We start from the raw sequence: 72,089 nt of genomic DNA, 5'->3' as shown, positions 1-72,089 counted from the left end.
CTTACTTTTTCAGGTACTGATTGATCTGGAAACAATATATCATCACTTCCCGTTGGAAGCAACGTGTCGGAAACAAGTGAAGATGCTGAATTTGAAACAGCAGTTTCCGGATGCAAAACTTTTGGAGAGTGTGGAGACAAAATGGCGGCTTCCCCAAGCCTCACGGGCTCAGAGAGATTCTCCGACACACTCTCGGTGCTACTTACTGCTTTGGGATCGTTGGTTGCAGCATTAGCGAGGGGTTCTCTTTCTTCTGTAACGTGTGGCACTGGGTGAGGAAGTTTATTGACGTGGGACGCGTGGATCCAGTTCTTTCTTCCAAAGACCCGCACCGCTGTTTGGGTGACCAACAGGACTTGGAAAGGCCCACGCCAGCGAGGTGCAAGGCAGGAAGAGCACTCGAATGCCTTGACGAGCACCCAACTCCCAGGCCGTATACTGTGGCCCGGGCCCTCGTATCGCACAGGTAAAGCTTCTTGTACCTGGTGATAAATCAAATACAGGTTTTTAGTCAACTGGCTGCCATAGTCTGAAAGTAATATATTTTCAACATTTCTCAATGAATTGCATTTAGGAAGGTTCCAAATATTGGCAGGTCTCCCCATTACCACCTCAAATGGAGAGAGCCCAGTCTTAGTTTGAGGGGTTGTAAGCATAGATAATAACATGATCGGTAAGGCGTCCGGCCATTTCAGTTTGGTGCCGGCACACGTCTTAGCGAGCTTGTTCTTGATAATACCGTTGTGTCTTTCTACTAGTCCCGCGCTCTGAGCATGTCTGGCCGAATGGAACCGTTTGTCAACTTGTAAAGCCGCACATATCTGCAGAATTACAGCAGCGACAAAATAAGGACCATTGTCCAACCAGATAACTCTTGATAGCCCGAACCGCGGGAAGTATTCCCTTAACATGTTTTTTGCAGTAGTCATGGCTGTAGCATCCTTAACAGGGAAAGCCTCAACCCATTTACTAAAAGCACAGATGACCACCAGTACATATTTCTTATTGTCACATCGATCCATTTCAATAAAGTCAAAGTGGATAACTTCAAAGGGGACGGAGGGTGGCCCAAAACTTCCCCTTGGAGTTACTGTCCCCTTTCCCACATTGTGTTGTAGGCAAATCATGCAATCCTGGACGTAGCGCTGGGCAATTTTCGAAATGTCATTTACCCAAACTTTCTCTAACATTTTTGTCATCTTCTGGGCACATACATGCGTAGGACCATGGGCCATGATGACCATCATCATTACATACGCGTCAGGGAGTAGCCATTTCCCTTCCGCTATATAAATCCAACACCCGTCATCATCAAGTTTCCCCAAGCCATCAGCCCACCTTTTGGATTCTTCTAACGTGGCATCAGCTTGGATATCCCATACAGACCCAACACCCTCATCCATTGCATAAGCATTTACAGTCTCCCTCGAAACATACATCTCCGTAAGGGGATCGGCAGCAGTTTGTCTAGCTATCTGATCAGCGAAGCATTCCCTTTCCCTATGTCATCTGTAATTTTTTGATGTGCCACACATTTCATAACTGCTAACTGAGTAGGGAGCGCAAGCGCTGAGAGTATGAGAGTAGTTGTACTATTAGGGAGCCATTTTGGATTTTGGTGCCATGTGAAGTTAGGAACCCTCTCTTTGACCAAAGTCTCCCAAAGTTGTGAACCACCCCAAAGGCATACTGACTATCAGTATATATATTTACTGCAAGCCCTTCGGAAAGTTCACAAGCTCGGGTCAATACTATAATCGCTGCGGCCTGCACAGAATTATGCGTGATTCCCTTAGTTTCCACAACCGTGCTTAATGTAGTGATTGCATAAGCAGCTGTGGATGTACCATCCGGAAGTTTAAAGCAAGAGCCATCACAGAACAGTTCTCCTTGTGGATTATCCAAAGGAGTGTCTTTCAAATCTGTTCTACCCTTTGTCTTTTGTTCGGTAGTATACAGACAGTCATGTGACTCTTCGTCGCCGCAAGTATTATCTGCGGGAAAGATAGGAGTTCAGCCGGATTAAGAACACAACACCTCTTAATTTGAATGTGAGGAGCAAACAAGATCAATTCATATCTTGTCAACCGTGCAGAAGTGAGGTGTTGCATTTGGGTTTGGTTCAATAGAACATCTACAGAGTGAGGCAAGATCAGGGTTAGATCATGGCCTAGGACCATTCCCTCACTTTGTTTTACAGACGCAGCGACAGCTCGCAAACATCTTGGCAAAGCGCATGCTACAGGATCAAGGGCGGTAGAAAAGTAACTGCACAGCCTATTCTTCCCTCCATGTTCCTGCGTTAATACAGCCAAAGCACATCCATCACATTCATGCACAAACAACACAAAGGCCTTTTCATAGTTTGGTGTGCCCAAAACTGGTGCAGAGCATAATGAAGTCTTAAGCAAGTCAAAGGATTGCTGGTGTTCCGCGTTCCATGGCAATGGCGAAGAAATGCCCTTCTTTGTCAAAGCCAACATCGGTTTGATCACTATTGAAAAATTTGGGTTCCACAACCTACAGTAAGAAGCTGTACCTATCAAGGCTCTAACTTCTTTCTGTGTATTTGGGACAGACATGCCAGAAATGTGTTTTATTCTTTCAGGTGTCAATCTTCTTCCCTCCTTTGACAGGAGATAGCCTAAATAGGCGACCTCCTGGCAACAATATTGACATTTTTTAAGCAGAGCTTTGTGACCATCCTTAGCTAGATGGATAAGCAATAACACAGTGCCCTCCTTACAGGCGCTCGCAGAGTCAGCAGCTAAGAGCAAGTCATCAACATACTGAAGCAATGTACAAGTAGAGGGCAATTCAGGGTTATCAAGTTGTTCTTTCAAAGTCCTACTATAAATGCTAGGACTCTCTGTGTACCCTTGTGGTGCACGAGTAAATGGGAATGAGCGTCCTCCTAGGGTGAACACGAACAAGTATCTACTATCCTTGTGTATAGGAATACTAAAGAAAGCATTCTTTAGATCCACCACACTAAAGTAAGTAGCTGTAGCTGGAATCATGGTTAGGATTGTCGTTTCATCAGGCACAATTGGAAATTGTGGAGCCACGACTTTATTAATGGCACGTAAATCAATTATGAAACGAAATGGAATTGCCTTTTTGCCTTTCTTGTACACAGGTAAAATCAGACTATTACACAAACTTCCTGAAATTTCTTCAATCACCCCGCGATGCACAAAATCGGAAACAATGCATTTCAAAGCTCGCTCGCCCTCAACTGAAATATTATACTGGGGAATGCCTGGCAGCTCAATTACGTGTTTCAAAACTATCTTAACAGGTTCAATCTGTAAAACACTGACATCATTGTCGTCAACAGCCCACAAGCTCTCTGGTACATTAATGAATTCTGGTGGCAAAGGTCTAGTCAAGAATTGCGAGACAGAAAATTGCTGTGGTGAAATCGTCAAGCGCACTCCATCAGAAGAACAATAGATCACTGCATTTAATTCTTTTAACAGATTCAACCCCAGCAAGTTCTCTCCACAATTCGAAGTCAACAAAAATGGACAGTGGTCCGTAAAGGGACCCAAAGAACTAGGTACCGGTGAAGAAACCGGACAAACAACTGGTGTGCCAGAAAACCCTACAGAAACATTGGTATGCCTTGACAGTGGAATGTTTGGAACCCATGAATGATCAATGGAACACTTCTGTGCTCCAGTGTCTATCAAAAACGGATATTTCCTATTTCCCACTATCATTTCAACGTAGGGACCTTTCTGATTGACGGGAATAGGTGTAGGTTCCAAACCCTGCTTCTGGCAATCCTAATGAAACAGAATGTCATCAAAAGGAAGCTCTTCAGATAAATATGCAGCGGAAGGATGATCAAATATGTTCCTGGTCTCCACACTCGAAATCTGATTGTCCTGTGAAAAAGGCTGCTGAGGATCCTGTGTAAACTGACCTCTACCAGGGCCCCCTACACCCGGGTGAACTCTGGATTGTCTACCCATTTTCCCGAATGTGTTATTCGACCTTTGTCGAAGGACGGGGCATTGTGCACGCCAATGACCCTCTTGACGACAATAGGCGCACTGGTTAATGTTCACAGGACCCAAGGGCACATTCCCTTGCGGGACATACTGACCTCTATTCTGAGAACTACCCCCTCTGGGGCCTCTAACAATTTGCTGCAATAGCACTTTATTTTTCAAATCACCTTTTCGTTTTTCAACTCTATCTTTTTCATTATTGACACAGTTCTCGTAGTACTGAGCCATGTGCAGTACTTCTGATTGCGAGTTCGCCTGCCAAGCACTCTCAGAAGACATAATTTGTGACTGGATGTCAGGCAGCAATCCACGCACAAATTTGTCCACAAATAACCTTTTCCCAGACTCTGTGCCTAGGTCTTGTCCACTGAAATCCGAGAATACCTGTTCGAACCGATTAAAGAACTCGGTAGCACCCTCAGACATTCCTTGGACACAGGCCGTAAATTTGTCCCAAATAATTATTTTCTCTGGATTTATGGTTTTCAATTTTCCAATGATTCTATCAGGCAAAGTTAATATCACCTGAGGCGGTCTTTCACCAGCTGGCCTTTCTCGATGGAGTCTAGTTATATTCACCCATGTATCTCCCAACCCTGGCACGTCGTCTATAGTTCTAACTTGTTTCCACAAATCTACGGGTAGGAGTACAGGAAATAACAAATCAATATCACCTAAGGTGAACACTGAGGATTGCAAGAGGGACTCTATTTCTTTATAGAATCCTGTTGGATTTTTCCTAATATCAGGAATAGATTGTCTGATTGTATTCCTTTCCTGTCTTGAAAACGGGACGTGAACGAACTGCGATACACAATGTGCCGGAATGTCCACAGTGACTATATTTCGTGCAACATCGGCCGCAATCTCAACCTTTGAGACAAATGTCGGAGGAACCTCTCTCATAGGCAACTGAGAAGTAGGTGACTTTGAACGCTTACTAAGCAACAGAGCTAAATCGAGCGCTAAAGCAGTCGAAGAAGTGTCAAGTGAAAAAGCTCTCTTGTAAATACTATATAACTCTGTGGGACAACTAATCTTTCCTTTTACACAATCATCCTGTAGGTACTCTCTCATTACCTGTATCACTTTCCTCTGCATTTCTAGCGTATAGTGACTATATGTGTCATATACTTCAACTGGAATTATCGACATATCCGAAATCCATCTAAGCGCGTCCTTTGTACAAATTCGTACTTCCTCAGATATCGATTTACGACAAGGAAGGAACCGTTTCTCTACATACATACTTCCCCCCTCGTCATCCTCATTCTGCAACTCTTTTAACTCCTTTCTATACCCAAATAACCTGTCAGCATGCTCATTTACTTCTCCACAGTGTCTCTAGAAAACGCTAAAGAATTTAGATCCCTTAACCCTTGCGGGAGATCTGTATTATTTAATTTTCCCCACATTATACATAAATGAATCCCTTAACCTTCAATAAAAACATTTTTCTCAGGAAAATGATCCATATTACAAAGTGTGGCACAAACATTAGCTTGATCATCCCTCTCCATACAATGCTTAGCCAATGCAATCAAATCACGTTACTTCTCTGGTGGTAGAGTATTGCGGGTGACAACCTTCGACTCTGCACCTCGATCGACTACAAGCAGCTCAGGACCACTTGGAAGAGAGGGAGCAGGCAAATTCAATGGAGGTACTGTCACTGGTGCAATAAGAAGAGGTGGGGGAGCTGGAGGAGCAGGAACAACGGGAACAACAGCATGTAGAGCAGGAATAACAGGAGGAAGAGGCAAAGCAGCAGGAAGAGGAACATACGGAGGTGGTGCAGAGGCAGCAGGCCTTTGTTCATTTAACAATTTATCTATAAATTCATCGGAAGCATGGAGGTCTTTGGAAGGATATATTTTTTGAATTCCAAGTGAGAAAGCCCTATCCATATTCCTAGTTGATTCAGAATGTTTATCTTGGTCATACAATAATGCTTTTTCAGCGTTCGTCTTATGACAGCGCACATGTTTTTCTCTACTTTTAAGTTGTTGCAACGCTTCTTTTTTGCAATTCTGCAAAACATCAAATGCTGCAGGTCTAGCCTTTTTCTTTAATAGAATTGACTCTAAATACTCAATACGAGGGATTTCAAAACTACCATTGATTGGCCAATGAAGTTCGGGGGCATGTCTGTTTTGTCTGTGCCAAATGTCATTAAATACTATACTTCCAATGTCATGATTACAGTACATAGTACATGCCGGCGACCCCTCCTGTGGTGCGGGACGGCTACATTCCAAAGATTGTCTATCGCTGCGGAACAACGCCCTGAAGCAGGTAGACAATATCCCAGGCATATCAAATTATTGATGTTACCTGGTCAATAATTGTGTCTGCAGATACAATGCGGCAAATTCAAATTTTCAGGGTTGAATTAAGAGTCGGGTCATGACTCACCTGAACAAACCTAAGGAGGTCCGATCGGATTTCAAAGAATCTTACCTAACTAATCTTACCTCGTGTAGGGTGATTTTGGCAAATCTGCCTGCCTCGATAAGTGGACCCTCATCAAGATGCCGTCTCGGACCACAAGCTAATCGTCCAGGTATTGGATCGTGCAGCGCTGCTGAGGTGTCGCGTCTCGTTCATTGGGGCCCCTTTTCGTCACACCGTCCGATCCCGGTCCGATAGCCTGCGTCAACCTTCAACAATCCGGCATCAATCTTGAGGGTCCCTATTCAGGCGCCAACTGTGAAAACAAAATCAAAATATCGAGGCTGAGTACCCCAAAAGGAAACACACCGAAACACGGGTTACAAAGGAACATACAAAGTACTTTATTTTATACTGAATCCAGTTACTACAAACAGAGCAAAAATCAGATAGCTATCGGCCCTCAGTACAACACAACGAACTCCAGCGTGGTTCAATGTGTTTAGTGAGAGATGCTGTACATTAGCATGCATTGGCTTTTTATACTTTTTGTGAGCACAATGTCCAGCCCCACTTCGGGTTAATATTACACTAATACATCACCGATCTAGGGTTCATGCCAAGTCTCGCACATCCGCATATAACTGGTTTGCTTTTAATACATATATCAACAAGCCTATACGGCAACTATGTATTCTGGGATTTCCCATATAGGTCTTCTTAAACATTAATACAATGTAGTTAAACAAGAGTTCTACGTTCAGTATTTGAATACATTGTCTTTATCGTATACTTGTGCATTAGTTTCATTGCACGAGTAATCCTTTACACACAGGTCAACGAAGGACATGGTCTCAGTTCACGACCTCAACAAGTGGCCTGCAGGCAAGTTACATATTAGCTACATACAGAGGTCAAGACGGCCATATTGTATTTTGGAATGACCTTGTCCACCATTTTAACTCACAGGGTGACTTTACAAAGCAAATCCTAAAATGGCGGATTGACCTAAAATGGCGGCTTACATTGATTTTAAGGTCAGGACCTTGCAACACGGATTCCTTCGCAAGCAATTTACGAGCAGCTTGGCGTAGGCCAATATACATATATTTATTTCATTAGGAGGCATGATATAATTTCCCTTTTGACAGTCTGAGTCGCTCATCCCATCTTGGTCACCAGATGTTGTTCCCTAGCCTTGCAAGCAGGACACTGTGTGATTTGCTGGAAGCCGGGTGGGGATCTAACCCACATGTTAATTGTTCAGTGCATTTGGAGATAAGATGGGCTCAGCCTAATTAGTGCAAGGTAGGAGTGCAAACCCTGCCAGTAGCTCCACAGCTGATGATAGTCAGGACAATGCTGCTATGATCTGCACGGGTGCTCCTGACTCGTGCGCCGGTAGTCCAAGTCCCATTAATGACATGGTGATGCTTCACAGTTTGCGTGCGTGCGTGCGTGTAGATGTATGCACATGAGCGACGCGTACATGGTGTGGGTGCATTTTCATGGGGTCTGCCTGACACTATCACAAGAACCTGATCTAGGTGCAGTACATCATGGTGTACCGTTCCTAGATCAGAGCCAGGCCCCTGGTCAGAAAGTTAAGTTGCCATGTTTCTGTTTGTGAGCAATTCTACCATTCACATGGTGGGTGTGCGCTCGTCTTGGTTTTTTTAAATGTTTAATTAAATGGAATGATGGTTGCTTGTTAATAAAGGTTTCTCTTATGTAATTTTCCCACCATATTATGGACCCCCCAAACATTTTGCTTGGCTATCCTGACCTGACTTTTTCCAGTGGAGCACATCTTATAGCTGTGCTCCCCTGGGCTTTTGTTCATTTGTTATGGGGGAAACTGACATGTCCTTCAGGCTATCTGCACTGGAAAACTATGTTTCCCTTAGTCTTTTACTTTGTTGCCATTTATTGGTAACATTGTATCAGTGTGCAAAGTACATTACTGTACCGTGCACTGGCGTTCTTTTATTTTATGGCCCTAGACACACTTTAAGGATTTGTTGGTGAATGTACAAGTGTATCTAGGATGAACAGGTGGCAGCAATTTACTTTTCTGGTAATTAGCTACTTTGTATCTTACCATACCGGGTTTACCACAGATGGCTCATGATTGTGGCCAGTGCCGAAAATGGCACTGCCACAAAGTCTTTTGTTTTGTCCTTTGGCCATCTTGTCCTTTGGGTTCCCCCAGGTTAAGTGGACCCAAGACTTCCTTATTTGGGCATGAAGCCATCCCACGAAAACCACATCTTTTGCGGGCTCCTGCATTTCACATGTGTTAGCACCCAGGAAGAGGGTTGGGACTGCCTGGTCCCAATCCACACTACTGGTACCAGGATGTCTGGTATGCATGAGTACACGAGGACCACCTTGGACCATGATTGGACCATGGCTGGTGTGCATGCCAGAGAGCAGAACTTCTAATGGTTGTCCAGATTCGATCATGCATGGAACTTTGGATAAAAGAACGGGTGCTGCATCCATTCCAGGTCAGTCTTCAGTGGTTCATCTTGAACTCCCAAAGGAGCCAAGTATCCTGTGGCTGAAGCAGACCTGTGGACCCACCATAGATGAGATGGAAGGTTTGGCAGCCTGAGCCTGCTGCTGACCTGTCTGACTTCTGCTTTGCTCTCGACCTTAGAATCCCTGCAAGGGCACTTCAACACATTTGAGTAGTGGAAACAAATACTCTCAGTATCTTATGTTTTCCTGCCAAAAGAACCACCTTGAAAGTGTTCTGGGGCATTCAGTGAACTGACTAGCTCTGTCCCGGGACATTGCATAGGAGAGTTGCCGTTTAGAGTTGAGACTTGAAACTTTGGGGATCCCAAGCTTGTGATTCCCAACACTCTCACGCCACATTGCATAGGCCTAGCTTGCGAATTATGAGAGTGCATCATTCTGCAAGCCTTTGCAGTCCCTGCGCTGTGGTGATGATCGTGGTGGGTGACTTTCCCGCCTTCTCTGCTGTGCCCTGAGTCCTGCTGCACCAGCATGTTCTTCGTCCTCCCTTCATGGGTGGAGTTGTGGCTTCTGTCCCGCAACACCTGAGAGCTGGATCCGAGAAAATATGGAATTTGCAACCTCAGACGACCTCGGCTAAACTGGCAAAGTTTTTACTGGATTAAAGCATTAGGCAGTGAGTACTTGCATAACCTACGGGTGGCACATGGGTTCCTGGGGATCCTCTCTTTGGCTGGGATAGCCTGCACGCCCTGGCCTGTTGCAAAAGTCAGAAACTGCTCTGTCTGCGAGGGCAGACGCTTCCCTGGCAATTGTAACTTCTTCTTCCTCCTGCAAGACCCTTACCTAACTATCCCAGCATCTTGAAAGGGGACTGTCTTTGATTTAGGCACAACCATGCGTATTTATGCACTGCTGTACTTTGAGATCAAGGCTCCCTACTTCGTAGGGCTGGACTGAATAAGTTAGGGTTTCCTTCCTGAAGACTGCCTAATGCATAATCTGTGTTAGCCCCCCTTTTGTTACAGGTTGGGGATGTTTCACTCCCTTTATCACATTAGGCTGCAGTAATTGTATACATGTTAAATAATAAAATGCTTGTGTGGTAACTGTTGCAATATTAGTTTGGTTATTTGTGTTGTTTTATTGGGCCTAAGATAAATGTATATGCATGTACACCTGTCTAAGAGTATTCTGTGGTATCCTTACTGTGTGCGCTCATTGTGGGCTTCTGATCACTTTCACCTCTCCTGATACTTAGTCGTGACTGTCTGCCCAGCTACCGTGGTTGGTCTGGCTTGTCAGGAAGGTTCCCTATTTCAATAAACTAGGGTGGCCTCCTAAACTTCTGTTCATCAGGCCAGAGTTTATAAATCCATTCTAACATAGACCAACCTCAGGAAAATGTGTGGGGCTAATCCATACACATTTTAAAATGCTCACACCATGACAAACAAATGGACCCATGGACTCTGGGTGGACGCAGCCTACAGGCATAGTCCGCGCTGTCATATTTAGTTGCTATGTGACTCCCAGGTGTGCACCATGATATCGCAAGGAAGGGGGATGGTTAACTTTCCCCCTGCCTTGGCCAAACTGATTAACTAGCAAAAGCTCCATGGATCCCCCCTGCTCTTTTGTTAGACCCTGACATTGGTGGCAGCAATTAACATACCAATAGAAGGTACATCAAAGAGGCCCACATGGGGCCTGGCTGCAGAGGGTAACAAAGGACAAAGGAAACCCAACAACCTTCCATATGTAACTGTGCCAACCCGAAGACAACTCCCTCCCTCAGTATCAATGACAGTGAGCTGTCATGTCTAGGACTGTGTGTTTAAAGTAGAGGGAACAGATACGTCTTGGTGGTGGTAGACCATGCCACAGGGTACCCTGATGCTGTCCCTCTGAGGAGCATCAAAGCCCCTGTGGCTTTGAAGGTTCTGTTTGGGATATTATCCTGTGTTGGTTTCCCCAAGGACGTCATTTCTGACAGCGAATCTAACTTCAAATCTGAGTATATGAAGGCTATGTGGGAAGAGCTTGGAGTCATCTACCCGTTATCTAAATCCTTCAATCCACAAATCAACTGGCTTCTTGAGCAGTTCAACAAGACCATGAAAGGCTTGATAGGTGGCCAGAAGATCACCTAAGGCGAAAATGGTATATTCTCCTGCCATGCTTTCTGTTTGCCTAGAGGGAGGCGCCACAGAACACAGTTCGGTTTATCCCCTTTGAGCTTCTGTTTGAACACCCTGTATGAAGTACCCTGAGTGTAGTGAAAGAGGAATGGGAGGGCAACCCCTCATCCCCTATGTGAGATGTGGTGGATTATGTACTTGGCCTTCGGTCTAGAATGACAAAGTATATGAAACAGTCAAGGGAAAACCCAAAGACTAGTCAGGAGCTGATAAAGCACTGGCTCGACCAGAAGGCCACAGTAACAGTCTATTCTCCAGGCCAGTGGTTGTGAAATATGGAGCCTGTTAAACCCAGTGCCCTTCAGGACAAGTGGACTGGCCCTTAATATGTGCTTGACGTGAAAGGACCTAAACAGATGAGCAGAGTCTTTCACATCAACCGGGTAAAACCCCATTATAGCTGGTCATGGTGTTAGTGACAGATGGAGAGATTGAGGAGAAGACAGATCACCTCCCAGTCCTCCTGCACACTGAAGCCACAGATGGGTCAGTTCAAGGTGTCAACCTAGCAACAGACCTGTTAGCACAACTGACTGACTGTCACTGTTTACTGGGACAGTTTGCTGGTCTGTTTACAGTGACTCCAGGTCACGCAGATTGGTGCACCCATGATGTGGAGACTGGAGACAGTAAGCTGGTGAAGAGTAGGATTCACTGGATGTCCAATAAGGACAGGAACACCATCAAGGAGGACATTTTCAAGATGCTGTACCCAGGAGTGATAGAGCCATCCCACATCCCTTGGGCTAGCCCAGAGGTACTGGTCCCTAAAAAGACCAGTGGTCAGGAGACTGAAATAGGCTTTTGTGTGGACTACAGGGGTCTCAATTCTGTCATGAAGACAGATGCTCACCCCATTTGCCGGGCAGACAAGCTAATTGACAAGCTCGGCGATGCCAAGTACAGGACTACCTTTGCCCTCACAGCAGGGTACTGACTGACAGATGGAGTGATGGAGAGGTCAGAATTCTTAACCTCAGTAGGACACTATCAGTTTACTGTGATGCCCTTCAAATTGAACAATGCCCCTGCCACTTTATAGCGGATAAATAACCAGCTTTTGTCTGGAATGGAAAACCTCATTGTTGCCTGTTTAGATGAACATTGCTGTGTCCAGCCACACCTGGGAAGATCACTTATCCCACCTGAAACAAATGTTCCAGGCGCTGCAGAACACAGGTGTGACTATAAAGGCCACAAGGTGCCAGATAGTGCAGGGCACAGTGACCTGCCCAGGCCACCTGGTCAGTGGATGTAAGCAACAACCTCTCAAAGCAGAGATACAGGCTTTGAAGGATTGGAACATCCCCACCACACAGAGACAGGTCAGACCCTTTCTAGGCATTCTAGTCATTCATCAAGGGGTATGGAGCCATTGCCATGCCCCTGAATGATGTAACTTCCAAGAAAATGCCAAGTAGGGTAACTTGCACCCCCGCTTTTCAAACCTCCTTTCAGGATTTAAAGGACGGATTGTACAGGGCCCCAGTTCTGAAAGTGCCAGACTATGGTCAGGAGTTCATTATCCAGACAGATGCCTGTGATTGGGGCAATTTTAGTGCAGCTGAACTCTCAATGGGTAGAGCAACCTCCTGCCTACATTAGCAGGAGATTGACAAAAAAGTAAGGGAACTGGACTGTCGTTGAAAAAGAGGCTTATGCGGTCATGTGGGCAGTAAAAAAGCTAAAACCCTAAATCTTTGGGTCGCACTTTAATGGCCATGAAAGGAGTGTACCCTATGCTTTTGCGTTGGGCCAATTCCCTACATGGATTAAATATGGATATTGTTATTTTGGCATCATGGAAGGAGAGACAGACAACAGATTAAAAGTTGAACAATCTGTTATTAAAGAAAATGTCAGAATTTGCCTAACCTGCCCTATGCTAAGGTGGAATTTCCCTACCTAAATAAACTAAGGAACGTCAGTGTCACTACGTTTAACGTAAAAGTCTGTTTGTGTCCAAAACCTATACTTGCCCTCAAACTAATACAAAACAATGTGTAGGGATTTCAACCATAAACTAAGCAGTGATTCACACATAAAGTTGTGAGTTATTTTCCAGCTCTGGTTTATTCTTCAGTTTTTTTCTCCTCAAAGTCAATAGGTTCAACACAATGTTAAATGTATCTTTGTGTTTTCTTGAAGATAATACAGTTTCACACTTTTGCAGGGAACAGTGTGCCCTTCAAAACGTTCAATACAGTTCCAGGGTAACACAGTTCTAAGGCACCAACATTTAGTGTTTCCTTCCCCAAGTTCAATGTTCAAATATAACACAAAAAGATGTATCTTGAAGCCTTATCGACAGACTGGCTTTTCACAACCCTTTACAACTCAGGGTTCCCTTCCCCAAGTCTAATAATCACCATCTTCTGTTTTCCTTCTTTCACCGCAGCAAACACCCTTGTTATCATTTTTAGGGGTTCGCTGGTCTTGGTGCAGTTTCAGACCGCACGGTCCACCCACTACAAGTCACACAACCAGAAACTTCCATGTTTCTTTCAAAGTTCAATAGTTTGATCACCAGACAGATCCTTAAGTCATAGCTTTAACATATATGTTGCTAATTAATCTGGATTCTGCTTTGTTCAGGGTTCTTGCATTCAGATAAGCAGTTAAGTTTGCCAAGGATGTTGCTTTCATTTTTAAATGTGGCTTAGCCTTAGCTAACTTACTTTCACTTCAGTATTCAATGAGGGTTACTGTTGCTTAAATAAGTGTGCCTGGCTTGTATTCATGCAGTAAATCATTAAAAGCACTTATTCTTGTTTTCTTAATGTATTTGTTCAATAAGGAGAGCCTTGTATATTTCATTCAGTTTGGTATTTAATAAAGGTAACTTTCATTCATTTTGTTCATTTCGGTGTCCATGTGTTGTAAGTTCATTTGTTTCCAAACGCGCTATTGCATTCTCAGGTTTTCGGAGCTCCTCAGTGAGCAAAGTGTCCCTGACACTCACCCGGTCATTGCCGCTCCTCTACACAGCTTCTCCCCTTATGCAGGAAAGCCTGCTTGCCCGGCGCTTCTTGGAGCCCTCTCCGGCGAATCTGCTGAGCTTCGTTGACATGGTCTGGCAGCTGCGGCTGTCTGCCTTTTCTCCAGGGGCTTCTTCACCCTGCACTCTTCCCCCAGCAGGCTCCGCAGAGATTCAGCAGGTTTTCCAATGTTTTGGCTTCTTCTGCTCTCGCATGGCTCCTTCTTCCATGGCTCTCCTCTTCCATTGCTCTTATTGCAGCTTCATGGTCCCACCTTTTATACACCTGTGGTTCAATAATGGACTGCAGTTGTGCATCATCAATTCCTATTGCCCGACTCTCATTAGTGTTTCATGCCTGACCTTCACGCATCTTCATATTCCCATTACCAAATTGGTGAGAGGAGGTGATCTCTATCACTCTCAGTTGCTCCTTCTTTGTCTCAGTAGGTGTATGTGTTTTAAAAGGGGGATGCAATGGAGCACTTTTATAATAGCCCATGAAGGTTGGGAAAAGATCAGGTTGATTATTCTGAGTATAAAGGGGATACCATGTCTCGCCTAAGGTACCTCACTCCCAATCTCCAAAGCTCCTCCACTCAGGTGATCCTCCCTCGCATGTCCACCCCCAGGGTCAAGATCCAATAGTGATGGCCTTTCCGTGGCCACCTGCACGAAGGACCCAAGGGAAGTAGGAGTGGGAGTACCCCCAGGTTTCTCACATAATCCAACACAAGCCAGGCTCCCAGCACAGAAATGCAGATGGCCTCAGCCAGTAGTTACACTTATGTGACAAATCAGACCCTCAGTAAGGTGGTGGTTCACATGTTGAGGCTGGGGGGCATGTGAGGAATTCGACCGTCTGCGCGGTTTGTGTGCACTCACACCATGACAAACACATAGACCTATGTACTCTGGGTGGACACAACCTATAGGCACAGTCCACCCTGTCATATTCAGTTGGGTTATGACAGCCAGGAGTACAGTATGTCATCTCCAGAAGGGGGAGGTCCCACCTTCCCCCTGCCATGGCCAGCCTTAATTACTAACAGAAGCTCCAAGGATCCACCCAGCTCTTTTGCTGTGTCTTGAAGCTGGTGGCAGCGATGATCATACTAATAGAGTGTACTTCAAACTGGCCCAGATGGGGCTTGGCTGTAGAGGTTACCAAAGGAGACAGCAAACACCAATAACCTTTCATATGCAACTGTGTGAACCTGAATCCAGCTCCCACCCGCAATGTCGAGGACAGTTAACAGTCATGTTTGGTGTCCGCAGGTGACTTCAGTCTTGAACTCTGTCACAGAAGACTGCAATGTACCCTGAAGACAACTCGACCCTATTGAGCACCAAGATCACCTACAGCACAAGGTACATTGTGGTTCTGTCCCCCTCGTCCTTCCCCGAAAGCCCCTAGAGACGTATTATGACCCAGTGCTCCCTTTGTGCTGAAGCCAAGTAACCTTAAACTGTTGTGTTTATTAACCATACCGACTACCCTCCTGTCTTTATCCAGAGTGCATCCGTTTTCCTTCTTTGAATCTGTATGTATTCCTATACAGGGTGTGTTGTATTTCGTTGTGTTACTAGAACTGTCTGTGTGTGATATTAATAAAGTAGATATTTATATAAAACCTTGACTGGACAGTCCCTTTTATCATTGGGTAATAATTGTATTTTCGCTGTGTTGCAGCTAACCACCGATCCACGACCTTGTGGAAATAAGCCTGTTGTTCCGTCCATGTTACCAAAATTAGACAAGGAGGTTTATAATTTGCTTGTATTCCAATCTGTACAGATCCCTTCTGGTGTACTAGAGGTGTAGGGCTGATTGATGGTTTAGAAACCGATTCCCAAATTCCATAATACTGCATTTTCAGGATTCGCCATGCTCGAGCCTTCCCTCCAAGTTCTATTATTTCGTGATTTTCTCAATTTGTCTTCCTCAATCTGCCACGGGTTTGTCCTCCATGCCCCATATTTCAGCACTTTTCTTATTCCCACAGGGTTGATCTTGCTCTGATGACTTTGCGTCCCACGAGTGGGCGCCCCTCAGCTAGTCACTTGCTCATGGGGCACCTTGCAACTTGCCACTATGTTACAATATTCACCCCTTCTCAGTCAAGCTTCCCTCTGGCTGGCTTTCCAGACTTTCATCTCTGGTGCTGTCACCCTCCTGCGTTTGGCCTGCAAATCCTCCTATCCATCCAGCGGTCTTCTTTTCGGTTCCTCTTCTCTCCGGCGGCTGGCCCCTGTGAGCATATTGCTGTTCTAAGGCTTCTCCCTTTCTCCTTCTGATTTCTCCCAAACACCTCTTTCAGGAAGGATGTGCGGGTTTTGTCCTCACTGCTGCTTTCCTGAGAGCCGAATTCCCAGTCTCGGTCCAACTTTCGTCTCTACTTTAGCCTTCATAGGACTCCGTCCACTCCTAACTAGTCAATTCCTCTTCCTATCAGTGGTACTGCAGCTTGTGTCACCTGACCATGGACAAGGAAAACAGACTGACAACAGAAACTTTTCTTAAATCTCTCAGAGGTTACTTCATCATATCTAAAAGCCATGTGCTGTCAAGCTACACACTCTCATAATAATGATCCAAGTGTAAAACATTCAAACAAAAAGAGTCCACAATACGGGGGCTTGCAAGAGTGGGCATGGGGCAAGCAGCTCTGGCTGATGGGCAAGGTGAATTGACTGGACCATTTGTTCAAGAGACATGCTTTCAAAACATTCAATCATCTTGCACTTGATAAAATAATGATAATTCGTCTGACATACACTTCTTGCTGGATTCAACCCACCTATAATCACTGTATGGGGTGCATTCCGGGGCGTCAATTACAAGCCGGAGCGGAGCGATTAGCAGACCTGTAATTCACCCCCGCCCTCCTCGGGTTCTATTGCTATTAGAACCCTGACACATTGTACCGGTGTAGTAATAGTTTAGTTTTCTAGAGTTGAGAAACGGCGTGTAAACCGTTTCTCAACTCAAGAAAACACATTTTAAAAGCATGGCTGCCGTGGATGGGGGAGCAGGGACTACACGTAGTCCCTTCTCTGTTTCGATGGCGGCTATTCATGTGGCAGAAATGTGCCGGTAACAGTACTGTTCCCGGCGCCAGCATCAGACAGAGCAGTGCAGATAAGTGGGATGGGAATAGGGAGGGGAAAAGATATGGGGAAAAGGGCGTTATAGGTGGGAATGGGGTGGAAAAGGGGATGTAGGGGGAGCACACGTATCTTCATTCCCGGTGAGGGACGGTGGCCGCCTGCTGCTCTGAGGAGGCACAGAGCAGGGTCTTCCCTGGTGTGGTAAAGACTCCGTCTGAGCTCAGTAGCTGGGAGGCTGCCACACCGCTCTCACTGGGTACTGATAGGTAATTCAACCTATGAATGATGAAGGGCTGTGTCAGCCTGGTTGTTATCACACCTTTGAAGCGAGCAGTTTACTAGAGCGCTGAAACACACCTGAACACCGGATGACGCCATCATGGACGAGCTCTGAGCAGTTGCATGAGCACAGCATCGCCTGCCCCCAGAGGAGGCTCGTGAAAGTGATGCTGCATAAATATCTCAGCTGATTTTTTCGATTTAAAAAAATAATAGTTCATTATTCTGTGCATTACACCGCTCAAATTTGTGAAATATTGTGCAAAAAAATCAACAGAGTTTACAATCGATGTTGCACTGAAAATCTGTAACAACGCCATGAGCTGCCAGGTTCCCAGAACAAGTCACATCGCATTTTCGTTCTGGTGTTCCCAAAGAACCTCACAAAACCCTCCTGCAACAAAGAATGCAACATTTCTACTGTGAAACACATTGAAGGATGGCTGCACCAAAGAAAATCATGAGGCTTGCTCAAAAATATATGCCAGAATTGTCTGTGTAATAATAACTTTTTCTGCTTCTGGTGCCCAAAGAAAGTCATGAAGAGTATTGGAAAAATCTATGCCAGAGCTGTCTTCCATCAATGTGGGTTGTGCCCAAAGAATGTCATGAGGCCTGTTAAACAATGTATGTAACAAATGCCACTGTAAAACCATGTTTCATGCTGCTTGTGCAGAAGCAAAATCACAAAAGGTCTCAAAAAGATGTGCCAGCATTGCCACTGTACAATCCATTTTTCATGCTGCTTGTGCAGAAGCAACATCACAAAAGGTCTCAAAAAGATGTGCCAGCATTTCCACTGTACAATCCATCTTTGGGCACTCTTCCTAGCTCTGAACCATGCCATTCTCCCTGACCCCGATTCTCCCCAGGTCCCTCTTCCTTTGCTCAGTTCTGCCCCATGTCACTCTCAGTAAGTGGAGTACCTTTGCTGGACATGTAGGGGGCGACATGACATCTAAAGGAAAGGGGCCCCTGCCAAATGAGGGCGACAGAATGGTGTGCCACAAAGGTTGGTCTGACAAACACCCTTGCCCCCCTCAAAAATGATGCCCATGTTCTCATTGCTCCACCTTTGACCCATTCTATACATATGTCTCTTGTCAGGGCATATTTTGACCCGAGTGGCTCACAATGCCCACTTGTGCCTCCATTTGGATCTCACTGCCCACTCCTGCCCCACGTGGCACACAGTGCTGAGTCCTGATACTATGAGGCTCTTAGAGCCCAGTTTTGCCCCCCTGTGGCTGTCCATGCCCAGCTCTGCCCCTTGTAGGGCTCAGTGGCAAGTTTTACACCCATGTGGCTGTTGCTATTCCCAAAGTGCCCCTGCAATTTCTGCCCTGCCCCTTCACACGCACACATACATAACTGCGTGTGTACCACGTGTACATACAAATACATATTCCCGTAAACACTCACACACTTATGCTGTAAAGACAGTTTTTTTTAACCTTTCTCATTCCTTCCAGTTCTTTCAGCACTACACCAGCTCCAGACTGCTGCGTACTGAGAAACCGGAAGCTGGGAATGGCGTGAGTAATAAGCTCTGTCCTGATTCCTCTCTCTGCAGGTCCTATATAAGACCACAAGAGCATTACAACAGAGGCCCTCATGGCATCCCAGGGGCCGGACTTCTCTAATGTGACCCCTCTCTGGTCCAGTGGCCCTGCGGGCTACCATGTGCAACAGTGCCTGTCTCATATAGGAGCAGGTGGCCCAGAAGTGCTCCCAGGCAAAGCGGTCTCTGTTACATTTACTGATGAGGAAAGCTGTGTATTGTATAAGTGAAAATACCCCATTGCTCATGACATGTGGGCCAGAGTGTTGTGGCATGTCAATGATCACACCAGGCTGGGGGTTGGGTTAGCATGATTTTATTATCTCAACACACCTAACAATGTCTTTACATGTAAACCACCTGTCAAAACACAGTGCAGAAACTACTGGTCTGATTTCTATAGTCTTGCTGGTGGTTTCTGTATTTAGGGTAGGTACCATTTCTTCCATGTCCACCTTTTCATCCTCTCTCACACTTGCCAACCATGGCAGGACTAGGGTGAAGGCTGCCCTGCGTCCTCTGAGGAGGTGGAAAGGCGATATATTTGTGACCCCATTGGGGGTGAGGCAATGAGCAGCTATAGCTTCCTTGACTGTGCGGAGCTGATCGAGTCTCACTGCTGTGGTTAACTGAAATGCTCCCTTAATGAATCTGCTGGTGCATTCCACCAACCCATTTGCTTGTGGGTGATATAAAGCTGCTTTAATTTGCCTGATATTGCTCTCCTCCAAAAAATTGTCCATCTCTCTGGATATGATTGCATTGTCGGTGAACAGCTCTCTGGGCAATTCTTCTCTTCGAAAGATGTTTTTGAGGAACTGATTCACTGTGGCTGTGGTTATGTTGGGTACAAATTCAACTTCTACCAATTTGGATACATAGTCCACTAACAATATGCCATACTTGCTTTCGTGCTCCATGAATTCTAGCGGGCCGATGAAGTGAAGTCCATGGCCAATTTTTGCCACACTTCTTCTGCCACTTCTGTGGGGTGTAGTGGCGCTTGTCTTACTTTGAGTCGTTGTCAGTATTCACACACTCATGACACCTCTCTGTCATGGTCCTTATTTCCAAGTCCATACCTGGCCACCAATACGCTTCTCTTGCCCTCCTTTTTGTCATGTTGTTTCCAAGATGACCGGCATAGGTCCTGCATATGATGGTTCGTTTTATAGCTATGGGTGGTATCACTTGGTTGCCTCTCATGAGCAACCCTTCGTTTTCAAATATTTCATCTGACACTTTCCAATAGGGATGCAACCCTTCTATAATAGACCTCTCGTCAGCCCACCCTTTCCTGACCCGCTCCGTGATTTGTGTTGTGGTGTCATCCTTGGCTGCTTCTTCTTTCCAGTGTCTTTTGCTCATTTCAAGGAATTCCCTACTCCTCAAGTCCGTGAGTGATTTGATGACACAATCAACCTGTAGAAAGGTTCATTCTTTATATTTGCGATGCATAAGTTTGGACATACAGTCTGCCTGGTCATTTTTCCATCCTGCAATGTGCTGTATCTCATACGTATATTCTTGCAGCTTGGCAGCAATGTGAGCTAGGTGGGGTGTTGTTAGGAAAGATTTCGTAATTGTAGGTAATTTTCCTTCCATGTGGCAACCCCTAAACTTTTTGCTGTTGTTTTTCACCTTGTTCTTGACTTTGCCAGAGAAGTGCAGCCTTCTGCCGCACTCCTCTGGGCTTTCGCTCCTTTTCTTATGGGGAAACGGACATGCCCTTAAGACAGTCAGTACCGGGGAACGCTGTTTCCCGTAGTTTCTTTTATCATGTTGCGGCTTTAGTGCAACATGACACAAGAGGGCACTGTAAGCTAAGTTACAGCTCTCTTGGGTCTCTAGCCATCTACAGGCCCTAGATACTCGTTTAGGATTGTATTTGATTGGTGCAAGTGATTCAGGGACGGGAATGGTGGCAGCGATCGTTTCTTTGTATTTTGAGCTCCTTTTGGCGTTCTAAGCGCGTTTCTCGCGCTTAACCCAAAATGGTGGCCTGGCTCCCAAAATGGCCAGACCACGAGGCTCCTTTGTCCTGTCCGCTGACCGTCTTGCTCCCTTCACCTGCCCCAGGTAGAGCCGATCCGGGGCCTTCCTTATTTGGGCATGTACTTTCCCGCGAAACACGGATGCTTTCGCGGGCTTCTACATGTCTTTTGTGTGCCTCCAGGGTGTGGGCTGGGATGTCTGGTCCCAATACACATCCTGGGTGCCAGAGAGTCTAGAGTGGTGTGAATGCCTGGGACCACCGTGGTCCGTGATTGGTCCACGAATGGTGTGAGTGTTAATGAGCGGATCTCCCATTGGGTCCCCTCCGTTTTGGCGCGATGGGAACCGTGGATAAGAGGGGGCTGGAAACACCACTACCATGTCGATCTCCTGAGTTCTCACGAACGAAGGAATACAGGAGCCAAGTATCCTGCAACCAAGAGGCTGGACCGAGGAATCGCTGGTGACCCGCTGAAGGACTTCTCCTCTGCACTGCTGTCGCCTTGTGAAACCCTTTTCACCTTTGATCGAACCAGAAGGCCTGTACTGGTGCTTCGACCTTTGGAATAGCGGGAACAGCTATTCTCGGCATCTTCACCATCTCCTGCCAGTAAGCCTTCGGAAGCGTCTCTGGGCCATCCAGTTGACTGACCAGCTTACACGGGAGTCTTGCTCTGTAACCGCCGCCAGGTTGTGTAGTATTTCGAGTCCTGGTCACTCTCACACGCTTCGTACACTTGGCGTTCCCAAGTCTGAAGTGAGTAGTGTGCATTTGGCTCGGATACACACGGCCGCTCCGTTGCCCTGCTGTGGTGACAAAACTGTGCGGGTTTCTTCGATTGGGACGTCTTTTTACTCAACACGACGACGAGGCGTTCCCTGCTCTTCTGAACCTGCCAGCTGCTGAAACTGACGCGGAGAAGCCTGGGTCTGCTTGCATCCGGGACCGGTGAGTAGTTTAGCTAGGATCTGGTCGCCCTCCTGCAGGAGCCCATTGCTTTTCCACGCTGTGTAAAACAGCACCCTTTTGCCGTACTCGCGCTCTGCTTCTGCCCACTGTGGAGGCTGCGCTTGAGTCGCGGAACTTGTTCTTCTTCTGTAAGCACTAAACTGAACTGCCTGACTTCCTTCGAAGAGCTTCTCCTTTTGCCCGTTGGCACCAGCGTGTGCAGGTACTTTGAGCACAAGGCTCCACTCTTCGCAGGGCTCGGACTTCCATCTAGTTAGGTGCCTCTGAAGGCGAACTGAGTCTAAAGCATTGTATCGCACTGCCTGTTTTCCTTCCCTTGCAGGTGGACTACACATTTCGTGCATATAACGCTTGCGACTGTCGTATTTGTATATATATTGTTTTGATATGGTATGTGTTGGTTTAACATTGTTATATTGTGATTTTCTCGCTACGGTCGTTGTTTTAAAGGCCTTAAAATAAATGTGTATATATTTTTTATATAACACCTGTTTGGAGTAGTTTGTAAGTGATCTTGCTTTGTGTGCTCATTGCGGGCTTTCAGTCACCCTCACCCCTCTTGAGACCTAGTCTTGACCGCCGCGATCGCTACCTTGATTGGTCTGGCTCGTCCAGAGGTTACCCTGTTCCAAGTAATTAGGTTGGCCTTCTGAACTTCTGCGCCACCAGGACAGAGTTCAGAAATCTGTCTTAACAAATTGCTGTACAGCGGTGGGATACGATTGAAGGTATCCAGTGTTGCGCACGAACTAAGGCATCTCAGATTATTCCAAACAGGACACGTAGTGAATTGTTGTAGTATAACTTTAAAAAGGCCATAGTCCTATCTAACAGTATGGAAACAAATACCTTGTTAACTTTAAATGCTTCCAAATCAGAAACATTGAAGAAGATGTGTGCGGAGAGAGGTGTTTCCTCTCAAGGCACGAAATTGGAAATGATCCAAAGAATCGTGGCGTGGCAAGAAGCGCAGCTTGACGCTATAACTTCTGAGGACAGTGCGGAAGGTGGTGGGGCTGCTCTCACTGGTAGAACCGACGGTTCTGCCGCTGCACTGATCCATCGCGACCACGAGGACAGGGAGGACGAGATGTCTAATGTTTCCTCTGCCAGTGCTGATGGGGAGGCTATGCTTGAATTCAAGAAGCAAGAGCTGCAGTTTAGGCAGCAGGAGCTTGAATTCAGCATAGCCAAACTAAAAATCGAACAGGCAGAAAAACAAAAAGACAGGGATCACCAGTTGGAACTGGCCAAGCTTCAGTTTGCAAATGGGTCCAAGGGTCCTGGACATGGGTCTGGGGCCTCCTCTCATCCACGGTTTCCGAAAGATCTGCTCAGTGCGTATGAAGAAAGGAATGACATTATGGACTGGCTGAATGCGTTTGAGTATGCATGCGAAGTTCAACAAGTTGACAATGCTGATAAGATTGCCTGGTTACTCAGCCGACTGCCCCATTCTGGCTGTAGTGCCATCATGGAAATGTCGAAGGCTGAGCGAGCTGATTTCGCAATGTTAAAGCAAACTCTCATGTTAAAGTTTGGGAAGACTCCGGCCCAATATTTGAAACGTTTCAGAGAGTATAAGAAAAAGGAAGGTGGTACTTGGGTATCTTATGTCACTGAATCCTTGAAAAACTTAACTGGCTGGGTCGAAGGTTATAAGGTTTCTACCTTCGAAGGCATGATAAATCTTGTCATGCTGGAACACATTTTTGCTTCTTCTTCCCCGGAGCTTAAGCAGCATTTGGCCGATTCGAAGGAGATAGATCCTAAGAAGCTGGCCATTGCAGCAGACTTATGGGTGTCACATCGAGTGTCCCATAAGGACAAAACTCATCCTGGTAAGCAGGAGGAAGGGAAAAAGTCCAAAGATATGGAGGGTGGAGAATCTGCTAAATCTTCTTCTCATAAGGGCCACAAAAAGAAAAGTAAGGGTAAGACACAAGAGAACTCACAGGGTAGTGGAGGTCAGCCTCCGAGACAAAACTCTGGTTACAATAAGCCTCCCTATGTAAACAGACCCAATGGATCTTGTTTTGCTTGTGGAGCAACTGACCATGTGAAGGGGGATCCCCGGTGTAAGGTTAGACCTTTGGGGGTCCACTCCGCTAATCTGGCCTTCTCCTCCTACGAGGAAGAAGAGATTACAGGAGCATCCTTCTCCTCAGACTCATTTCCCAGCGGGATAGAGGCTGAGGCTGAGGTAGTTTTAGTGTCCCTGGGTTCCTGGGAGCCTAAAGTCGCAGAGGCTTATGCTAGGATTCCGGATAATACCAAGCACTACTTTAAAGACAGTGTGCTGATCAATGGAGTAGATACTCCAGCTCTTAGGCCCACTAAGTTGGCTGACGGCCCACTCCGTATGTTCCCAGTAATACCTGTAAATCTTACTTTAAATGGTACAGCAGTCAGGATTCCAGTGAGCATTCAGAGAAACGTCCCGGGAAAGGTCTTGTTAGGTAATGATCTCAGAGCTTTAGGGCTCGTAGGAGACACTGCCGAAAGACCCTACACACGGTCTCAAGCACGGGCAGCATTGGCCAAGTCCAATACGCCGCCCCAGCCGAAGGGGAAACCCAAGGCGAAAGGAGTCGACAAGTCACGACGAGGGAAAGAGAATATTCCCCCGAGCTCGCCTACCACTGCGGTGGAGGAAGTTGGTCAATCGCCCGGGCCTGACGAGGAGGTGGCGATGCCTGAAGTATTCGACCCCAACGATCATCCTGAACTAAAAGACTTGTTAGTTGAAGGAGGTCCTGATAGGGACGAATTCAGTAAAGGCCAACGTGAGTGCCCATCTCTGGAAGGCCTAAGGAGACAGGCCTGCTCCCAGCTTGAGGGTGAACCTCCTGGGACGCATAGGATTTATTGGGAAGGTGGACTCCTGTATAGTGAGCCCACAGAGTCTACAGAAGGAGACCATAGGAGGTTGGTGGTTCCCCTTGCTGTTAGGCCCTTCCTCCTGCAGTTGGCGCATGAAGTTCCCCTTGCTGGTCACCTTGGTATGAAGAGGACCAAGCAAAGGTTATCCATGCACTTCTACTGGCCCAAGATGGGGGTGCAAGTAGAAAGTCACTGCAGGAGTTGTGCCTCCTGCCAGTTGTCTGGTAAGGTTGGCGCGACAATCCAAGCTCCGTTGGTACCGCTCCCAGTTGTGGGGGTACCATTTGAAAGGGTAGGGATCGACATCGTTGGTCCCCTTGACCTGCAAACATCCTCGGGCAATAGGTTTATCCTGGTGCTGGTCGACCATGCAACCAGGTATCCTGAGGCCATCCCATTGAAAACTGTAACTGCCAAGTCAGTTGCAAAAGCTTTACTCGGCATATTTACTAGGGTTGGCTTCCCTAAAGAAGTTGTGTCAGATCGTGGCAGCAACTTTATGTCGAAGTATATGCAGGCTATGTGGAAAGAATGTGGGGTCACCTACAAGTTCTCTTCTGCATACCACCCCCAGACCAATGGTCTGGTGGAACGTTTCAACAGAACGTTAAAGAGCATGATTGGGGCTCTGGAGGAACCTCAGAGAAGAAAATGGGATCTTCTTTTACCATGCTTACTGTTTGCCTACCGAGAGGTACCACAGGAGGGTGTTGGCTTCAGCCCCTTCGAACTTCTGTTCGGTCATCCCGTACGGGGACCCTTAGCCATCGTCAAAGAGGGATGGGAGATGCCCACTCCCCCTGTTACTACCAACGTAGTTGATTATGTGCTAGGGCTCAGAAAACGGATGGTACTTCTGATGGGCTTGGCTAGTGATAAATTGAAGGCAGGACAAGCGCTGGTGAAACATTGGTACGACCAGAAAGCTTCCCTCATCAACTTTACACCTGGTCAGCAAGTCCTGATCATGAATCCCATAAGGCCTCGAGCTTTACAGGACAAATGGTCAGGCCCTTACACAGTAGTGGAGCCCCTGGGTGACGTTAACTATTTAGTGGACCTTGGAAGGCCTGGACAGGCTCCAAAAGTGTTTCACGTGAATAGGCTGAAGGCTTTCATCCCAAGAGTTGAAATGGCAGCACTGCTATTAGCTTCAGATGTTGAGGAAGAGGAGTCTGAACCTCTCCCTGACCTGTTTCAAAGCAGTCCTTCAGATAGCTCCTTTGAGGGTGTCCGAGTGGCCCCTCACCTGACTTCTGATCAGCAGGCTGAGGTGAAAAGTTTGCTTAGGCAGTTTTCCCCCCTGTTTTCACAGTCACCTGGTTTGACACCTTGGTGCAAACATAACATAGACACAGGAGACAGTGTACCTACCAAAAGTAGGGGATACAGGATGTCAGATAAAGTACGGTCTTATATTAAGACCGAGGTCAACAAGATGTTAGACCTTGGGGTGATTGAACCCTCTAGTAGTCCTTGGTCCAGCCCTGTGGTTTTGGTTCCAAAGGCAGGCACTTCGGAATTGAGGTTCTGCATGGATTACAGGGCTCTGAATGCTGTCACCAAGACAGATGCACACCCCTTGCCTCGAACAGATGAGCTGGTGGATACTTTGGGTGCCTCCAAGTACCTCAGCACGTTTGACCTCACTGCTGGCTATTGGCAAATAGCTTTAGCAGAACATGCCAAGGAGAAGACAGCATTTTCTACTCCAGACGCCCTTTACCAATTCCGGGTAATGCCGTTCGGGTTGAAGAATGCACCTGCCACTTTCCAGAGGCTTGTGAATCATGTGTTGAATGGGTTGGACGAATTCTGTCTTGCCTATCTAGACGATATAGCAGTTTTCAGTGCCACCTGGGAAGACCATGTGAAACACCTCAGGATTGTGCTCCAGGCTCTTCAGAAAGCCCACTTGACCATAAAGGCTAGTAAATGCCAGATTGGACAAGGCTCAGTGGTTTACCTTGGACATGAAGTAGGTGGAGGGAGGATACAGGCTCTTCCCAGTAAAGTACAAGCAGTACAAGACTGGCCTACCCCCACTACGCAAACCCAAGTGAGAGCCTTCTTAGGACTCACGGGGTATTACCGCAATTTTGTGGCAGACTATGGCACCATAGCTGCTCCTCTGACTGCCCTCACAACTCCGAAGAAACCCAAGAAGGTAACTTGGACCGACGAGTGTGAGAAGGCCTTCAATGGCTTCAAAGACTCCTTGTGCCAGGCCCCTGTCCTCAGGGCCCCTGATTATCAAAGACCTTTTATCGTGCAGACGGACGCCTCTGACACTGGGATAGGAGCTGTACTATCACAAGTAGATGAGAAGGGTAAGGAACACCCTATCGGTTTTATTAGTCGCCAGCTTAAGGACAGAGAGCTCAGATGGTCCACGGTAGAGAAAGAATGTTTCTCTATTGTGTGGGCCCTAAGGAAGCTGAGGCCCTACCTCTATGGGACCCACTTCACTGTGCAAACTGACCATAAGCCGTTAAAGTGGCTAATGAACATGAAGGGGGAGAATCCAAAGTTGCTTAGGTGGTCCATAAGTCTACAAGGCTTCGACTTCACTATTGAGCATAGGCCAGGTGTCCAACATAGCAATGCTGATGGGTTGTCCAGAATGTTTAACCGACCTGAACAAGAGACTCATCCAGGGGTGGATTAGTTCCCCCTGTCCATAGTCTGGGAGGGGCGAGTGTTAGGAAAGATTTTGTAATTGTAGGTAATTTTCCTTCCATGTGGCAACCCCTAAACTTTTTGCTGTTGTTTTTCACCTTGTTCTTGACTTTGCCAGAGAAGTGCAGCCTTCTGCCGCACTCCTCTGGGCTTTCGCTCCTTTTCTTATGGGGAAACTGACATGCCCTTAAGACAGTCAGTACCGGGGAACGCTGTTTCCCGTAGTTTCTTTTATCATGTTGCGGCTTTAGTGCAACATGACACAAGAGGGCACTGTAAGCTAAGTTACAGCTCTCTTGGGTCTCTAGCCTTCTACAGGCCCTAGATACTCGTTTAGGATTGTATTTGATCGGTGCAAGTGATTCAGGGACGGGAATGGTGGCAGCGATCGTTTCTTTGTATTTTGAGCTCCTTTTGGCGTTCTAAGCGCGTTTCTCGCGCTTAACCCAAAATGGTGGCCTGGCTCCCGAAATGGCCAGACCACGAGGCTCCTTTGTCCTGTCCGCTGACCGTCTTGCTCCCTTTACCTTCCCCAGGTCGAGCCGACCCGGGGCCTTCCTTATTTGGGCATGTACTTTCCCGCGAAACACGGATGCTTTTGCGGGCTTCTACATGTCTTTTGTGTGCCTCCAGGGTGTGGGCTGGGATGTCTGGCCCCAATACACATCCTGGGTGCCAGAGAGTCTAGGGTGGTGTGAATGCCTGGGACCACGGTGGTCCGTGATTGGTCCACGAATGGTGTGAGTGTTAATGAGCGGATCTCCCATTGGGTCCCCTCCGTTTTGGCGCGAAGGGAACCATGGATAGGAGGGGGCTGGAAACACCACTACCATGTCGATCTCCTGAGTTCTCACGAACGAAGGAATACAGGAGCCAAGTATCCTGCAACCAAGAGGCTGGACCGAGGAATCGCTGGTGACCCGCTGAAGGACTTCTCCTCTGCACTGCTGTCGCCTTGTGAAACCCTTTTCACCTTTGATCGAACCAGAAGGCCTGTACTGGTGCTTCGACCTTTGGAATAGCGGGAACAGCTATTCTCGGCATCTTCACCATCTCCTGCCAGTAAGCCTTCGGAAGCGTCTCTGGGCCATCCAGTTGACTGACCAGCTTACACGGGAGTCTTGCTCTGTAACCGCCGCCAGGTTGTGTAGTATTTCCAGTCCTGGTCACTCTCACACGCTTCGTACACTTGGCGTTCCCAAGTCTGAAGTGAGTAGTGTACATTTGGCTCGGATACACACGGCCACTCCGTTGCCCTGCTGTGGTGACAAAACTGTGCGGGTTTCTTCGATTGGGACGTCTTTTTACTCAACACGACGACGAGGCGTTCCCTGCTCTTCTGAACCTGCCAGCTGCTGAAACTGACGCGGAGAAGCCTGGGTCTGCTTGCATCGGGGACCGGTGAGTAGTTTAGCTAGGATCTGGTCGTCCTCCTGCAGGAGCCCATTGCTTTTCCCCGCTGTGTAAAACAGCACCCTTTTGCCGTACTCGCGCTCTGCTTCTGCCCACTGTGGAGGCTGCGCTTGAGTCGCGGAACTTGTTCTTCTTCTGTAAGCACTAAACTGAACTGCCTGACTTCCTTCGAAGAGCTTCTCCTTTTGCCCGTTGGCACCAGCGCGTGCAGGTACTTTGAGCACAATGCTCCATTCTTTGCAGGGCTCGGACTTCCATCTAGTTAGGTGCCTCTGAAGGCGAACTGAGTCTAAAGCATTGTATCGCACTGCCTGTTTTCCTTCCCTTGCAGGTGGATTACACATTTCGTGCATATAACGCTTGCGACTGTCGTATTTGTAAATATATTGTTTTGATATGGTATGTGTTGGTTTAACATTGTTATATTGTGATTTTCTCGCTACGGTCGTTGTTTTAAAGGCCTTAAAATAAATGTGTATATATTTTTTATATAACACCTGTTTGGAGTAGTTTGTAAGTGATCTTGCTTTGTGTGCTCATTGCGGGCTTTCAGTCACCCTCACCCCTCTTGAGACCTAGTCTTGACCGCCGCGATCGCTACCTTGATTGGTCTGGCTCATCCAGAGGTTACCCTGTTCCAAGTAATTAGGTTGGCCTTCTGAACTTCTGCGCCACCAGGACAGAGTTCAGAAATCCGTCTTAACAGGTGTTGCTCTGCTGGTTACTCCAGGGCTCAGTAGGTGCACTAGGGGTTTGTGATCGGTAACCAGACGGAATGCTGTACCCCATACATATGTGCGAAAGTAATCCACGGCCCATGCACATGCTAACATCTCCTTTTCAATGGTGGATTAATTTTTTTCTGCTTGTGAGAGGGCCTTGGATGCAAATACGACAATATGTTCTTCATCGCCCTTCATTTGCATAAGCGTTGCTCCTATACCGTATGCGCTGGCATCCGTGGTAATCATGGACTTCCATTGAGGATTGAAGGGTTGCAGGCAGGGCGCATTCATTATTCCCTCTTTGACATCTTCAAAAGCTTTAGCTTGTTCTGCCTCCCACAGGTACTGCGCACCTTTCTTGAGTAATTCTCTCATTGGAGCAGTGGTCTCTGAGAAATTTTGCACAAATTTTGCGTAGTATTTAGATAGTCCTAAAAATGATCTCAGCTCTTCATTGCTGGTTGGGGGAGGCGCCTTCACGATTGCTTGTGGTAAATCATTCTTGGGACTCATACCTGCCTTGGATATGGTATATCCCAGGTATTCTACTTCATCCTACTGCACTATCCTAGTCACACTCCTGCTTCCTGCAATTTTGCAAAGACTTTGCAGAGAGCTGCATCATATGTCTCCTTATCTTCTACGTACATTAATATGTCAACCTGGAAGTAAGAGACATTACCAATGTTTTTCAAGAGGGAGTCCATCATGTGTTGGAACGCAGAGGCCGCCGAGGACAACCCAAATGGCATTCTTGTTAATTGATACGTTCCAAATGGGGTAATGAATGCCATGAGGCGGTCTGGATTCTCGATGTAAGGTGATTTGATGGTAGGCATCCCTCATGTCTAATTTAGAAAATATTTTACCCTCCTTCATGAGCAAGATCAGTTCATGTATGCTAGGTAAGGCGTAACTGTCCGTCACCACCTCCAGATTTAGGCTGCGTAAGTCAATGCAAATACGCGAGTCACTGGTATGCTGTTTCTTTATAAGAACCAATGGGCGGAGCCATTCTGAAGACTCCACGGTATCTATGGTTCCTTCCGATAGCATCTTGTTGAGCTTTTCTTGTAGTGCAACTCTCGCCGTCGCTGGCACATGTCTCACCCTATGCATTACTGGTACAGCTCCTTGTTTTAGTTTTATCTTGTGCACATAGTTTTTGATGTGGCCGGGCGTGTCTGAAAATAATTCTGGGAATTCTTCTTTGCTGATTGAGGCACCATTTGTGTCTATGGACAGGACTTGTGCCTCCATGCTGGGGTCGAGCCTGATTTGCAATTTGGCTTGGTCATCCCAGCCTAATACTGGTGGTCCCTTTTCTGCAAGACACATTTTGGTTCTGGTGACCCTGTCCCTGAATTCCACTGTCGCTCTGATGTACCCCAAAAGATTCACACTTGCACCTCCATACGCAGTGGGACTAATGTTCAATTTGTAGGCTTCAACTCATTCTTTTCCCACCATACTTTACTATAGGTTTAAGGGCAGTATGGTGTGGTTGTAACCTGAGTCTGCCATCACTATTGTTTCCTGGCCATTGACTTTAATGGTACAGTGGGACTTTTCCCTCTGAATCGTGCAACTACTCACCATGAGAACTGTGCGCATGCTTCTTCATCTGAGTAGGTCTCATCTCTGCCCTCTTCGCTCTGGATGGCTGCCACAGTTTTCCTCGCTTTCTATGTGCACACTGACGCAAAATGTCCATACCTTCTGCATTTTGAACATTCTTTATTCCTTGCCGGGCATTCTCTGCTGTTGGCTAGGCGGCTTGTACTGGCACACCTGTGGCACATCAACTGTTCACATTTCGCTGCTGCGTCCTCTCTGGCCTCGCGTTGTCCTCCGTCCCTTCTGCCTCTGGATTGCACCCACTGTACTTTGGGTGATTGGGCAGAGATTCCCCACTCTTTGCGCCTGCAGGACGTCTTTTCTACAGCCCCTAACAATCTGGATTGTTTTATCTAACACTATTTCCTTTTCAAAAATACATTTGTCTTGCATCTTTCTGTTGTTCGCGTGGACTATGAGCATATCGCAGATTCTTTCCTCTGACGTTGCTCCAAATGCGCACAACGCTGCCAATTCTCTTAGCTTGACCACATAGTCGTCCAAAGGTTCTGCCGGTTCTTGCTTCCTGCCATAGAATCTGATTCTGTGTAGTACCACATTTTCATTAAATGAGAATCGGTATTACCCAAATTGTTTAAACACAATTGTTCGAATGACCCAATTGATCGAAAGTCAAGGGTCCGAATTGACCTTTGCACAATTGACCGTATATATATATATATATATAAAGGGTGGTTGCGGGGGGTTTCCCCCCCGCAGATATGTAACAATTGACCTTCACAATTCGGTCAATTGTGCAAAGGTCAATTGTGATTCGAACAATTGTAGTTCGAACAATTCGTATACATCCTGAGAATCTCTTGGCTATTCTTCTTTTTGCTTCTTAATAGACATTGGCCCTCATTACGACCCTTGCGGAAATCGACTGACCGGAGCGCCACAGCGTAAATAGCGTTTCCGCCATTGCACGAAGGAGCAAAGTGCGGCCCATTCCGACCCATCGGGCACGAGCACCACGGCATGGCGGAAGTGCAAAGTCCGCGATGGCGGAAAAGACCCCAAAACGGCCCACACCGCCGCCGTACGGCGCCCCAGGTGCAATACCGCCACCCCTCTTAGCGGTCATCGCAGTGTGCGCCTACCGGAAAGTACGGTGGCCGGAAATATACGGAAACGGAAGTTAAAACACGGGCCCGGAACGGGAAACATCCCGGCGTACACCTATAAATACACTAAAACCACACAACCACTAAAAACACTACCCTGAGACACACCCCACCCCGTCAACCACCCTAGCGAAACCAAGAAAAATGGGAAAAGCAGCGAAGAAAGCGTGCGACCGCAAGCGGCAGGTCCACTTCTCCCGTGAGGAACTCACCGTGCTAACAGAGACCCTCCAGGAGAATGCTGCCGTGGTCTTCTCCACGCAAATGACCAGGACGGCACTTGCAAACAAGAAGGCCATATGGGCTCTGGTGGCACAGCGGGTAAGTGCGGTGGGGACCGCACCCCGCACCCCACAGCAATGCCGCAAGCGATGGGACGACCTGCGGATACGCGTCCGCAGCATACTCTCTGCCAACCGCAACATTGCCACAGCCACCGGGGGAGGTCCTGAATCACCCATCAAGTTGACCCCCTGGGAAGAAATCTGTGCCTCCACCATCGGAATGGAGAGCATTGAGGGAGTCGGAGGGATGGAGAAAGGAGTGCAGACATCCGAAGATTCAGGTAGGTGGGCCAGATAAAACAATCCACACAGTCCATCCATGTGAAGTACCATGCGTCCACATAGTGCAACAGAAACACATGTCCAGGAGAACGTCCACACACATCGGCCTGATAGCGCACGTTAAAAACCACAATAAATACATAAATAAATAAAAACCCCTAAAACACGCACTACACGTGCAGCAGGCACACCCTAACTGCAGGCTGCCAAACAACTGCACCCTCACTCCACACACAAATCAATGCACCTCCAAGTCCCCGACCCAAAACACCCTCAGGTACCACCCCAAAGCATGTGATACTATGCCATTCCAATTCCCACAGACCCATCAATAACCCTCGCTCTCCTTTACTCCACCACAGGGTCCGATCCAAACGACGAGCAACAGGACACCCCTACCAGCACACCTGCAAAGAGGGCCAAGACCAACGGCCAGAGACCCTCCACCTCAGCTGCACGCATCAAGACACGGCAGCAGCACAAATCAGGTGGCAGCACACAGGAGGGAACATCAACAGGCACCCCAGCAGCCAGCATGCCCACAACACCACCACCACAGGTCCCCCCAATGGATGCCACAGAAGGCACTGCCTCTGGTGGCAGCAGCACCATAGGTGACACCCCATTGATGGCAGCATGCTCGGACACAGAAAACGGGGATGTCGAGGTCAGATCCATCCATGACCTGTCCCAATCCCCCTGTCTGTCCCATCCCGTACAACATGAGGATACCACGCAGGTGCAGCCACAAGACGACGACTGGCCATCCCCCACAAGCCCTGTGGCAAGGCAACATGAGGACAACAGCCCCTCTGTGACACCCCCGCAAATGGGCATGGCCCAGCAGAGGCAACAGTCCCTCGACAAGTTAATCGTCCAACAGCAGCAAATGGCCACACTCCTCAAGGACCATGCCGATGAATGTGGGGGCACCAAGGCAGACATAGAAACATCAACAGAGACACTTAGGGCAGAAATGGAGAGAGGTACAGAGACGCTAAGGGCACAAATTGAGAGTAGCACCGAGAGCCTGAGAGTCCAAATGGAGAGTAGCACCGAGAGCCTGAGAGTCCAAATGGGGAGAAGCACCGAGAGCCTGAGGGGGGAACTGCATGCGACGTCCAAAGACGTATGTGCCGAACTTGCCGCAGTGCGCCGTGTGCTCACTGAGCTCTCGCAAACCCTTAGGGACATGCATGGACGTGAGCAGGCAGACACATCATCCGTTGCAAGTTCCGTCCAGGGCAGCCCCCAACGTAGATCTGGGAGGACCCGGCGCTCCACGGGCAGGGGTGCCCCTGATACCCGCAGAGGGGGCATGCAATAGCGACAGCCCACTGACAATGAGCATCTTTGAACACTGGTGTTCGGGGGGGAGGTAGGAGGGTGGAGGGGGTGTGTTGGGCTCACTTGGGTGGCGGGTCGATAGGGTGTACAACATGATATCACATATGCCATAAACAGTGCACGATCAACCAATGAGATGTGTGGACATTGATCTTTGTGTACTAGGCCATCATAGGCGTACAGTCCATTTTGTGCATGTCCCAGACACACACAGTGCCACGTGTCCCGTGTCCATGTATCAGCCACCAGGCATGAGTGCTAGAAGCATACATCAATGAGATGCTGACGGATGTCACGGGCCTCCGGTGCCTCGCAGACTCCTTGAGGTGCTGCCACATCCCCACCCTCATCATGACCATCATCCGGTGCTTGCAGTTCAGCGTCAGGGGGCATGGGCACATTTCTACGTACGCACATGTTGTGGAGCATGACACATGCCATGACCATCTTTGCAACCTTCTCATGGCGGTACAGGAGTGCCCCGCCAGACCTGCTGAGGCAGCGGAAACGAGTCTTCAGTAGGCCGAATGCCTGTTCTATGACTACACGGGTACGTGAGTGGGCATGGTTGTAGTCCTCCTCATGCTGGTCCCGTGGGTTCCGGACTGGTGTGAGGAGCCATCTCTTCAGTGGATATCCAGCATCACCTGTATGTGGACGATAAACGTAGGATGTGGAATGCCATTGATACGTACGCACACCCCCCCCCTTCCTGCCAGTACATTGCCAAATCACATACCCCACATCATCATGCATGCAATGAGACTCACCGAGTAGCCAGGATCTGTTCCCTGCGTGTCGCTCCATGTAGCGTGGTATGGTAGAGTTCCTCAAGACCATGGAATCATGGGTTGATCCAGGGAATCGGGCACAACAATGCGTAATGATCCTGTTGGAGTCACACACCATTTGTACATTCAGGGAATGAAATTGTTTTCGGTTGCGGTACTGGGCCTCCATGGCATGTGGGACGACCAATTCAACATGGGTGCAGTCGATGGCACCAATGCAACCCGGTATGCCGGCAAGTGCATGGAATCCCACTTTTGTGTTCGTAATTTCCTGCTCCGAGCGTGGTAGGGAGATGTAGTCGTCTGCGTGCTGCAGGAGGGCATCGAGCACTTGGAATAGTGTCCGTGAGAACAGTGGCTGAGAAATGCCATGCAACTGTCCGACTGTGTGCTGGTAGGTGCCTGTGGCCAGGAAGTGGAGTACAGACACCACCTTCAGTAGGGGTGGGATTGCGGTTGGGCTATCTATCATGCTGACTAGGTCAGCCTGTGTCATGTCCACAATGGCGGCTATGGTGTCCCGGTCCAGACGGTAGAGGGTGTGGATCTGCTCATCAGTGAGGTTGAACGGATGTGCTCGGAGGCGTGGTATTGCGGGCTGCCTGCGTGGTGGTAGTGGCTGTGCTGCTGGGCCTTGCTGGCCCTGCCTTGGCCTCCTCCTCCTCCTGCGTCTCCTCCGTGCGGCTGGTTGTAGTTGTTGTTCGTCTTCTTCTTGGAGTCGGAGCACTTGCAGTGCTATCAGGTCCCCCAGGGCCAACATCGCGAGTCCTGCCGGTAGCATTTCGCTGTGGTTGTGGGAGGAGACTGGCTGTGCAATTTATGTGTTTTCAGGCTGTATGGCCTCCACCTGTGGTGATTGATTCCACCTGTGCAAACTGCTCTCCCCTTTGGCCGAGCACGTCCCGCGCACTACGCTGCAATTCGGGGATTGGTATCTTGCTATTGCAATCATGTATTTGTACCCGATGGGCGTGTAAGATTGGTTGATATGTTCATTCTGCTGTGGTCCCATTGTTTCCCATACTATCTGTGCAGTCGCGAACGGACTTGTGAAGGGTCAGTGGAACGTAGTACTCGAGTAACGGTGGGCCCTCATGCATCACTGTACCGAGTTGCAACGACGGGCGGGGCGTCCCATTTGTGGGTGAAGGCAGTTGCCATTTTCACACACAGCCGCACTCGATGGAATAATTAGTGATTTCAAACGGCCAGAGATGCCTTTTCGACGTGATGTTGCAAATGAGGAATTCGAAGGGCGGCGCTTTCGGTTTCCAGCTAGCGGCGAGGAGATGCCCACAGGTCTGACTGCAAATATAACGTTCTATTGTTCTATGTCCTTGAGACAGGGCCCATGGCGAGGGAGCAATGATTGATATGAATAGTTTGGGATGCGCAATAGCTACGTGGGCGATGAGGCCGGCCATTCCCAAATACATGTTACTTCACAACACTGGATTTACGGGCTGGGGCACTGTGGATTTAGCAGGCTGCATTACGCACAGACTCAATGGACGTTTCTAATGTCATGTGAGTAATTATTCAGGCGTTTTGATCCCGGGATGAGGGAATGATGAATGGATGCATGGGCAGGTGATTTGGTGCAGAGTTTGCCATGTACAGGGCTTCTTGGGATCTATCCGCCTCCCCTACGCTATGTGATGCAGGGCTGCCATAGTGGGACCATCGTCTATCTGGCCTTGTTGAGCCCTCCCTGTCTCGACGCGCCCTCAGACACTTGTGTCCATGCACGTTAACATTCCCATCTGATGGATTCTGTTTTGGCAGACGCATGCACAGGTACACTCGTTCGTGATGGTGTTTACACCTAGGTATAGATGGTTATGAGTCGCAAGTGGCTTTGGGGTGGTGATCCTTTTGAGTGGGCTAGCATGCATATGGCTGTGGATTTCGTGTGATCATTGAAGTGAGTTGTTCGAATGCAGTTCTGATGGCCATTCTGTTCTTGTTCTTTTCTTTTGGTTGACAGGTATCTCCTCCCCTTTTGCCACTGCCATCTGTATGCCACTCCTGCAGATGGATTTTACTCCCGACACCTGCTGCTTCGTGTTAATCGGTGGAGCAGCATTACGATCTTATGGGATGATCGCCAGTGGCCCACATGCCCTTACGCAGTACTGGTGGCTCGGAGCAACATTTCGGCCTTTCAGCTGGACTAGTGCCTCCCCATTGGGACGGCCCTGCGGTTGTGTGCGCTTCCTTTTTGCCTTTTCGTACGTGATTGTGGCTCTGTGTACCATGATGGGACAGGGCGTCACACAAGTGGTGGCTGGTCATTTCTTGCGGATGCAGCCCACAATGGTGAAATGTGTTTTGGAGTTCATGGCCTGATGGCTGTATGGGCTTGGTGATTTTGTTGTGCATTAAATTTCTATTCTGATTTGGGCCGTGTAGCGTTTTTCTTTGCAAGTGATGTGGCATGTGCCTATATGTGGGGCGATGTATTGTGAGGAGATCTGCATTGGGTTCCTGCTTCGGGGTTTAGTTGCGTGGTACTGTGCTGGGCGCGTTTGCCTACTGAGCCCGTGAGGTCAGGGATGGGGGCTGCCTATATGACAGTTTGGATGTTGTCATGCTCAGGGGCGGGGGATTGGGTTTTGTGTGACAGATGGCGGTCAGCCAGGTGGACTGGTGGAATGATGTGATTTTCGGAATGTTGCTGGTCACAGGTGCCTGTGTTTGCGTGCGTTTCGGGGGGGGGGACTGTGGTCATGTCCATTGGGATGGCTTCTGTATTCGTGCCATCTGTGCCCTGCAGCTCCCATTGGCCCCTCTTGTGTTTCTTTTGTTCGTTGGCATGCATGGGTGCTTTGTACATTTCAATGGTTGCATTGTGACTTCATTGCACCTACAGGGAGTTGTACTTTGTGGGCAGGGAGCGGTGTACAGGCACTCAGTGGGGCCGTTTACGGTTGATTCGCGATGCCGTACTTCTCGCCATGGCGGAATGGTCCATTCCGCCATGCCTGATGGCGTTAGGTACATGTCCGCTAGGGTCGGAATTGGCGTACCGTTGCACCATGGTGGTGTTTGCGGTTTGGCATGGTGCGCGCGCGCGTGCTTGGTGCAGTTAGCGTTGGCGTTCACTACGGTGTCGCTAATGGCTTCGTACTTTGCGGTGACGGGTCATAGTCGCACCGAGCGCTATTCGATGGCGGTATTGCATTTCCGCCATCGTTTTCCCCTTTCCGCCAGGGTCGTAATGAGGGCCATTATCACCTTCTCCTGTCGGGCTTCGGATCTGTGTGATTTGTCTGCAATGGAAATGTTCGAGGGAGAAATGACCGAAGATTATTTGCTCTAAATAATCTTCGGTCATTTCTCCCCTGAACATTCCCGATGTGCACAAACCCCTACACAAATACTCAGTTTAGTAGCATGGCCTTCTTGAACACTGCTGGATATCCTGTACCACCCATCGCTTCCAGATAAATTAGAAAGAAAGGCTCCCATTGGAGCCATGGAATGGCTGGCTTGCCTAGGACTTGAAGGAACAGTGGGGGTGGAGTTGCTCCTTGAATCGTTGGGCAGCTGGGCCGTTCCAATCCTTGTCGCCAATTATGTTGTGGCCTGTCAATGATCACACCAGCGGGGGGTTGGGTTGTTTATTTATTTATAGAGCGCACCAGGTCCTCAGGCATCTGGGCACAGGACATCTTAAGGTCCTTTACTCTACACAGATCTACTTGTTCCCATTCAGCATGGCCCAGAATAGAGGATGTTCTGTGCAGTAAGAGGGAAGGGGGAGGGGCACATTTTGCAAACAAACATTCACAAACAGTCCATTCATGTTTATGGCTCAGAGACGGTGCCCCTTTATCTGTAAGCTTTTTTTTTTTTTTAATATCTCCCCTAAACCTTAGATTTGTTGGCCATCCTGAAAGACAATACAACGTTGCCAAGGTCACACCAGGTGCAAGGAGAAGTCAGGTGAAGACCCCAGAAACTTTGAACTGGAAACGTTAGTGTTTTACCCAATCAGCTATCCCATTTTGATATAGGTTCTGTCTCATTTGCAGAACTATAGGCTTCTCAATATTTATGGTAATGGTAAAGCATCATGTTGGCACCCCATTCACTTGCATTATGGGCCATATTGGCTGTTTTGATTTACGGCCACTAGCACCTCCCCTCCCCATCCTCCGGTGATGACTCCCTTCAAGCACCCATGTGTCTTCGGTAGACCCCTGAGGATGCTGCCCTAGGCAACCCTGGGCCCCCTGGTGGACTCTAATGATGTTGACTTATTTACCCCATGTTAGTCCCTGCTAATGGTGTCCGAGGTAGCCAAACATAGTTCCTTTATTGGAAAACCAGCCCTGGCCTCAACAGATCTGCATCTTAACATGCAGCTCTACAATAACAACATGCAAAGGTTGGTGCCTATTCCCTCCTGCATAGACACCCCCACTCACATATTGGATTTGGGAAAGTCTGAGGACTATCACAAAATTCCGAATTTGGATCCCTGAGTCTAGTGCTTTCCCAGCATGCGTGGACACTTTTTAGAATGCACATGTTCGTCTATATTTACTTGTCCTCAACTTGTAAGTAACTGCTCAGCAAGCACGTGTTTCACACCTAATCAGTGCTTCTTCAAGGTTTCATGATGCAGGTTCATGTTTTATCAAAACCAGTTGTTTAGTGTTCCTTCTGACGAGTGTCTGTGCTGCACTTAGTTGTGATCAACACACTGATTTTTAAACTACTGAAAAAAATAAGTCATAAATCAGCTTTGTGACCAAATCACCCTCTGTTTTATTTGTAGTTCTAGGTAGGGACAGGTTTATAAATCTGACACTTTTTCAGAGGTTTGTTGAGTTTTTTTTCAGCATTTGGTCCCTAGATTACTTGTTTGTGTTTTCATGTCTAGGACGAGACAGGGAAATGCGTTACTCTAGAACATTCTGCCCCATGTTGCTTCTGCTACTTACGCCCTGAGACCCAAAAGAGATGCCCTGATTTAAACAGATGTATCCACTTGTTCCGAGCAAACATGCCGCGGCCAAAACACCCACATTTTCTGGTTGGGCTGATTGAGAAAAGTGTCTTGCACAGAGATATTTAGTTTTGTGAATCACCCCACCCTCAGAGGCGTGCTATCATAGTGTGTGCCCTGTGGTGTGGATCCTCTCGGGTGTGTTGCCCCTTTAAGGGGATGTATCGCTGCCCTGTGTATTGCCCTTTTAACATGTCCCGTAACTGTGTCATGGCCCAAGCTAATAAAAGGAGGCTCTGCACACACGTGCAACAGAACGGCTGCAGACTCCCAAGCGGAACGACTGAGTCTGTGTCTCATATATGTAGGCCTGCAGGCCTACACGTGGGGGACAGGCCTGCATGCCCTTATAACGTGGGACCCTTGTGCCAGTACGGTGGCAGAGGTCTGCACGGTCAGGGGCATGGCTGGCTCTGCCCCCACTCAAGATGGTGCTGGTATCCCATAGCACCATGGGGCCTGCTAGATGTACAGAGCAGGCCCCAATCCCCAGAGGCGCTGGGCCTCTAAAGTGCTGATGGCTGTAGCACTTCGGGGTCCCGCTGGATGTCCGTAGTGGGCCCCCTGTAACATGCATACAGCGGGATGCTGTGAGGGTCCTTCCGGGTGCCGCCGGCTCTCTACCTGGTGCTTGAGAGCCACGGGGGAAAGCACAATGCATTGATGGGTAAAATGAAGAGGGTGGGAATAAAAAAAAAAAACAATATGGTAACGTTCCATTTTAGGGAGTGTCCTTCAAACAGTGGGGATAATGGAAGCCCTGAGTTGCGCGAGGCTCTTTCAGGTTGAAGGCTTTTAATAGGAGATATAAGCAGTTATAGCATTTTGTGGGCCCGTCCAGCATATTTTTTCTAAAGAGGGGTCAGCATAAAAATATCTGGAGTCCACTTGGAGCTCGTCATTTCTAGGGCAAGCGACCCAAGGCTTCCACCCATTTTGGGTCAGTGTCAGAAAGGCACCAGCCACTTACATAAAATGGCTGACACTTGCCGCTCTTCTCGACCTAGCAAGTCCCAGTCACGTATCAGGCACTTCTGGGGTATGAACCATGGAGCTGGAAAGGCGCCCCTCCCTCGACCATTCCCAGGGCTTCAGAAATACAACATATATACACGTACCGCTCGTGTTGCTGTAGCCACACTGTGTTTTATAAGCCTTATAACTCATTGCATTCTGGGGAGTAGCTCGCCCATGAGCCCTGCCACATCCATGATGATAAAATACCCTCTTTACGAGAAATAAAATGAAATTCAGCTTTACAACCAGCCATGCACCGCCGCTCCCTAAATTCTGATACACAGGCATAAAAGCTCCAGAGCGGGAATTTTCAGCAGCTCAGACCCCTCATTACGCCGTGATGAGGGTTTGTAAAATAGTCCCCACTGGAAAATAAAAGAGAGTGCTAAAGCATGGGATACATTCAGTGCCTGCTTTGCAAGGCCTTTAAAAGTGAAGCCCGCCTTGCCAACAGTATGCAATGCTGATTTCATATTGAATGAGGGTGTACGGCTCCCCCAAGGGCGGGGAGACAAGCGGGTTAAGACCCTTACGAGAAAGTGTTAAGCGGTTACTATTTCCCATTCTGGGGCTGCCGCTTGCTTTTTATGGGAGGCCAGTAACAGTTTATTTCCTGTTGAGCTGATGCTAATATTGAAAAGCAAATAAAGCCCCAGTCTGGATGCATTGCAGCCATTAATATGCTGAGATCTGCGGCAGGCCGACTTGGCATGGCTTTGTAATGGGCTTATAAAACCGGTGCCTTGCCTTGGTTTAGACGCGACCTGCCCTCCAGGGTCAAGTTAGGTGCCATAATCCTTTGAGTGAAAGGGTAAGTGATTTGCCTCAAAAAACACATGCTTTAACCACTACTCCCTAAAAGGAAGGTTCAAACACATACACAACATGTAAAGCCAGGACTGGATCCAAAGGACACAGGGAAGCGAATATACATATTTACCTCTACGTCCCAATTACCAACTGGCGCAGCTGAGCAGAAATAAAGAATTACCTAAGTGCCAAGGACGAGTATGCTCGTCCTTTTTACATAGACTTGCATAATAGCCTGGCACAGAAAGGATTAAACCTCATTGTTAGGTTTCATTTATATCTTGCTTTCTCCGTCCATACCAACACACTGGAAATGTAATGGTTTATTGAGAGGCCATCCGCAACACTGCGAGTTCCTTCCGTGCACACTCAAGGTGTCACGCAACAAACTGTTTAACAAAGTCTTTTATTCAGCTCTGTCACCAATTCATCTTATACCCCTTGGATGCCTCCCCCTGAGCTACCAATGAGCCAAGAACCAGCCCGGTGTACAGGACATATGTTTAGGTTTATTTGGATTAAATGTTACGAAATGCGCACTGAAATGTCAAACACCACTTTATCTGTGGAACAATAGGATAAACTTTTCTCAACATAAATCACAAACATGAGTTGAAAATAAAACAAATCACAATTCTTTTCTTTCTAAAATTACACTTAAAAAAATAATTAGCTCTGGTCAGTGAACACATTGATAGATGTAGTGCTGTGTAATTTCGATTTTCCTGCACGCTTAAAAGGCTAGCAGTTTATATTTTTTACAAATTTGTGCAAATGCATATTGCAATTATTATTTCACCCACACATTCGCTTTAAAATAAACACAGGGTGATTAAGCAGTTTGGTTTTCAGCGCACCCCCCCCTACTATGGTCTGGGTTGGGGAAGTCTGACAGAAAAATTGAATAATTTGGGAATCTGGGATTTAAGACCCCCCTCCGTGAAAGGCTTGTGGTGGGGAAGCCGAATGGTAAAAATTAGGATGATGTGAGAATTTAGGATTTTTAACCCCTCTCCCCCACTTAAAGGCTGGTGTTAAGGGAAAATTAGACGAAAGATTTGTCTGATTTAAGAACAAAGACACCCCACTTCCTTAAAGAAGTCGGGGTCAACAGGACAGTAAGGATTACCCAATTAAATTATAGGCTATAGTTTTTCAGCGCACACTGGGAAGTGAGCTTTGTTAATTTCAACAAAAATCACACTGTAGTGATCCACCAAATGGGGAATTAATTAAATTAATCATTTTAGTTAAGTAGGCTAAGGATCTACACCGTTTTAACCCCCTCCCACGATAAAGGAATAATATTTAAGACAAGCAGACCCCCCACCTTTTGGTTTCCCAAGGCTCAGTACTACTTCCATATAAAGCCTCCGTTTAAAATTCAGGACAGCCAGCTGCATGTCATCACACTCTGGAAAGTTAGGGAAGGGGTCTGGTCACTCCACTCTCAAGGATGGCCTCCAGCTCTCCACCACAGGCCCCAGTCATCTTTTGGGCTTCATATAAATAGACAGCTCCACCCAGATACACTCTCCTCAATCTCCTCTTGTGTTTCCTTGCAGCTGTCAGATGGTAAGTTTCAGCTGCCCTCCTGATGGTAAATTTCACTAACTCTGTCCCTTCCTCCTAGTGCAGTCTCCCTTATAAAGCAGTGATGAGACCATCAATTTTACAATCTTGGGGTATTACCCTGCAAGAGTTCTCACAACTAAGATTGGGCAGCTACCCTTCTCTCTACTCCCATGTCCAGCTTCCCTCTCAGGATTGGTTTAGGGGTCTGGAGAAACATATGACATTTCCCATTTGAAATCCCCTTATGTCAAATTTTAGCAACAAGCTAGTTATGTGGCAAGACTTCATAATTGTACTCACAACTATGTATATATATATATATATATATATATATATATATATATATATATATATATATATATATATATATATATATATATATATATATATATATATATTCTGATTAAGCTAATTATGGGGATATAAATAAGACAACAGCCAGGTCTGCACTATTTTGAACGGCCATGTGGCACTTTTCTCCCATTTTCACAAAACAAAGATTGTTAGAAAAATGCAATTAATTTCCCATATTCCTAATTTTCCATTCTGCCAGTTCACCAACTTCCACATTTTTTACATTTTCAGGTCAGCCAGAAACCCATTTTAGATGACCATTACAGTTCCCTGAGTCGCAGGTGGAGGAATGTTATACCCCCAAAATTGCCTGGAAATTACCTAAAAACGGCCACATAAATGAAGAAAATCCAATTTATGGTTTTCCTGGAAAAAGGCCTAAATGATAATAGACCTTTTAAATTAATAGTTAATATTCATGTGGGACAAATGGCAATTCTCAGCCCCTCAGGCCATTTGGTCTCACTGGGCCCGCCTGCAACCAGTGTTTTTTTTTTATCAGTCTCTTTGTGTTGAAAGCTTGCTTCTTGAAGTTGGAGATTCAGTCTCTTTTAATTGTAGCCCCACCAGCATCTTCACACCTTCTGTCTATATTCTGGTCATGCTCCAGCCAAGGCCAGTTGTCTCTGCATAGAGCCCAGCCTTCAGGGACAACACCTTTCATGAAGTCCACATTTTATGGCAGTTGTAAACACTAGGATACCAGCCTTCGAGTGGGGGGAGTTCTTTGTGACATGTGTCCCAGACCCAGCAAAAGGGTTTGCCTCTGGCCTACAGAAACCTTTCCATGGAAAAGAAAGTGGGCTTTTCTTTTCAATTGCGAATCATAATGTACATTACATTTTGTAGACACGCAGCATGTCTTTTTCCCTGACATTTTTCTGTTAGCAGTGGTACATTTTTCACATTTAAATTGTAGCTACACATGCAAAGCCGTTTTGTGTCAGTTTTGAAAAATTCTGTTTTTCATGTTAAAGGGACCTTCAGTTGTCACTTGCAGCCACACATGCAAAGCCATTTTTGTGTCAGTGTTGAAAAATCATGTTTTTCATGTGAAAGGGACCTTCAGTTTGGGGCATTTGAATGTACCCAACAGAAAGAGGAACCAGTTTCTAGCATCGATCCTTCTTAAAGTTCGACTGTTCCATCAACTGGGCCACTGGTGGGGTCTGGTGTTGGCGGCTTGGTCGACCAGATCCATAGCAGTGGTGCCTCTGGGCTAATGCAGCATAGTGTACTCAGGTATACCAAGCAATGATGACCAGATGTCCAGAGCACAAAGCCAGCCTGTTGGAATGGCCCTAAGTCTGGAGAAATGGGGCCATGCCAAGAAAGATGGAAAAATGAACATTTTAAGGAAGGACTCAAGTGACATATGCAATGAACGAGGAAGGCCAGCTTAGCAGTACTCGAATCACAGTCTACACACAGTATCTGATCTGCAACGCTCCCCCATTCTCTTCACTAATCTACCCTGGCTCTCTCAATATCTAATTCCAACAACCTGGAAAAAAAACTGGACCTACACATTGGAACGTAGCTGTACTGTCCACCTCGAAATCAAACAATCATAACCGCCCCTACACTCAGATTCTCTTTGTAGCCTTCTCGTACGCCTATATCCTCAGGATGAATGCCTTGTGTGCCAAGTTATTAGTCTCAAGTATACTCAAATTGATGTCTATGCTGGCTGCAGGAAACAGTTCTATCAATCCAATCTGTCGATAGGGGTGAACCATCATGAAAACGTATCCTATGTCTGGACTCTACATGAATGGCTAGGCTTGGGATGGGAGCTAAATTCACAAAGCCTAATGAGGACTGACCTTGCATTTTCAGTCTACGTGTCGATTCTGGCAGATAGTATATGCCAACCATTGCAGATTGAAAGATGTCCACAGTATAACAAAAAAAGTAATGGGTGGAAGTTTTTGAATGAATCTGAACCACTGGCACCCCTCTGGGCAACCTTCCACACGACTTTCCTTTAGCCCATCTGCATCATTGAAAAGGCATCCAGCCATATGCAGATCAGTCTCGTACTGCCACCTATGGGAGCCCCCCAGCCTGAACTGCTAGGCCAAGTCCCCTCAGCACAGAAATAAAAGCAACCCCAGATGTGTTTCGGCCTGGTTGGGCCTCATCACTTAGGTTCAGCTTGGTTACCTGTGGTGCTGCGAGCAAGGGACTCATGTCTGGGCATTGCCTCTTTCACAAAGGGAGACAAACTATAACCAAAAACGTAATGGGTGGAAGGTTTTGAATGAATCTAAACCACTGGCATTGCTCAGAGCAAACTTCGACCCCACCATTTATTAGCCTGTCTGCGCCATTGCAAAAGAAAAGCAGTCCAGCTATACGCATATCAGTCAGGTACTGTCACCAATGGGAGCTGCCCATCCCAAACTGCTAGGCCAGGTCTCCTCTGCACAGTCACCCCTTCCCTCATCAAACCAAAAGTGCAGGGATGTGCAGGAGCACCACTACACTGTTTCGGGCGTGCAGTATGTGTTTATGCACCCAAAAGTCAATTTCTGGATGGCGAAGCAAAATGCCCCCAGCATTGCATAACCAGTTGGGTGTTCACAGACCCGCTCAGCTGGGGTTCTCTAAACAAAAGGGAAGCCTAGTTTACCAAACAACACTTCCAGCCCATGACTGTTCCCTCAGCTGCTTGATTCAGCTGAACAGAGATTAGGGTTTTTCCTCGGATAGTTCTCTCCCCTCTCTAATAAGTGTCCCCTCTCTAATGAGTGGCACTGTGTCACATCCCGTTCTTGTTGGAGATTGCCATGGCGTTTATATGAGCGCTCTTCAACATACAGAACCCGTTAAACTACAATTCCCATCTTCCTGCTACGTTAGTCACGTGACACGCACGTACCACGTTGCCGTGTCTTCTGAAGACCGTATTTAATACTGTCTGTTCGAGTGCCCAGCGCTCCTAAACTGTGTTAGTTTCGAGCGTTGTTTCCTGACTCCTGTTTGATCCTGAATCCTGTGCTAAATCCAAACCTTCGCCCATGCCTTCCCTTCTGTTTTCCAACGCCCGCCCCTCTTCGACTGAATTCCCGGAATCCTCGAACTCGGCTTGCATCTCGACCTCCACTTGTTAAAGTTCTTTGGCTGTGACGCTTAATATACTCGAACACGAAATTAAAGGAACTAGCGTGAAGTAACGCTTATTTCCTTTGCCCTTCGTTTCGTTTACTTCAAACATTCAATCTTTTTGATACTGTTTAATTTGGACACTTTGCTGAACTACAATTGGATTGCTTTGGACATTTTGGGACGCTTTGCTGAATTTGATTTGGATCACTTTAGGATATTCTTTGGGACGCTTTGCTGAGTCTATTTTGGAACACTGTGGATATATTGATTTGGGACGCTTTGCTGACTCTACTTTGGAACCCTGTGGAAATCTTCTTGGGACGCTTTGCAGCACTGAAGTCCTGAGACACTGGTGCACTCCTCCTTCACCGTTGATATAAGAATTCCCCTTTGTGTCCATTACTAGTAGGTTACTGGTACATTTTGCTACGGAACAGGTAAGAGTGGGTACTTTGGGGGTGTTGTTTGCTGTTGATTCGGCAATACCTGGCTGCATATTGAACGTCTGCTCTGTTCTTCCCTCCTTTAGCTCTGCTGAGTCTGCTCCTGCCTTTTCACTCAAGCCCTCAGCCTGACAGGTGGAATAGATTCATTGTAGGCTGAGCTCTTGGGGGGGAAGTCTTTGGCATATCACGTTAGAGACTTTCGTGTTCGAAGACAGAAGGATACTTTTCCATAACTGGGAGAGTAGTATCTGCGGCAACTGGGATACCATACCTAGCTTGTGACAGATTTAGGAGCCTCAATTATAAACCGTCTCTCGGTTATGGAGGCTGCGTCAGACCCATTGACAGCCCTCATGCAGGCTTTTTCTGCTCTTCGTACCGATATGGCATCAGCACATGCAACATTACATCAACGCATGGATGTTTTACAGAGCTTTGTGCAGCCCTTACCCCATGACGAGGAATTCGGTGACGCCGCGGCTGCAGCGTCTCCTCCTGTACCACCTCCGGCTCCAGTTCCAGTAGTCCTCCCTGGGCCATTCCCTTTGGCCCCGCCAGAACGCTTTTTGGGTGATCCCAAAATGTATCGGACCTTTGTGAACCAATGTCGCCTTCATTTTCTTTGTCGTCCCTTGGCATTTCCAGATGCTACTACAAAGGCGGCATTTGTTCTTTCCCATCTGGGTGGCACTGCTGCAGCATGGGCTAATCCATTGCTAGAAGCAGATGACCCGGCTCTGTATGATTTCGATAGATTGATCCAAGCCATGAACGGTGTGTTTGATATGAGATATAAAGCACAATCCTCGGATCTGGAATTCTTGGCTATCAGTCAAGGCAAATCGGATCTCTTGACTTATCTTGCCCGTTTTAATCAATTAGCGGCTGAAACCACATGGCCAGAACAGAAGAAATCGGCTGTGTTTTATAAAGGTCTGTCAGATGACCTGAAAGATGCCCTATCAGTGGTACCTGCTCTTCCTTCTGGCTTCCCCGAATTGCTAGACTTAGTCTTACAAGTCGATGCTCGACTCCGGCAAAGACGTGGCGAACGTCGCTATCCCGATGTTCGCAACACCCCTCGACCAGATGGAAGTACTCCTGTTCCTCAGGGAGAAGTTGAACCTATGCAAATCGGGGCGATTAGGGGTCCATTGTCCAAAACTGAACGAGAAAGGCGGGTGGTGAATAATCTATGCTTCTATTGTGGACAGTCAGGCCATTACATCCGTCTGTGTCCTAAAAGACCCGCTAAGTCGTCGGGAAACGCCAGGACTCGCCCTTGAACCGGGCCTTCCGGACGAGTCAAATGATCCCAGGCCCGGGTGAGTGTTTTCCGTCTTCGCATGTTTACCTTGCCATGTCCTTTGCGGCTCCCGGCGTCATTACCTTTTCCAATCCGGTAATGATAGACTCAGGGGCTAGCGGGAATTATATGGATCTTAAGTTGGCCAAACGTTACGGGCTACCTATATTACCTAAAGAAAGACCTGAGGAAATACATGCGGTAGATGGTTCACGTTTAATATCCGGACATCTGACGGATCAAACAGGACCACTACAAATGTCTACATTACAAGGACATTCGGAATCCATCACTTTCGACCTTATCGCGGCCCCTCAATTCGGCATCATTCTGGGGCTTTCTTGGTTGCAAAGTCACAATCCTGTAATTGACTGGGTTGAACAAACCGTACGGTTCTCCTCCTCTTTTTGTATACAGAGGTGCTTTGCGTCCCGTAATGTAGCGGTATTGTCCCCTTGTTTGGCGATGGTAGATTGCCTCCCTTCTATCAATGCCACATCATCTAACCCCGTTTTGGTCCTCCCTTTGGAATACCAGGAATTTTCTGATGTGTTTAACAAAGGTCTTTCGGAAAGACTGCCCCCACACAGATGCTATGACTGCCCCATCGACCTGATACCTGGAGCAGCAATTCCCCATGGTCGAATTTACTCCCTTACACAGAAGGAGGAAGAACATCTACGGAGCTATATTGACAACGCCTTACGTTTTGGACACATACGTCCGTCCCGTTCACCAGCGGCCTCCCCAATATTTTTTGTGCCAAAGAAAGAAGGGGATCTGCGCCCCTGTGTTGACTACCGCACCCTTAATAAAGTCACGGTGAAGAACCAGTATCCGTTGCCACTTATTACTGAGCTCCTCGATAAAATGACCTCCTCCACTATCTTCACCAAGTTGGACTTGCGGGGAGCATACAATTTGGTGAGGATGCGAAAGGGTGATGAGTGGAAGAATGCCTTTAAGTCAAAATATGGGCTTTATGAATATTGTGTGATGCCCTTTGGGCTTTGTAATGCCCCGGCGACATTTCAGCATTTTGTAAATGACATCTTCAGGGATATGCTGGATTGCTATGTTGTTGTCTATTTGGATGACATTCTAATCTTTTCAGACACTTTGCCCCAACATATACAGCATGTGCGCTCTGTTTTACTTCGTCTAAGGGAATACTCTCTCTTTGCAAAACTGGAAAAGTGTGTGTTCCATGCATCATCTGTAGAGTTTTTGGGGTTTCAGATTTCCCAAAAAGGAGTACTCATGTGTACCTCCAAGGTTCGGGCAGTTTTGGATTGGCCCGTTCCGAGCTCAGTAAAAGCTCTTCAATCCTTCTTGGGTTTTGCCAATTTTTATAGGCGTTTCATCGCCTCATTTTCTGAAATAGTAGCCCCATTAACTCGATTGACTAGTCCTAATGTTCCTTTTTTGTGGGATGAAGAAGCGCAAACAGCATTCCGGAACCTGAAGGACGGTTTTACCACCGCTCCTGTATTACAGCACCCCAATCCAGCTCTCCCATTCATCGTGGAAGCGGATGCTTCAGCCATTGCAGTGTCATGATCTCTGCTTCCAAAAGGTCAGGGTTTTCCCAACTCCCTTGGAAGCAGATCCATAACCCAGGTTCCGAGTGCCAACCAGTCCCAATTGGGACCTTTTGGACCCAGTCCTGGCGCCAGTGGCACCAGGCTCATAAATATGCCCAGTCCCAGCGCTGGAAGCGCCGGGCTCATAATGCTTGGGTGGACTTACCTGCAGCAGACCATGCTGCTTACTTGCCTGCCAGTTGAGCCTCTGATCCTCTTCTGTTTGGAACTACTTTTCCTGTTGGGTGGGGCTGGAGCCACTCCCTAGATTCAGAACACTGGAACTCTTCTGGAAGGCAGGAACTCTTTTCTTACCAGGAACTCTTTTCTTACTTAGGCGTGGCTGTGGAAGGAGACACCTAAGCACTACAGGAGGCTATTTAAACCACACCCGGTGGATGAATCTTGCTTTGCGTTATTCTGCACCCTCTGCAGCAGAACGCTCATCGTGTCTTCTGCATCCGGTCCTGGGCCTAAGGAAAAAGGCTTACCATCCTGAATCCAGTCTTCAGCAACACCTATAAAGACAAGAAAGAACAGGTTAGCATTCCGGCATCTGAAAGGCAAAGGCTTACCTAATCTTCGTGCGCTCCGGAGGTCTTCACACTGCATTCCGGCATCTGAAAGACAAAAGCTTACCAACTCTTCGCACGCTCCGGAGGCCGTCGGCGCTGCATCCCGCATCTGAAAGACAAAACAAGGTGCGTTTAAAGACATTGGGGAACTTCAATACTCACGTGTCATTACTCCTTTCCACATCTAACCCAGTGGGTATCCCGGCACCCTGCAGCCGCTCCGAACTTGTACCTGCAAAATAAAAAGACAGTTAGAGCGCATCGTGAAGCTGGCAACAAGCGCTTACTTACGTGCTTCCAGGCGCTTCTATCCATCACACGGGCTCCATCTTCAACTCACTTCAGCCCGTCATCCGCCATCGCCGGAACCCTGCAAAACAAGAGACATCATTATTAAAGACTTTAAAGACATTTGAGTTACTCGAAACTTACCGTTCGTGCAGTAAACGACTGACAGCAGTCCTCTGAAGTCAAGAGGCCTGCGCTACCTATCCAGTGAAGAAACTGGTTACAGCACCCTGCCCCGAGGCAGATGGAGAGCTCGGCATTCACTTACCTAAGGTGAGAGCGTTAACCTGTGGGGGTCTACAGGAGAGGAGAAGGGGAAAGAGATAGGGACACCCCAATAACCCCAGTTCATTAACCCCGTATTTTCTATCTGCAGACATCTTACTCTGCACGTCAGGCATAGAGGGCACAGAAGTCCAGCCCAAAGAGCCAACCGGGTGCTGCACATCACCTTTGAAGATACGGTAGTCGCCCAGTCAAGACCGGCGCCTCTGCGAGAATCAGGTGAGCGTTACAGAACGCAAAGCCTACCGCAAAACTCTCGCCCAGCCGCTATGGAAACCTCGGATACTGACCACCTAGCCCGGTTACTTGGGGAACTAAGGGCAGAAGTGCATGCAGCTCGTCAGGAAACGAACGCTCTAAGAAGGGAACTAATTATTTCCAAGGAGAGAACAGATGATCTTGCTAGACAATTGCTACAGTCACAAGCCGGACAGACCCCGCTACCCGCATCAGGGGCAAATCTTCCTTCAACATCCTCTATGAATCCAGTGCAGATCAACCTACCTGGGGATGTACCTCTGGCTCCGCCCGAACGATTTTCTGGTGACCCAAAGAGGTTTGCGATATTTATCAATCAGTGCCGGTTGCACTTCTTATGCCGGCCAGCAGCCTTTCCAACTGATCAAGCTAAAGTAGCTTTTGTACTTTCGTACCTTAGTGGCAATGCGGCAGACTGGTCGATCCCTCTAGTTAATCAAGATGATCCGGTTCTCCATGATTTTCAAGCCTTTCAGCTTAGTATGGAAAAACTGTTCGCAAGACATGCACAGGGGCAGGCCTTGGACAATGAGCTTCTTTCGTTGCGACAGGGTAATCAAGACCTTTTGGCTTATATTGCATCTTTCAATAGACTAATAGTGGAAACTCAATGGCCTGAGGACAAAAGGATTACGCTGTTTTATAGAGGTCTACGTGGAGAGCTCAAAGACGTTTTAGCCCAAGTAGTGAATCCCCCACAAGACTGTTCGGATTATATAGACTTGGTCGTTCAAATAGATCACAGACTGCAGAACAGGAAGGCCGATCGTTCCAAGTTTGATGCTCGAGTATTTTCCAAACCGCCAACTCCTTCCAAAGGAGTAGACTCCGGGGAACCCATGCAAATAGGGGGTCTGAAAGGTCCTCTAACACAAAGGGAGCGGGAAAGGAGAAAACAGTTGCAATTATGCCTATATTGCGGAAACTCAGGGCACTTTCTTCGAGACTGTCCGGTGAAACCTGCCAAGAAGGCAGTAGGAGCTGCAGTTACCACAGTTACAAACTCTGAGCAGGGAAACGACCTCGCCCGACAAGAATAGAGGTCCTCTTGCCGAGCGTGAAAACCAGTTCCGTGACCTCGCATTTCGTGATACCTATGGTCCTCACTGGCCCTGATAATCCGGATCGATTACATGCAATTGAAGCTTACGTCGACAGCGGTGCCATCGGCAATTATGTGGATCATGAAATGGTTTTGAGGATGAATCTAACTCTTTGTCCCAAGGCTGTAAAGGACGTCATTACTACGGTGGATGGTACGGAGATAGCCTCCGGGCCAGTAACGCATACCACTCAAGAGGTGACGCTAGTAAGTCAAGATGGACACCATGAGAAGATCGTGTTCGATGTGATCAAGGCCCCTCAGTTCCAGATTATTCTAGGAATACCTTGGTTAGAGAAACACAATCCTCTGATCGATTGGCGAGCAAGAACGGTCCAGTTTCCAGAATGTGTCTCTACTTGTCACCCTCCACCTGGTGTTGCACTGGCAGCAATTTCTTCAGAGACTCCCCAGTTACCTCCCGAATACCTAGAATACCAAGATGTTTTCCGGAAGGAGCAGGCTAACTCTCTACCTCCTCATAGGTCTTATGACTGCCAGATAGACCTGATACCTGGATCTACTCCTCCTTGTAGTAGAATTTATGCCCTCACCGAGCCTGAGAACCTTCACCTTCGACAATACCTGGATCAATACCTGGCAAATGGGTTTATTCGTCCTTCCAAGTCCCCTGCCTCTTCAGCTTTGTTCTTCGTTCCAAAAAAGGAAGGAGACCTTAGAACTTGTATCGATTATCGCTCCCTGAACCAGATCACCGTTAAGAATAGATATCCGTTACCTTTGATCCCTGAACTCCTGGACCAAGTCAGAAAAGCATGCATATATACAAAGCTGGATCTTAGAGGAGCTTACCACTTGGTACAAGTAAAAGAGGGCGATGAATGGAAGACGGCCTTCCGCACCAAGTATGGGCTATTTGAATATCAGGTCATGCCCTTCGGACTTTGCAATGCCCCCGCCGCCTTTCAATATTTTATGAACGATGTCCTCAGAGAGCTCATAGATGTGTGTGTTGTTGTTTACATCGACGACATTCTCGTTTATTCTTCATCGGAATCTGAACATCGGATACACGTGAAAATGGTCCTCGAAAGATTGCGTCAACACAAACTTTTCGCTAAGTTGGAAAAATGTGTTTTCAACGTGACTGAAGTTGAATTCTTGGGATTCATATTATCACCTGGCGGAGTGCGTATGGATTCAAAGAAAGTCGATGCAGTTCTCAAATGGCCATCACCATCCTCCGTAAAAGGTGTGCAAAGCATGTTAGGCTTCGCTAACTTTTACCGCAGGTTTATCCCCGAGTTCTCTCGAATAGTCCAGCCCATCACTGCCTTGTTAAAGAAAAACAAACGTTTTGAATGGTCTACCGAGGCGGAACAAGCTTTCCAGGATTTGAAGACTAAATTTATCTCTGCACCAATCTTAAAACACCCTCGCCCCGAACTCCCCTACATCGTGGAAACTGATGCTTCAAGCCTTGCCATGGGGGCAGTTCTATCACAAAAGTACCCGGTAACCAATCAGTTGCATCCCGTGGCATTTTGGTCCCGCAAATTCTCGCCTCCTGAAGTCAATTACACGATTACTGACAAGGAACTTCTGGCTATCAAGTCTGCCTTTAAGGCTTGGCGGCATTATCTGCTGGGGGCCCGACACACCGTTACTGTGATTACGGATCACCGAAACCTGCAATATTTGAAAACCGCAAAAGCCCAATCCTCTAGACAACTCCGTTGGGCATTATTCTTTGCCGAGTTTGACTTCATAATTACCTATCGACCTGGTACAAAGAACGGTAAAGCCGATGCCCTTTCTCGGATGGGAGTGGAAGAACACTTGATCAACCCTAAACCTGTACCAATCATTCCCGAACAAAGAATTCTGGGTGTAATCGCCACAGAATCCATAGAGGAAGTTAAGGATAAAGCCAGGCAACTTGTAACTCCAGCAGACATACAGAATTGGCATCTGCAGGGAAAGGACTTTGCAGTAAAGGACAACTTATTGTATTTCCAAGAACGATTATACCTACCCAGCACAGATTTACAGAAAAAAGTAATCTCTTGTTATCACGACTCTTTAATGGAAGGTCATCCCGGTATAGCCAAGACCTCAGAAAAGATCAAGCGCTACTTCTGGTGGCCTTCTTGGAAAAAAGATATCAGAGACTTTATAATGTCCTGTGGAGTATGCGCCCAAAACAAGAGTCAAAAGGAAAGACCAGCAGGCCTCTTACGCCCTATTGACATCCCACCTCGCCCTTGGCATACGCTTTCTATGGACTTCATCACCGATCTACCTCCATGCTCCGGATACAATACGATTCTAGTAATCGTGGACTTATTCTCCAAGATGGCGCATTTCATTCCGCTCAAAGGCTTGCCAACAGCAGCAACTCTGGCCCGAGAATTTCTCGAAAACATCGTCCGACTGCACGGTTTTCCTTCGGTTCTAATTTCGGATCGAGGTAGTCAATTTATTTCTCATTTTTGGCAAAGTTGCTGTCGGTCGGCTCAAATTGATGTGAGACTATCGACCAGTCACCACCCTCAGACCGACGGACAAACCGAGAGGACCAATCAAACTCTGGAACAGTATTTACGCTGCATGCTGCAACAAACTGAAAAAACTTGGAAAGATATCCTTTGGATAGCCGAGTATGCCTACAATAACTCTGTCCATTCGGGAACTGGGAAAACCCCGTTTTTTCTTTTGTACGGCAGTCACCCTCGAACCTCGGAGTTGGATCCCCTCCAAGATCTTGAAACACCAGCAGTAGACTACCTGCATTCTACAATCACCCAAGCCTTTAAGGAAGCTGTTTCTCACCTTCAAAGGGCTAAAGAACAATACAAGAAAGGAGCAGATCAACATCGGAAGGAAGCCCCTCACTATTAAGTAGGGGATCAAGTCTGGTTATCCACCAAATATCTATCTCTAAAAGGGCCACGCACATTCAACCCAAGATACCTTGGTCCCTATTCCATCACTACCATAGTAAACCCAGTAGCGGTCAAGTTGGACTTGCCCCCGCACATGAAGATACATCCGGTCTTCCACGTCTCTCTATTAAAACCCGTGCAACCTCAAACCCGACTAACCAAATCTCCAAAACCTATCCTAGTTGATGGAGAACTCGAGTTTGAAGTCAAAAGCATTCTGGACTCCAAGATCTCCAAATCTAAACTATTCTACCTAATTGACTGGAAAGGCTACGGCCCCCAAGAGAGATCCTGGGAACCTGCTGAATATGTCCATGCTCCTCGCCTAATCAAAAGATTTCACCGAACATTTCCTGACAAGCCAAAACCCCCGGAGAAGCCCGGTTTGGGAGGGGCCTTGAGGGGGGGTACTGTCATGATCTCTGCTTCCAAAAGGTCAGGGTTTTCCCAACTCCCTTGGAAGCAGATCCATAACCCAGGTTCCGAGTGCCAACCAGTCCCAATTGGGACCTTTTGGACCCAGTCCTGGCGCCAGTGGCACCAGGCTCATAAATATGCCCAGTCCCAGCGCTGGAAGCGTCGGGCTCATAATGCTTGGGTGGACTTACCTGCAGCAGACCATGCTGCTTACTTGCCTGCCAGTTGAGCCTCTGATCCTCTTCTGTTTGGAACTACTTTTCCTGTTGGGTGGGGCTGGAGCCACTCCCTAGATTCAGAACACTGGAACTCTTCTGGAAGGCAGGAACTCTTTTCTTACCAGGAACTCTTTTCTTACTTAGGCGTGGCTGTGGAAGGAGACACCTAAGCACTACAGGAGGCTATTTAAACCACACCCGGTGGATGAATCTTGCTTTGCGTTATTCTGCACCCTCTGCAGCAGAACGCTCATCGTGTCTTCTGCATCCGGTCCTGGGCCTAAGGAAAAAGGCTTACCATCCTGAATCCAGTCTTCAGCAACACCTATAAAGACAAGAAAGAACAGGTTAGCATTCCGGCATCTGAAAGGCAAAGGCTTACCTAATCTTCGTGCGCTCCGGAGGTCTTCACACTGCATTCCGGCATCTGAAAGACAAAAGCTTACCAACTCTTCGCACGCTCCGGAGGCCGTCGGCGCTGCATCCCGCATCTGAAAGACAAAACAAGGTGCGTTTAAAGACATTGGGGAACTTTAATACTCACGTGCCATTACTCCTTTCCACATCTAACCCAGTGGGTATCCCGGCACCCTGCAGCCGCTCCGAACTTGTACCTGCAAAATAAAAAGACAGTTAGAGCGCATCGTGAAGCTGGCAACAAGCGCTTACTTACGTGCTTCCAGGCGCTTCTATCCATCACACGGGCTCCATCTTCAACTCACTTCAGCCCGTCATCCGCCAACGCCGGAACCCTGCAAAACAAGAGACATCATTATTAAAGACTTTAAAGACATTTGAGTTACTCGAAACTTACCGTTCGTGCAGTAAACGACGGACAGCAGTCCTCTGAAGTCAAGAGGCCTGCGCTACCTATCCAGTGAAGAAACTGGTTACAGCACCCTGCCCCGAGGCAGATGGAGAGCTCGGCATTCACTTACCTAAGGTGAGAGCGTTAACCTGTGGGGGTCTACAGGAGAGGAGAAGGGGAAAGAGATAGGGACACCCCAATAACCCCAGTTCATTAACCCCGTATTTTCTATCTGCAGACATCTTACTCTGCACGTCAGGCATACAGGGCACAGAGGTCCAGCCCAAAGAGCCAACCGGGTACTGCACATCACCTTTGAAGATACGGTAGTCGCCCAGTCAAGACCGGCGCCTCTGCGAGAATCAGGTGAGCGTTACATGCAGTAGGGGCCATCCTTTCGCAGGTTTGCCTCGCTACTCAACGCCTACATCCAGTAGCTTTCCACTCTCGAAAACTTACCCCAGCTGAACGTAATTATACGATTATGGAAAGAGAACTCCTTGCAATCAAGGTGGCGTTCAAGGAGTGGAGGCATCATCTCTTAGGTGCAAGACACCCGACAACTGTGTATACAGATCATTGAAACCTTCAGGCCTTGTCGCACGTGAAATGCACCAACGCCAGACAGATATGTTGGCATTTGTTTTTTACCATGTTTGATTTCACGGTGACATATCGCCCTGGTCCATTACATGGAAAGGCAGATGCCTTATCCCGCATTGGTACTGACACGGAAACTGTCAAACATTCCACCCCGGTATTACCATCAGGGGCTGTTGTTTGTGTTTGTTCGGTCTCTCCCTCAATTATAGTCAGTTTACGGAGATGGGCCAAGGATCATGTTTCTGTCCTGAAGGAAATGGACGCTGAACTGATCTCCGGACTTCCCTATGTTAAGGGTCTGCTATACCTACCTGACAACCAAACCAGACGGAAGGCCCTTGAATGGTCCCATGACCTCCCGTTAGCAGCCCATCTTGGCCAGGGAAAAACCTACGATCTTTTGCACCGTTGGTGCTGGTGGCATGGAATGAAGAAAGATACCGAACAATACGTCCGTAGGTGTTCCGTTTGTACACAATGCAAAAGACAACCTGGTAAACCTGTTGGACTTCTAATGTGTATGCCTTTACCACCGCACCCATGGCACACGGTGACCCTGGATTTTGTGGTAGAACTCCCCTGTATCGGGGGTATGTCCACAATTCTTGTGGTAGTGGATGTCTTTACCAAGATGGCTCGGTTCATACCATGTTCGGGAATACCAACTGCTCCCACATTAGCTAACTTATTCTTTGACCATGTGGTACACTTTTTTGATCTACCTACGATTCTGATTTCCGACCGGGGGTCTCAATTTACCTCGCGCTTTTGGCGCGTTCTCACTTCCTCATTGGGTATTGATGCCCGCTTGTCCTCGGCCTACCACCCCCAAACGGATGGTCAGACTGAAAGTACTAATAGCACCATGGAACAGTTTCTTCGATGTCTGTGTCTACAACATCAATCAAATTGGCTGTCGGCTTTAGGTGCCGCGGAATTTGCCTATAACAACTCCCTGCACTCATCGGTTGGCTGTTCTCCGTTCTATGCATTATATGGGTTGCATCCAAGGACCCTTCCACCTGTTTTGCCTTCCCTACGGCAAGTTCCTGCAGTCAATGCAGTTAGGAATTCATTGATTGTCATCCGTAAATCTGTGTTGGCACATGTACAAGCTGCACAACATCGCACCAAGATACAGGGGGACAAGCGGCGTGCTCCGGCTCCTCCTTATTCCTGTGGGGACCATGTATGGCTCTCAACAAAGCACCTGGCCATTCGGGGTAAACAGAAACTTTTACCATGTTTTGTGGGTCCTTACACGATCCTGCGGTGTCTCAACCCCGTTGCTGTTCGTCTGGACATCCCAGCACATTGGAGGGTGCACCCGGTCTTTCATGTCTCCTTGCTTCGGCCTTTTGTACCTGGCACCCGATTGCCTCCCATCCCGGCCCCACTTACCATCCGTGGTGAGGATGAATACGAGGTGCGTGCCATTCTGGACACCCGCCTCTGTCGTGGGGTTCGGTCCTATTTGGTTGACTGGGTGGGGTATGGCCCAGAGGACAGGTCCTGGGAGCCAGCCTCTAATCTGAGTGCACCCCGTTTGTTGCGTGCTTTCTGGTTACATCGCTTGCGTGGGCACAGGAGTAATCGCCCTTTGTGGAGCGGTACTGTCACATCCCGTTCTTGTTGGAGATTGCCATGGCGTTTATATGAGCGCTCTTCAACATACAGAACCCGTTAAACTACAATTCCCATCTTCCTGCTACGTTAGTCACGTGACACGCACGTACCACGTTGCCGTGTCTTCTGAAGACCGTATTTAATACTGTCTGTTCGAGTGCCCAGCGCTCCTAAACTGTGTTAGTTTCGAGCGTTGTTTCCTGACTCCTGTTTGATCCTGAATCCTGTGCTAAATCCAAACCTTCGCCCCTGCCTTCCCTTCTGTTTTCCAACGCCCGCCCCTCTTCGACTGAATTCCCCGGAATCCTCGAACTCGGCTTGCATCTCGACCTCCACTTGTTAAAGTCCTTTGGCTGTGACGCTTAATATACTCGAACACGAAATTAAAGGAACTAGCGTGAAGTAACGCTTATTTCCTTTGCCCTTCATTTCATTTACTTCAAACATTCAATCTTTTTGATACTGTTTAATTTGGACACTTTGCTGAACTACAATTGGATTGCTTTGGACATTTTGGGACGCTTTGCTGAATTTGATTTGGATCACTTTAGGATATTCTTTGGGACGCTTTGCTGAGTCTATTTTGGAACACTGTGGATATATTGATTTGGGACGCTTTGCTGACTCTACTTTGGAACCCTGTGGAAATCTTCTTGGGACGCTTTGCAGCACTGAAGTCCTGAGACACTGGTGCACTCCTCCTTCACCGTTGATATAAGAATTCCCCTTTGTGTCCATTACTAGTAGGTTACTGGTACATTTTGCTACGGAACAGGTAAGAGTGGGTACTTTGGGGGTGTTGTTTGCTGTTGATTCGGCAATACCTGGCTGCATATTGAACGTCTGCTCTGTTCTTCCCTCCTTTAGCTCTGCTGAGTCTGCTCCTGCCTTTTCACTCAAGCCCTCAGCCTGACAGGTGGAATAGATTCATTGTAGGCTGAGCTCTTGGGGGGGAAGTCTTTGGCATATCACGTTAGAGACTTTCGTGTTCGAAGACAGAAGGATACTTTTCCATAACTGGGAGAGTAGTATCTGCGGCAACTGGGATACCATACCTAGCTTGTGACACACTGGCTGACATTCTTCCCAACTGACCGCCCTTCCCAAATCATCCTCGGCACCTTCCCCTTGCCTAGTTCCTTCTCCACATGTGGTGTCCCCCAGGGCTCCATCCTCTACCCTTATATCTTTAACTTCTACCTTGCGCTGCTTGCACGCCTCATCTCTTCCTTCTCCTCCAACTTCCACAGTTGACACACCGCTCTTCTTCAGTCGTCCTGCTGATCCTCTTGCACCCTCGATCATCCATGACTGTCTATCTTCCAACGTGGCCTGGTGCACCTCCAATGATCTCTGCCTCAACTCCTGTAAACATGAGATCACTCCCATAGGGACCCCTGCTCCCTCCTTCTTCCCTTAACTCTGGGTATCCTCCTTGGGCTCTCCCCCTGCTCGTTCTTCTGAAGCCAAACATCTTGGATTCATCCTAATCTCCTCTTTCTCCTTCCTCCCTCACACTCTGGACATTTCCAAGAAGTCCCGCTTTCAGTTCTTCCTTCTCAAAGGAATTCTACACTTTCTCACTTCCCCCCAGAGGCTCAATGTTACCTCAGCACTGGTTCATTCTGGGCTTGACTATTGCAATGGCACCCCCCCTGAATCTACTTTCTTCCACTCTGTCATCCCTCCAGCTAATCCAGAATATCCTTGCCCTTAAGCCCAGGGACTGCGTGCCATCTGCCCTAAAATGTCTTTTAGTGGCTCCCGGTTGCTGCACGGATTAAATTCAAATCTCTGTGCATCATTCACAAGACTGTCTGGTCCCGGGGTCTATACTATCTTCAACTTTATCTTACTAAATACTCTCCCTCTATACCACTACGTTCCTCTAGAACCAACTCTTTGTGTGTGAAGCTTTTTGTTAAACAGAGGGCAGGGGGTCGATCACTTTCCTCTGCTGGATCCCTCCTATGGAATAGCCTCCCATGACAGTGCATCCTGAGCAGGACTTTCTTAAATTCCAGAAGCTCCTCAAGACTTTCCTCTTTACCCAGTGGTCGAAGTGTAAAAAAAGAAGTAGTGGAACTATGTTCCCTGCTAGCCTGCCCATCTCCCCACAAACCCCCATCACCACACCCTCTCCCCTGCACAATACAAACCCTGAAACACATTTGGCTGCTGTTTAAGGGAATGTTCAGTGCATTGCACTGAAAGTGGAAATTTCAACTTCTTTCTACACTGTTATTTTAAAATGAAACCGTTCCGGAACGGTTTCTTTTTAAAATAAAAGTATAGGAGCTGTAAAACTTAATTTAAAAAAGTAGAGGAGCACGGCTCCTGACCATTCCCACTCACTTTGACCACTGTCTTTACCTCCTCCTTTCCTCTGCTAATCCCAGAAGTGCTGTGATTTGTTTCTGGGGTCCTTATGTATCCTAGGGGATCCAGACTTCGCACACCCAATTGGCCCAGCTCCTGCCTACCCTTAGCACTTCCCTTGGAACTCCTTCCTCCCTGGAGGTTTGCACTTACTCGTAACGTGGCTCCTGGCTGTGTAGCACTAAACACACTAGAGCTTGGATTTCACAGTACTTACCCCCTCTACCCTCTTCCTTGCTGCACTTGCACGTTCTGAATACTCACAAGGCACAGTAGGTTCGTCCTTCAATGTGTTTTGTATTGTATTTCACTCCTTGTTCCCTCCCCTCGCCCTGTGGGTGCTTTGAAACAGCAGTTTACTTGCTGTATAAGTGCTTAACATGCAATAAATAAATAAATAAATAAATACATCCTTCCTCCACCAGTGTTCAAGTAACTTACGCTTATCTTTTGGGCAGCTGCTCACCACTAAAAGTGTCCGAGGGGGATTCCTATATACAAACCTTCTCGTCTATGGTTTTGAGGTGAGGCTTTGGTCCCCACAAATGCATATTTTGTTGGGGCACTGGAGGCAAAAGAGTAGAACGAAGACCCTCAATGGCCAGAATAGGTTTCAAATCCCAATCCCCCCTCCCCCCGAGGCTCTTTTTAGAACACTGTGATGTTACGGTCTCCACCTTTTGTTGTACAAGGCAGGGAGGAAGTGACAGTCTTTGGATTGCCTGGCTGCTGGGTATATCTATTATTTGACATCCCCGAGAATCCAGGGTACCTTGATGTGGGTCTCTGGATAGTTGTGGGGTGTCGGGCTCATTCACATGTTTAATGTGTGGTAATAATACCAGTTGAGGCACCTGGTAACACCAACTTTTCCAGAGCCTGTCAGCTGGAATTTGATCACCTAACAAGGTAGGGCACATTGCGCTACTGTGTCCCAGAAGCCAAGACATGCTATTAACTGAGGACTGGAAGTTCCTACTGTGACTCCTAGCGTGATGTGCTTTTCCAGAACCCGAGAGCAGACAACCAAGATAGGTCTGGAAGCTTCTATTGTGCCACACACGGACCCGTCAGACAAACCAAAATAATGTGATAAGCAATGGAGACTGGACCTGAAGTAGTCATGGTGTGGCGGGGTGAGGCACTGGGCTCATGCAGGGAAGGGAGATTACCAGAAATGTTAAAAAGCCCCCAAGTGTCCCATATGTGACCACCACCTTGGTAAGCAGGTGCTCTTTTTACTAATTGGGACTGTTCCTCCCTTTCAAACCCCAGCTAAATTGTAGCGTCTTTCCTTGTGTATGACTCTAAGTATTGCTGTGTCTCAGCCTCCTAGTGCGTACATGTGTGCCTGCACTGGTGGTGGAGGCACAGACTGGCCATGGGGCCTACTGGACTCCCCGCAGCATGACCCGGAACCAATAGAGGCCCTTAGCAAGGAGATTTTCTAAAGCTACTGGGAGACGAGGGAGCTTAAGCTGCACCGGGAGCAAGCGGCCATCGAGATTGTAACACGTTGCGTGCTTACCCAAGCACGCTGAGAACACTTAATATATACAATCTGCCAGGACAAGGGCAGCTATTTACAGGATCACGGCCTGGGAGCTCAGCTCTGCCTGGATGCCGCCAGGAGCGTGGCCGAGCATGTGCTGGCTGACGGGAAGCGCAGGGCCTCCCGCAGATGTTACGGCCCGTTCCAGAACGCAGGCAGCAGGTATATTAGCGGCCTCATAGCCCCCGCGGAGGTGATCTAAGTCCCCAGCCCTTGCATATTTACCTTCTAATGGCCCCGAGGAGGGCTATTTTTGTCTTGCATTGCTTCATGATTGAAACAAGCTTTGCACATTAGGACTGTGCAGCGACAGGAACCAGCCTGGGGTTCAGCTGATGTGAGCCTTACACTGGCCAGCATGCTGACGGCTTTATGGCCCCCGTGCTCATGTGCTGCTCTCCACACGTGCCAGCAGTGTGTAATGTCCGACTGCTGCCAAGGTCCGATGGTTTATGATGGCGACCTGCAAACGCCCTGTCAGCGTCTTTCCCGGACCCATCTTCGGGCGCTTGACAGGTCACAAGTGGGGCCCCTCCCTCGATGTTAAGAGCTGGGGAACGACGTAGCTCAGAACGAGGTTCTGCAGCAAGGTGTGTGTTAAACTGTTTCCAACCCCACTAGATTTGCATAGTAAGGTGAACAGTCTTGAGTTGAGCACAAGCAGCTCCGGCAATGCTTTTATTTCGTTAATGCGTTTCTCCGAGGCGTGCTGCTGCCCTTGCCAACAATTGCAATATGTTATGTTATGGCAATGGTAGAGGCGTCGCTAGGGGAGGGCTATAGCCCCTGGTCTTTTGGCTGTAACCCGGATGGAAGCTCAGGGGCTACAACCAAAGGGCTGGCTGCCCCCAGATTTTTCCAGACCTAGCAACACCCCCGGGTAATAGACTTGTATATAATATAATTGGTTATTTATAACACGCTTAATCCAGAAGAGATTTCTAAGCGCGGACCCGGGATTCGAACCTGCCCAAATCACCACTGTAGAAGTATCAGAATATCTGTGCAGTGGTGTGTGGTGCCCCGACCAGGGGTATCCAGACGTTAGTCTGCGGAAGAAAGAAAATGAGGGAGGGGACGATAAGATGATAGGAAAGCACTGGAATAGATGCTGCAGTTGAAGGGATGGAGGGAAGTAGCCGAGGGAGGTTTTGTGTAACCGGTCCTGGGCAGTTCTGTTAGGTGGACCACAGTTCTAAAAAGCAGGATATGTCCTAAAGTGTTGTGATAAGTGTATTATTTTTTCAGATTTGGAGAAATGCAAGTTACTAAATCAATGTACTGTTTGGGCGCATGGCGGGTTTGGTAATATGCTCGGGTGGTCCCAGAAGTCTGGTGGCCTTAGTTGCCTGGGACAGGCATTGGACTGTTTCCACGGGTCTAGCTCAAGCCTATGAAACTCTGACACTAGCACACCTGGCAGCTGATAGTGGCCAAGTGAAGTGTCGCTGGTGTAGAAAAGGTGGTTTTGTTGGATTTCAAATAATAGTCATCGAATAAGTTAAATATTGACAGCATCTTCAGAGCAAGATTTAATCGTTAAGTATATCTTCTGCATGTATGTCCTGCTGGAATATATTTAATAGTTATAATTTATTATTGTTGTTATGTTATGTAAATAGAACTTAATAAGTGCAACGGTCGCCTGAGGGCATCTTGGCGCTAACGACCAAAAGTAGCCAGCAGCGACAGGATCAAGCTGATTTCGAAAAGAAGAGTCTTCAAGGAACGGTGAAAGGAGAGGTGATTATCCATCGCGCCAAGGGAGAGTGGGAGAAAGTTCCAGGCCTTTGTTGCAGCAACGGAGAGCGCCCGACCGCCTATCCGGGAATATTTTATCCAGAGGACCTGAATCATTAGCGAAGATTGAGAGCAAAGTGCTCTGGAGGGGACATAGGCACAGAATCTTTCCAGGAGATGTTCAGACCCCAGTTTGTAAGAAGCTATATGGACAATACACAGAGATGTAAACACCACACACTTTCCAACAGGGAGCCAGTGTAGCTGACGTAGGAGGGGGGTCACGTGAGAACCAAAAGGGGGGTGGAACACATCTCTTTCAGCCATATTCCGGAGGGGCTGGAGCCGACAAATCAAATAGGCTGTTTGAGTCAGATAGAGGGCGCTACAGTAGGTGATGCTGCTCATGACTAGAGCAGATACTACAGGAGCGTGGAATTGAGAGGGAATGAACTGCAGGACTTTTCGAAGGGTTCTCAACTTGAAATGGCCAGCTCGACAGACAGCTGCCACCTGGTCAGACATTGACAGAGATACCAGAATTCTTACACCCAGATCTTTCACCACACTGGCCGGCACCAACAAGTGTCCCAAACTAGCAGGCCAGAAGTCAGGGGTGCAGAACATGGAGGGAAAGAGAGATCCAACTACCAGTACCTCTGTCTTATCACTGTTCAATTTCAGCCCGTTCCTGGTCATCCATCCACCCATAGCCTCCAAGCAGTTCCTAAGCCGAGCAGCCATATCGGGGGAAGACAGATCAAGATGTAGAAAAATCTGCATATCGTCGGCTTAGGAATAGCAGAGGAAACCGTGGGAGTGGATGAGAGCCAGGAGTGGCTGGATGTCAATGTTGAACAGGATAGGTGATAGAGCAGAGCCTTACGGGACTCCACATGACAGAGGCAGTGGCTTGGAAGAAAATGGAGTAAAAAAGATAGATTTAGTGCAACCAGAGAGAAAACACGAAAACAAGACAACCAGGTAACCACTTGGCCAGAAAGACCTGCGGAAGACAATTAGGCAAGCAGGGTGGGGTGGTCCACGATGTCAAATGCCATTGAAAGATCTAATAGAATAAGCACCCCTACGCCAACCCTGGGCAGCCAGATAGGAAAGGTCTTTTACCACAGATACAAGAACAGATTCCGTGCCCCGACAGGGGTGGAAGCCAGATTGAAAAGGGATAAAAAAAAATAGAAGATTCAAGAAAATAACTCAGTAAAGGATTCGAGCAGCTTCATAGCGAAGGAAAGCAGTGAAATAGGCTGGAAATTAGACAGAACTGCCGGATCCAGAGAAGGTTTCTATAACAGAGGGATCATGAGCGCATGCTTCTGGTCATTGGGAATAAGGCCTGAGGAGAAAACCATTTACTGCTGCTGTGACCCAATAATTGATATCAACCAAATTATCTTTAATAATAGAAAGAGGAATGGGATCCAGGGGGGAAGCAGATACTAGCATACAGAATGTCTGATGGGGAAAAAGTCAGAAAAGTGGACCAGGTTGAATTCGGTATGAGATTTAAGGAGGGCACAATAGGCATAGGAAGACGAGGGCAGGACCCAGTGATCTTCCTCCAAATGGTGGTGATCTTTTCATCAAAAAAGATTGACAGGGAGTCACAAAGATCCTGTGATGGAACAATGTTTGAATGTGACTGAGCAGATGAGGAGAGAGACTGAAATAGACTAAATAGTGCCTTAGGTTGATTAATGGCAGCTTCAGCCCACCTGCTAAAATAAACTTGTTTGGGAGAGAGGATGGCCTTCTGATATACCCCTGTGGCTTGGTGAAGGAGGGCTTTGCCAGCTGGGGCATAGCTAATTCTCCACTTCCTTTCCGCCTGCCTGCGAGATTGCCTAAGAGATTTAAGGTCATAGTGAACCAAGGTTTAGATGAACAGGTTTTTAATATGCAGGGCTTAGTAGGAGCAATAGAGTCAGCTGCCTAATTGAATGCAGCAGACAGAGTGTTCAAATTACAGAAATCGGACAGAGCGCACTGGGAGACAATTTGCGTGGCTAAATCCTGATGAGAGACAAAATGCCAGCTGAGCTTCCTGGATGGTTGTCCAAGTCCCGGCGACAGAGTGGTCGCTGACTGCACTGAGAATGGAACAACATGATGTTCAGGCCAAGAGATAGGAAGAGCCGGAGAAACAGAGATTGTAGTTACAGGGGGCAAAACCAAAATTAACGGTATTACCCAGCCGATGGGTCGGATAGGTGACATGTTGGATTAAGCCTAGATCCAGTAAGCATACTAAAAACTGAGATAAAATATGTTTGCTAGGTTTGTTAGCTGGAAGATTAAAATTGCCAGCAATGAAAAGGCTAGAATATGTCTGCTGAAGTTCAGACACAAAAACTGGAAAATCATTGCAGAACGCTCCGTCAAGACAAGGAGGCTGATAGATAAGCAAACCATACACAGTAGAGGATGCAGATATTTCAATACGGCCCAGTAGAAATTCTCTTTTAATATTACATTTGATCGCAACAGGAGTAACTTTATAAGAAGTTTTTAAAAATCAGCGTGATAGCGCCCCAGGATGGGAGGCGAGATGGTTGTGACACAGAATGGCATAGTCTGGAGGGAGAACTTTTATGTCTAAGGGATCAGAGTGGTCATGCAGCCAGGTTTCGGAAATGAAAAGCAGATCCAGTTCATGTTCGTCAATGAGATTATAACAGTTCTGAGCATGGGCTACGAGGGCATGTGCATTAAGTAAAAAAACAAGTCAGAGGAGAGTCCACAGCGCCACATGTAAGTGTCATACTCGGTGGGGCCGTACTAAACCCTGGAGGAAAAACAGTAGAGTCAGGAGCTATGTCCAGTAGACCAGACCAGAACATATTACAAAACATGTTAGCGGGGAGGCCCAAGGCCCGGTCTACGCAAGGATGAGCACAGATGAGCTTGATTTAGGCGCGACCTCGGAGGCAAGGCTCTTGTCTGCTGTACCCGTCTGCTGCACTTCCTACCCAGCCTCTGATTATAAATGCACATATTGGACTAGCCAAACCCCTCCCACTGAGGGTGAGTAGACAGTGAGAACAGACCGTAAAACAGAATGTCTGAACAGGAAGCCAGGCACCTTCCAGCCGACAGGCGGCAAGTACAAGGAGACAAAGTTTAAAATGCTGGTCAGACAGAGGAACAGCAATTAGGTGTCCAGTCACCCGCCTTCCCAAGAGTACCTCTGAAGACTGCATTGCGCAACCTGCCATTAACCTGGTCATCTGGGTTAAACCTTCCAGAGCAGCTGAGTTCTGTTGCCAACCCCTAAATCTCTCTATATATAAAGCAGAACATCTGTTAGTTTGTTCCTTATACAATTCCACACCGTTCTACCAATCTGCACCAAAGTTTGCATAGTAACCTTTTAGGACCCTCGGGACATTAGTGGCTACTTGACATTTGGACACCCCACCCCTTTCCCCACATTTCAGCCCCTTCACACTTGAGGCAGTTGCCTGAAATAGCTCATTTTAAGGGGCTTGACATGAGGAACAAAACAAAAAGTCCTCTGTGGGACCTAGAAAACCATGTTTCATGGCCGTAGGATGCACCGTTTCAAGATATTACCACTGCAACGCACCGCAACACACTGCACTGTGCGAGGGTGAGGCGACAGGTGGGGAGAGCGCAAAGAAAGTCCCAGTATGCTGCAGCATACCAAATCTACCCTCCCCTGCCCCCTCCCCTCCACGTCTGCTCCAGGGTATGTCAGCCACCCACAGACGCCCGTTCTGCAAAGCAGATTAAGTGATAAGTGACTCGGAACAGCGACCTACAGGATCATTGATTTTCAACAATTGATGAGTGTTATCATGTCCGTCTACAACAGCCATGCAGAGCACATGTGCTTTTTGCTAGTCCCACTGTAAAGGCAACATTGCATGAGTTAAGGTCAATTGTGACAGAGAACTGGATCCATTCAGGGTTCCTTGGCTGGACAAGCTGGGAGGTCAACTGTGGCAGCAAGGTATGGCTCTTGCTAAGAGCTGTTTAGTTAATCTTATAAGAAACACACTTAGTTTAATCTCCCTTACTAATTGAAGTATTCAGTATTTACCCCATCTGGGGAGAATATGTTCTGTTCAGAGGACACACTTCCTAAACACTGTACAGGAGGCAGTTAGTGGAGTTCAGGAAAACAGCTGTGAATTGGTTCCTGAACGCAGTGTTGGTTTAGCAAAACACTTCAATCTAAAATGTGAAACCTTCTCCTCGTATAAATGATTACAAAAAATAAATAAAAGTAACTGCACCCATCTGTGGGTTTCATTACGGGTACAGCTGTATTTTAAAAAGTGGCAGTACAGTGGCGGTAACGCACGTGGCTGCCGCTTTGCCACACCGCCAAATTACGAGTTTACAAAAGAGCTGGAGCCAAATCTTCCAGCTCACTGGCGACTATTCTAGAATGTTCCGTGCAAAATTACTGGTCACAAGACATGGGATAAAAAACCCCATGTGGTCCTATGGATTCCAAAAATGGGGATGGACCCCCGTGCGGCCTGTCGTAATCCTGTGCTACGCCCGCCCGGCCGAGAAGCAGTAACAGTACATGAATGTGGCGATAAGTGGGTCCTTTGCAATGGATGTAACGCCGCTTCACTGGCCCTGTACCCAGTGTTGGGAAGCTCTCTGAGGGAATTCAGAAAGCACACCCTATCTGGAATTAGGAGAACTTCTATGAACTTCGCTGAAAACAGGGGACATTGTGATGGCAAAAGGAATCCCTGTAAAGAGCGGAGGTGTCCCCTACACGGTTCAGAGCGAGTAGCGTAGACTCATTCCAAGCTTTGCAAGAAGGTAGAAAGCCATGTTTTGGGAGCGGTTTAGAAGGAAATCATGTTTGTGATGATACACTGTAGACTTCCTGTCTTGTAGGGTAAGATATAGCAGCGTGTCTTCTATTCGTCGAATTGTGGGGAGACATCTAGGTTCCAGGAGTCCAAATACTGATTACAACCCTTTTATATGGGTAGCCATCAATGACCTGCAGGCGGTTCCTTTGGGCAGTGGGATATGCATTTGTGACCCTAGTGCTTATGAAAGCATGTGTAAACTATTGTCTAATGTGTTAGGGCAACATTCAATTGATAGTAATTTTTGGGTGAATGTCACTTTAGAGTGGCAATATTATCATACCTTTATTCAGGTCACAAGTAATCCATTAACCGTACGATTCAATTCTTAGCTATCTATTTGGGATTGTACTGAAGGATTAGCAGTCTAGAATAACAGCTGTATTCTTACTTTAACTCTGATGCACATCTGTTCTGCTTGTAGCACTCTGGCCATGTTCAATTGTTTCCCATTGCCTGCTGCTTGAGTTAGGTGTTCTGATATCTGTGTTTAGTTCCATATGTTTTTTGTTGTGTCATCTGTATGATTTTGTCAAGCACCTTGATGCCCGCGGGCTTTGGCGCTATATAAGCATATAAATAAATAAATAAATTAAAAAATAAATAAGGATTGAGCAAACAATACAACTTTCATTAAAAAAGTATGTATATATTTATATTATGATGATTACAGTTACCATTTGTATTAGAGCCATTGTGTCAACACATGTGTGCTGATAGGTTCAGATGCTAACATTTCCTTTGAGAGGGAAATAATCCTCAATGCCTAAAAAGGATGGGTACACTGCACTAGCAGGCTGGGTACACTACACTAGCAGGCTGGGTACACTGCTCTAGCAGGCTGGGTACACTGCACTAGCAGGCTGGGTACACTGCACTAGCAGGATGGGTACACTGCTCTAGCAGGCTGGGTACTCTACACTCGCAGGCTGGGAACACTGCTCCAGCAGGCTGGTACACTGCTCCAGCAGGCTGGGTACACTACACTAGCAGGCTGGGTACACTACACTAGCAGGCTGGGTACACTGCTCTAGCAGGCTGGGTACACTGCACTAGCAGGCAGGGTACACTGCTCTATCAGGCTGGGCACACTGCTCCAGCAGGCTGGGTACACTGCTCCAGCAGGCTAGGGACACTACACTAGCAGGCTGGGAACACTGCTCCAGCAGGCTGGTACACTGCTCCAGCAGGCTGGGTACACTACACTAGCAGGCTGGGTACACGACACTAGCAGGCTGGGTACACTGCTCTAGCAGGCTGGGTACACTGCACTAGCAGGCTGGGTACACTGCTCCATCAGGCTGGGAACACTGCTCCAGCAGGCTGGGTACACTGCTCCAGCAGGCTGGGGACACTACACTAGCAGACTGGGTACACTACACTAGCAGGCTAGGTACACTGCTCTAGCAGGCTGGGTACACTGCACTGGCAGACTGGGTGCACTGCTCTAGCAGGCTGGGTACACTGCACTAGCAGGCTGGGTACACTGCTCTAGCAGGCTGGGTACTCTACACTAGCAGGCTGGGTACACTACACTAGCAGGCTGGGTACACTGCTCTAGCAGGCTGGGTACACTGCTCTAGCAGGCTGGGTACACTGCACTAGCAGGCTGGGTACACTGCTCTAGCAGGCTGGGTACTCTACACTAGCAGGCTGGGTACACTGCTCTAGCAGGCTGGGGACACTACACTAGCAGGCTGGGTACAATACTGTAGCAGGCTGGGTACACTACACCAGCAGGCTGGGTACACTGCTGTAGCAGGCTGGGTACACTGCTGTAGCAGGCTGGGTACACTACACCAGCAGGCTGGGTACACTGCTCTAGCAGGCTGGGTACACTGCACTAGCAGGCTGTGTACACTGCTCTAGCAGGCTGGGTACACTGCTCTAGCAGGCTGGGTACAATGCTCTAGCAGGATGGGTACACTGCACTAGCAGGATGGGTATACTGCTCTAGCAGGATGGGTACACTGCTCTAGCAGGCTGGGTACACTGCTCTAGCAGGCTGGGTACTCTACACTAGCAGCCTGGGTACACTGCTCTAGCAGGCTGGGGACACTACACTAGCAGGCTGGGTACAATACTGTAGCAGGC

The sequence above is a fragment of the Ambystoma mexicanum genome, chromosome 10 (genome assembly GCF_040938575.1).
Source record: "Ambystoma mexicanum isolate Mex_15411 chromosome 10, UKY_AmexF1_1, whole genome shotgun sequence".
NCBI classification, from domain to species: Eukaryota; Metazoa; Chordata; class Amphibia; order Caudata; family Ambystomatidae; genus Ambystoma; species Ambystoma mexicanum.
This window is presented reverse-complemented; position numbering follows the sequence as displayed.